The sequence below is a fragment of the Mercenaria mercenaria genome, chromosome 6 (assembly GCF_021730395.1).
Source record: "Mercenaria mercenaria strain notata chromosome 6, MADL_Memer_1, whole genome shotgun sequence".
Classification (NCBI taxonomy): Eukaryota; Metazoa; Mollusca; class Bivalvia; order Venerida; family Veneridae; genus Mercenaria; species Mercenaria mercenaria.
Window position 1 is genome coordinate 36,432,617 of NC_069366.1, and position 69,435 is coordinate 36,502,051.

At 35.2% G+C, this 69,435-nt stretch overlaps 4 protein-coding genes and 1 long non-coding RNA gene across 7 annotated transcripts; 2 read left to right on the top strand and 3 right to left on the bottom strand.

Annotated features, from left to right (window-relative positions):
- Positions 1-9,901: 9,901 nt before the first annotated feature.
- LOC128545957 (uncharacterized) lies at positions 9,902-14,502 on the top strand. 2 transcript variants are annotated; one of them, XM_053545631.1, is made up of 3 exons: positions 9,902-10,090; positions 13,208-13,317; positions 13,817-13,956. In XM_053545631.1, the coding sequence occupies exons 1-3, from the start codon at positions 10,003-10,005 to the stop codon at positions 13,895-13,897; spliced, it is 279 nt and encodes a 92-aa protein (XP_053401606.1). In that variant the 5' UTR covers positions 9,902-10,002; the 3' UTR covers positions 13,898-13,956. The 2 variants fall into 2 exon arrangements, with proteins under 2 accessions (XP_053401606.1, XP_053401605.1); XM_053545630.1 differs by having other exon boundaries at positions 9,932-10,090; positions 13,208-14,502.
- A 1,329-nt stretch (positions 14,503-15,831) lies between these two features.
- On the bottom strand, positions 15,832-22,527 carry LOC123549077 (uncharacterized). The gene is made up of 6 exons (XM_053545632.1): positions 22,386-22,527; positions 21,726-21,862; positions 20,960-21,045; positions 18,320-18,469; positions 17,497-17,670; positions 15,832-17,091 (listed from the first exon to the last, which is right to left on the bottom strand). The coding sequence occupies exons 3-6, from the start codon at positions 21,002-21,004 to the stop codon at positions 16,987-16,989; spliced, it is 474 nt and encodes a 157-aa protein (XP_053401607.1). The 5' UTR covers positions 21,005-21,045; positions 21,726-21,862; positions 22,386-22,527; the 3' UTR covers positions 15,832-16,986.
- Positions 22,528-24,690: 2,163 nt separating this feature from the next.
- Positions 24,691-27,272, bottom strand: LOC123550174 (protein mab-21-like). Its single transcript, XM_045338605.2, has 2 exons — positions 27,057-27,272; positions 24,691-26,581 (listed from the first exon to the last, which is right to left on the bottom strand). Exons 1-2 carry the CDS (start codon positions 27,082-27,084, stop codon positions 25,650-25,652), a joined length of 960 nt encoding a protein of 319 aa, XP_045194540.2. The 5' UTR covers positions 27,085-27,272; the 3' UTR covers positions 24,691-25,649.
- A 19,107-nt stretch (positions 27,273-46,379) lies between these two features.
- Positions 46,380-60,088, top strand: LOC123549080 (uncharacterized). 2 transcript variants are annotated; one of them, XM_045336878.2, is made up of 6 exons: positions 46,380-46,438; positions 51,570-51,778; positions 53,304-53,442; positions 54,504-54,628; positions 56,080-56,257; positions 59,040-60,088. In XM_045336878.2, the coding sequence occupies exons 2-6, from the start codon at positions 51,576-51,578 to the stop codon at positions 59,667-59,669; spliced, it is 1,275 nt and encodes a 424-aa protein (XP_045192813.2). In that variant the 5' UTR covers positions 46,380-46,438; positions 51,570-51,575; the 3' UTR covers positions 59,670-60,088. The 2 variants fall into 2 exon arrangements, with proteins under 2 accessions (XP_045192813.2, XP_045192814.2); XM_045336879.2 differs by lacking the exon at positions 46,380-46,438 and having other exon boundaries at positions 51,603-51,741.
- Positions 46,513-48,708, bottom strand: LOC123551302 (uncharacterized). Its single transcript, XR_006686393.2, has 3 exons — positions 48,553-48,708; positions 47,761-47,949; positions 46,513-47,497 (listed from the first exon to the last, which is right to left on the bottom strand). It is a non-coding gene; the product is annotated as an uncharacterized LOC123551302 (long non-coding RNA).
- Positions 60,089-69,435: the final 9,347 nt, after the last annotated feature.

Below are 69,435 nucleotides of genomic sequence, written 5' to 3' on the forward strand. Positions count from 1 at the left end.
GTTTGAATAAACTTCTTCCTCTACGTAAGTTTCGTACAAAAAAAATTTTTTTTCTTTTTTTGATACTAAAAAAATGATTTTTTATGGGAAAACTGAACTCTAAAGTTGAAGTCTAGAAATGTCGAAAAAGACTTTATAAGTAAATGGATTTTTTATGAACCCAGAAAAAGACATGAAATTTCTGGAAATAGGTAGCTTTAATTTTGGGGAAGGTAATGTTCTGACTGGTCTCAGTAAACAAACCCAAAAAAGGTGATTTTTTTGCAAAATGATTTTTTTTTTCTGCTTTACAGTAAATTTATATACTTTTTGACAAATTTTTCTACATTTATGTTATTGAAAAAGTTTAATCAAAGAATTTCTTCCCCCCTTCCAAAGAGTTAACATGGAGGGATCTCTTTTCCCCTGAGAATTACGTATTTATTATTTTAAATTTTATTACACCCGATTTTTATCAGCCTTTTTCTTGATAAAAACCCTTCAAAAAGGGGCTTTAAAAATAGCAAACGCATACGCACAGGGGACAAAATTCATCCTTACTAGTACAGGGAACGGGAAAACGATCTAACCGAGAGAACGAGTGAGGGAAAGCCACCCCCCCCCCCCCCCAACCCCCCCCCCCCCCCCCCGCTCTGAACAGTTAGAGAGAAAAACGATAAGGCCCGTTTGGGAATTTGGCCTAGATTTTGCGAATAGACAGTTATTCTTTAATGTGCCCGATGTAAGCATCACACACGCAAAGCGTCTTTCCTGGTAAGAACCTTTCAGGGCCCTTTTTTAGGATCAAACTAGGTATCTCAGAAAATTTACTTGAAAAAAGTGCCCGGACCGGGAATACTTTTAAAAAAAAGTATCCTATTCATCTGTTTTCTTTTGATGTTTACACTAAGATAATTCTGAAAAAAAATGTGATTAGATGTAATGTTTCGATTTATAGAAAGGCCCCCACCCATATTACTAAAAAAAAAGGGCTCGAACGATGGGGGAAACTCAATCGACGAGAACGGCTATACTGAATAAGGAAAAGTCAGTATTCCGGGGTCGAAAAATTCTTCCGAAAGAAAATCCATAATAAATAAACCTAAATTTTCCCTTTTTTCGGCAAATTCGTGTAAACAGTCTTTAATCACCCCTTTTTTATACTGAAAAAATTCTGGGATGAAATGAGAGGGTTTTTTTATGATCTACACCCACCTGGCATGTTTTGCAAACGAAACCGGGGGTAGGGGTTTATTGCGCGAACAGAGCAAAAAATGCGCCCTTTTAGGGGGCAGACCCCAAAACTGGCTTTTTATGGAAAATTATAACCCCCCTTTTTTTTTTTTTAGAAACAAAGAAGGAAATTTTTAAATTCGACCTTTTTAACCTTAAAGTGTATAAAATTTTCTGAAACCCCTCGCAAATTGTCTTAATAGTCAAAATCGGGTTTTATATGAAAAAAGGGGATTTCCATGCAAAATAATGTGAAATTTTAAAAATTTTTGAAATTTTTACCCTATTTTGAGTAGATTCCCCTTTCAGCAGCGATTTCAGGGGTTAAAAAGCCCTATTTTGTCTCCCAAAATTTAGAAAAAAGCACAAAATGCATCCTTCTGGGGTTTTTCTGACGAATGATGCAAACAAGTCAATTTTACCAAAATATACAAAAAAGGACCCTAGACCAAAATTTACCCAGTAAATGGGGAGGGGTGGCTTTAGTAAAAGTCTATATTTTTCTAAATCTCGAAATTTTTCCCAAAAAACTGGACAATTGTTTGGATTACTCTTTTTTGAAAAAGAGATGGAAATGGTGTGAAAATTTGATAAGAAACATTTTTATGGGAAAAGGTCGTAATTCGGGCGAAAAATGGGCTTCCCCCCCCCCCTGGGTGGTCGAAAAAAAGTCCATAATAAATAGATCCTAATTTTCCCTTTTTTTGCGCAAATTTTGTAGAACGGTGCTTTAATCACCATTTTTCATACTAGAATACATTCGCAGAATGAGACGGTTTTTTATATCATACACCCCACCTGGCATTTTTGCGATCGAAAACCGGGGAGGTGTTTTGCGCGGACAGGCAAATATGCGCCTTTTAGGGTAGCAACCACAATGACTGGCATTTCACTAGGAACTAATAACCCCCCATTTTTTTTTCATTTTTTCGTTGTTTTTGAAGAACTTTCATGAAAATAGGTTAGGAAAAAATGATGTTCTTAAAGATACTAAAAACGATTGAAGTTGTCGTTTTTTATATGAAACAAAAAGGATTTGAATTATTACCTTTTTCCTATAATGGGGAAATATACGGGGAAACAATTGGGTCCTCTAAACCCGAATTTTAGAAAAACAGCCTGATTTAGTGGGGTTCAACCATTAGATCTCCTCCTTTTTTTTTGACCCTTTTTGGGGGATCTTTTGTGACGGGAGGTTTCCCTTTAAAAAACGTCACTTAAAACAAAGGTTTTAAATGTTTTTAAAAAGAAACAAAAATTTTCTAGAACAAATCTGTGAATCCAGTTCTTTATTACAACCCCGTCTTTTCCCAAGTTGCTGATCTTAGAAACTTTTCTCAAATTTGGTAAACTGCGTTTCAAACTCCCGGACACAGTATGATACTTTTTGAAATAATGACATTAAGGCATCGCCCCACAGTGGCATCCATTTGCTCAAAATTTTACATGGGAAAATTTTTTTAAAAAAATAAAGATGACTAATTAAATTTAAAGTCAATAAAAAATTTTCTAATTTTGTTTTAATATCTGTGTGAACATATTTCAAGTAGAAGGATGTGCATTTTTTTTACCCGTTTTGCCTTTATTCGATATTTTTCTAGACAAAAATTTGCAAATTTTATCTGCAGTCAAATCAAAATATATTATAATTTCAAAGATAAATTTCAGCCAATTGTAAAGCAGACCGGGAAAAAAAAGTCTTCAGAAATTTTTTGAAATTTACCTGATTCTGAATTATAACAAAAACCCAACACCATCAAATTTTTTCCAATTTGTGTTTTTTTTAACATAATTTACATGTTTTTAAAAAGGTGTTTATTGGGTTTTGTATAGGTTTACCTGGCACCCGTGGTCCCGTAATGCTGACAAACAAAATTTTAAAAAAATTTACATGGTTGCTTTTTTTTGTCTAATGCAATAACCAGGAAAAATTTCGACAAAAATCCGTAGGGGTTTTTTATACATTTGTTTAAAATTAAATAAATTTTGTCTTTGTAATATTTTTCATATTGGAGTTCACGCCATAAATTTTTATATTTTGGGGTAATTTTCGGGCTAAACGAGACTCAAATATTTTCAAAACGGCATATGTACTTTTAAACTCTATGTTTTTTGTTTATGAAATTTTACCGCTGTAAGGGTTTAGTGCAATTTTCAAGAGAAAAATACCCCCCTGAAAATATGAATGATACGAATTGTGCTGTGGCTGCCTTAAGGACGTATGCTAGAAAATTTTGTTTGGTGCGAAAATTTTCCCAATAAAGAATTTTCTTCAAACTTTTGGGTATTGAGGACAATCTAAGAAACAAAAAATGCAAAAAAAATCTGGTCCCGGATCGAAAAAAAGGGTTTTTGCCCTTAAAACCATTTCCCCCCAAAATGACATTTTCACGGGGGATAACTCTTTTTTGAATTGGTGACCTATGATTTTATTCATTTTTTTGTTTCTTGATATTGTCCTTCAATATCCAAATTTAAAGAAATTTTGTTTTTGGGGAAAAAAAAATTTCGCCCATCTCATATACAGGGAATTCTAGCGTACACCTTTAATGAAGAGATTCAGTCGTTTGACCAGTGCAGCAGACCTGAGGTAGATCTAACATGAAGGGTTTTCTTAGACCAATACAGTAGTGATATAGAAATCTATAGGACTTCATATTTATGTCTGATTTTTTGTACGCCTGTGGTAACTTGTATCTCTCCTCCCTGACCCCATCTTGTGAGGGTGTCAGACGTTTCACCCCCAAGACTGTTCCTCCCAAGACTTTTCCTCCCAAGACTTTTCACCCCCAATTTGGGGGTGAAAAGTCTGGTGTATTATAGCATATGAAGACTTTTCACCCCCTATTTGTTTTTATTATTAAATATGATTATAATGTTGTTTTTTTTAGGGAGGGGGTTGTATAGTTATGAATAATTTCATATGTATTATAATTAGGTTAGGCCTCACCAAATTAAAAAGTTGTTCATCGGATTTGCCGCTCGTGTATTTTCAGAAACACAAAAAAAATATTTTTTTTTTTTGTTTTTGGCTTGCGCTCGCCCCATTGAAAAAAATCAATCCAAAATTTTTTGGTGCGCTACTTTTTACGGACGTAAAAGTGTATAAATGCTTATACTTCCAGTCCCAGATTGTTCTCAAATGGATTTTAATCAAAATAAATACATACTACGCACACATCGTCTATAATAAATCCTAATACTTATATTTAGTTGCATTTAAGTTATTTCCCCTTTATGCAGTTACGCCATTTTCTTCAAATGTTTACCAAATTACATACTACAAAAAATCGATTTATTTCATTGAAACTGGATGAAGAAAACATACTAATTTGTTTGATAACATCAATCTGCATTATTTTAGTAAGGGTAAATACTTATTGATGCATGTCACTTATCTGTTTTCTGTTTTTTTCCTGTCCAAATGATCAGCATTTGCATACGAAAGTTGGTGGGGTAAGGAATTTACATTACGAGTTGTAACAGGACAGTTTTGATTTTCAAATTTTCCAGTCATTTAGTAGACTAATGTTAATGCACGTTAATCTCCATTTCAGACTTTAATTGAAACTTTGTTTCAACAAATTTAATATGTTATGAAAGTTTGAAAAAAGAGCTGTACATAAGACATCATGCTCGACTTTTCTAAATCAGAGCTTTGCCAGTAAAAGGGGCATAATAGTCAGAAGCTATTAAAGTACAGAGCCATTGGTCATTATATAAAACTTAATTAAAAATATTCTATGTTAAAAAGGGGCGTAACTCTGTCTAGATTCAGACTTAAGAGTATTGTTTCTCCTGGTGTAGACTTTGACAGTAAATAACTGTTCTAAGTTTCAAATCAGAAGCTTTAATAAATCTAGCAACACTCACATAGATATTTGATGTATCAAAAACTTTGTAATGTCAGCTAAGAATGCTACATTTTCATAGCTCAGTAAATATTCGATTCAATATTTGATTACAGTGTACTGTATGACAATGTTATTACCTTTTTTCACGAGTTCGCGTTGTTGTGCGTCTGCGGGTTAGATTTTCTCAATCCCTGGGGACTTACTTTTTTATTTAAAAGGGCTATACATTCTATTTTAAGGTTTTTATTAGTCAGTCGAGAGCCAAATGAAGACAAATATATTTCTTCGCTCTTCGCTCGCTCCTGATTTTCTCAAAAACCAAAAAAAATATTTAAATTATTTTTTCGCTCGCCGCCTCAAATTTTTCAGAAAAAAATCCGATGAACAACTTATCAATTTGGTGTGGCCTAAGGCCTAAAAAAAAAAATTCTTTGTTTCCGGTAACATGCTTAAAAAAATTAGGGTAGGTAGGTCGGAAAATTATTTTTTTTTGGAAATTTTTTTTATTAAGGGAGACTTTTCGGAAATTATTTTTTTGTCAAGAAATTATTACAAATAAGGGGGTTATGCATTTAGAGCATCAGTAAGTTGATTTCTAACATCACTGGCCATGTTTAAAGCATAAAAAGTGCAGTTTTGCATCTTTTTGTTAAAAAGTTGAAAAAAATATTCTCCAAGGCCATAAAAACATTTAGGGTCGGGCCAAAAATTTAGGGTAGGTCGGGATACCGGAAACAAACAATTTTTTTGTTTACGCCTAAGTTATTTACAAGGTTATCTTTTAATCCATTTGTATGTTCAATGATTGAAAATGTGACTTTGATAATTAAAGGTACTTTTGATAATAGTTACAAAACTAAAAAAATATTTTAATCCCTTTGTTTGATGTTCAGTGATTGAAAAAAATAAAAGTACATTTGATAATAATAACTACAAAGTAAAATATTTTATTGATGTTAAAATTAGCCTTGTTGTTCAAGGTTTGAAAGTTTGCTATCAATTAACAGTGTTGTGACATAACAAAACAAGAGGACCATGATGGTCCTGAATCGCTCACCTCTTCCCACATGACCCAGTTTTGAGTATGACGTCGTTTTTTCTATTATTTGACATAGTGACCTAGTTTTTGAGCTCATGTGACCCAGTTTTGAATTTGACCTAGATATTATCAAGGTTAAAAATTCTGACCAATTTTCATGAAGATCCATTGAAAAATATGGTCTCTAGAGAGGTCACAAGGTTTTTCTATTATTTGACCTATTGACCTAGTTTTTGAAGGTACGTGACCCTGTTTTGAATTTTATCTAGATATCATCAAGATGAACATTCAGACCAATTTTCATGAAGATCCATTCAAGGGTATGGCCTCTAGAGAGGTCACAAGGTTTTTCTATTTCAAGACCTACTGACCTAGTTTTTGATCGCAGTTGACCCAGTTTCAAATTTGACCTATATATCATCAAGATAAACATTCAGACCAACTTTCATACAGATCCCATGAAAAATATGGCCTCTAGAGAGGTCACATCGTTTTTTCATTATTTGACCTACTGACCTACTTTTTGACGGCATGTGACCCACTTTCGAACTTGACCTAGATATCATCAAGATGAACATTCTGACCAGTTTTTATGGAGATCAATTCACAAGTATGGCCTCTAGAGAGGTCACAAGGTTTTTCTATTTTTAGACCTACTGACCTAGTTTTTAACCGCACATGACCCTGTTTCGAACTTGACCTAGATATCATAAAGATAAACATTCAGACCAACTTTCACACAGATCCTGAAAAATATGGTCTCTAGAGAGGTCACAAGGTTTTTCTATTATTTGACCTACTGACCTAGTTTTTGAAGGCACATGACCCACTTTCGAGCCTGACCTAGATATCATCAAGGTGAACATTCTGACCAATTTTCATGAAGATCTCATGAAATATATGGCCTCTAGAGAGGTCACAAGGTTTTTCTGTTTTTAGACCTACTGACCTAGTTTTTGATCGCACCTGACCTAGTTTCGAACTTGATCTAGATATCATCAAGATGAACATTCAGACCAACTTTCATACAGATCCCATGAAAAATATGGCCTTTAGAGAGGTCACAAGGTTTTTCTATTATTTGAGCTACTGACCTAGTTTTTGAAGGCACGTGACCCAGTTTCGAACTTGACCTAGATATCATCAAGGTGAATGTTCTGACCAATTTTCATGAAGATCTTATGAAATATATGGCCTCTAGAGAGGTCACAAGGTTTTTCTATTTTTAGACCTACTGACCTAGTTTTTGACGGCACTTGACCCAGTTTCGAACTTGACCTAGATATCATTAAGATAAACATTCTGACCAACTTTCATAAAGATCCCACAAAAAATGTGACCTCTAGAATGGTCACAAGCAAAAGTTTACGGACGCACGCACGCATTATATTACATAATTAAAACTTGAATTCATTTGAATAACATAGAAAAAGAATTCATCATTAAGAAGTCTCAACAAATTGACATAAATTTAAAAAGATCAATTGATTAAGTTGACTACATGTATGTTAACTACCCTAAATTCAGTGTATATTTTATAGAATTATGGTCCGTAAAGTAACAAATTATCTTCATAAATGCCCTAACAACCTATAGTTTGTAAAATTGGGGGTGAAAAGTCTTGGGAGGAAATGTCTTGGGGGTGAAATGTCTAGGGGAGGAAAAGTCTTGGGGGTGAAACGTCTGGAATTCTCCCCAGATATACAGCATTTTCTATTACATGATTTCATTGCGTTGCAGTTGGAAAAAAAAACATCATGCCATAATTAATTATAAACAGTTTACTAGTAACTAAAGAAAAGACGTAACACTTTGTCTACATCAATTATATCCACATTGACTTGCTTCGCCTGTTTGAGGCACTAACACCCGATTCTATGATTTCCGGAAAGTACTTGCTTAAGCTCTTTGGACATGGCCTTAAGGCATCAGTCATTTTCATTTTTAGAATCCATTAATGGTATTATTCATCCTTGCAGGGAACACTTGGAAAGGTGTAATTCAATTTTAACCCAAGGCAGCAATTCCAGAACTATGTTGGTATATTCAAACCACACCTTGAGCCAGATTCAGTGGCTAAATTTTGAAATCATGAATGCTAGACCCTTTCAACACAAGTTCTTAATATTTACGTCAAACATGCCAGTTGCTGAAATGTACTATCCCTTTTGCCCGTCTTATAATTTCTGCAGTTTTTGGCAATTTTATTTAAGCGTTAAAGCGGAACTGGTGAAAGTGTGTCAGAAATGGCAAATATTTCTAGAGGAACAGATGACACTTCTTTTAACCAGAACAATTGCTGTTTAACCCTTACCATGCTGGACACGACTGATTCTGCCTTTGCGACCAGTGTAGATCATGATCAGCCTGCACATCCATGCAGTCTGATCATGATCTACACTGTTCGCCATTCAGTCTGTATCGGTTTGGTGATCACCCCTTTTAACAGCTTATGGTACTGTCCAAATTGAAAGATGGACCAAGTCATTATAGAAATTCAGCAGAGTAAGGGTTAATGTTCATATATTAGGGCATTTATTTGCTGGAGAAAATTACATATCGATATTGTTTTGAAAACAACATATCCTAACTGATGTAATAGTTCATCGGAACTGGGCAATCAGCTTATAGTGAGTCTGCTTGATGATGCAGTGATTATATAAAAGGCTGGTGTTTGACAAATCTACAGTGTATTAGTACAATGCACAAGTTTGTTCTGAAGAATATTATGCTCATTCAAGTTTGTTTATAAAATTACTTTTTGCGGTGAATATAATCAGACACTTTCTATGGACCTAGGATCGTGCATTTGACCAGTTATTGACTGGTCAATGAGATTTATAGGCGGTATCTTTACAAGTCATAAAATAATCAAAACTATTGTCCAAAGTCTGTTTTGCAACTATGAATGGGCCAGGTTATACATTAAGTGGTCCAAAGGCTTAGGACAGGACTGCTAATAGTGCAAATTTGCCTTAAACCTAACATGAATTGGAAAAGGAACTAGCCCTTTCCCTAGGTCACATAATATACTCACATTTCAATTTCAATGTAAACTTTTGGATTAGTGGGCCTTGGGACTGTTGGTCAGATCTGCTCGAATGTTGTTCAAACTTCCTGATGAAGGTTATTGTATGACCGAAACCGGTAGATACATATTAAATTAGTTAAAATTGATGTGTCATTCCTCTACTCTCACTTATAAACAGACTAGAGGGCTTCAATGAAACCTGAATAATGACTGAAATCCTTTAAAATGTTGATTTTTGTATATAAAGTTCATACTAAATAAATCTGAACAGATCATGATCAATAATAAAGTAGCCATCATTCATACATCACAAGCAGCATTTATTTTTCATAATCATTGATACAGTGACCATCTCATTCATCCATCTTTATTTGTCATCATTTATTCATCATCAGTCCTTCTTCATCATATTCCGTCAGTGTTACAAGTTTTATAAAACAGACATAAAGTCAGATTATGTATCCCCTTTTGGCAAGGAAATGCCAAAATATGAAGTGTCATTTGTAATGAAATATAACAAATGAGAATTTGAATATAAAGATATTAAACAGTGTCATGTAATAAAACACTTTTGACCAACGTGAATACAAGGTCAGTTATGTCTTCCTATCTTTGACTGTCTGAACATGCATCTTGGCTCACTAGTCAGTAAATGCATGAACTCAAATTTTTAAGCAGTTTACTTACATAATTGTTAAAAATTAATTGATATATATATTTAGTTTTCAGTAATGTATTAAGACAAAATGTCATGGTTAAACTGCATACTATATAGATGTCCTTTTATACTGTGTAATAATGTGTAAATTGAATATGATTATGTGATCTTTTTTTATAGCCAGAGACGCATCAACCACCTAAAGTTGATGAACTATTCCATGTCTGTGGACGAGGAGAAGGTGGAAGCTTTGGTACATACATCTGGTCTACACTACAGTGATTTTGATTCTAAGAGTAAGTGGAGTTCATTTTTTAAAACCCTCTTGCTAGAGCAGGGTTTTGATACTCATATTTAACTGACAACTCATTAACTTGTGAATATGCTTTATTATGCCCCCCTTTGAAAAAGGAGGGGTATATTGTTTTGCAGATGTCGGTCTGTCGGTCGGTCTGTCGGTCGGAATGTAGACCTGTCCGTTTCCGGATGATAACTCAAGAACGCTTGGGCCTAGGATCATGAAAGTTGATAGGGAGGTTGGTCATCACCAGTAGATGACCCCTATTGATTTTGAGGTCTGTATGTCAAAGGTCAAGGTCACAGTGACCCTGAATAGTAAAACGGTTTCCGGATGATAACTCAAGAACGCTTGGGCCTAGGATCATGAAAGTTGATAGGGAGGTTGGTAATGACCAGCAGATGACCCCTATTGATTTTGAGGTCAGTATGTTAAAGGTCAAGGTCACAGTGACCCTGAATAGTAAAACGGTTTCCGGATGATAACTCAAGAACACTTGGGCCTAGGATCATGAAAGTTGATAGGGAGGTTGGTAATGACCAGCAGATGAACCCTATTGATTTTGAGGTCAGTATGTTAAAGGTCAAGGTCACAGTGACCCTGAACAGTAAAACAGTTTCTGGATGGTAACTCAAGAACGCTTAGGCCTAGGGTCACGAAAGTTGATAGGGAGGTTGGTCATGACCAGCAGGTGACCCCTATTGATTTTGAGGTCAGTATGTCAAAGGTCAAGGTCACAGTGACCAGGAACAGTAAAATGGTTTCCAGGCAATAACTCAAAAACGCTTGGGCCTAATATCAGGAAAATTGATAGGTTGGCCATGACCAGCAGATGACCCTTATTGATTTTGAGGTCATTAGGTCAAAGGTCAAGGTCACATTGGCCAGGAACAGTTAAATGGTTTCTGATCTTCTTGTCCAAAACCATAGGGCCTAGGGCTTTGATATTTGGTATGTAGCAAAATCTAGTGGTCCTCTACCAAGATTGTTCAGATTATTTCCCTGGGGTCAAATATGGCCCCACCCCTAGGGTCACATGGTTTATATAGACTTATATAGGAAAAAACTTTGAAAAACCTCTTGTCCAAAACCACAGGGCCTAGGGCTTTGATATTTTGTATATGACATCATCTAGTGATCCTCTACTAAGATTATTCAAATTATTCCCCTAGGGTCAGATATGGCTCCGCCCTGGGGGTCACATGGTTTATATATACTTATATAGGGAAAAACTTTGAAAATCTTCTTGTCCAAACCGCAAAGTCTATGGCTTTGGTATTTTGTAATGTAGCATCATTTAGTGGTTCTCTACCAAGTTTGTTCAAGTTATCCCTCTCGGGTCAAATATGGCCCTGCCTCAGAGGTCAAATGGTTCATATAGACTTATATAGGGAAAAACTTAGAATCTTCATGTCCATAACTTACATCATTCAAATTTGGACCACATGGACCACATGTATAGTTTTGAGTGGCAAGATGAACCTTGACATGAGTTGACCTTGATCTTGACCTAGTGACCTACTTTCACATTTTTGTACCTACAGCCTTCAAATTTGGACCCATGCATAGGTTTGTATACTGAAAAAAACTTTGACCTTGTTATTGATCTAGTGACCTACTTTCACATTTTTGAAGGTACAGGTTTCAGATTTGGACCACATGCATAGTTTTTTGTTCCAAAATAAAATTTGACCTTGATTTTGACCTAGTGACCTAGTTTCACATTTGTCAAGCTACAGCCTTCAAATTTGAACCACAAGCGTACTTTTGTGTACTGAAATGAACTTTGATCTTGAGATTGACCTAGTGACCTACTTTCACATTTCTGAAGGTACAGGTTTCAAATTTGGACCACTTGCATAGTTTTGTGTTCCGAAATAAAATTTGACCTTGATTTTGACCTAGTGACCTACTTTCACATTTCTCAAGCTACAGCCTTCAAATTTGAACCACATGCATAGTTTTGTGTACCGAAATGAACTTTGATCTTAAGATTGACCTAGTGACCTACTTTCACATTTTTGAAGGTACAGGCTTCAAATTTGGACTGCATGCATATTTTTGTGTTCTGAATTGAAATTTTACATTGATTTTTATCTATTACCTACTTTCACATTTCTCAAGCTACAGCCTCCAAATTTGAAGCATATGCATAGTTCTGTTTACCGAAATGAACTTTACCTTGAAATTGATCTAGTGAACCTGCTTTCACATTTTTCAAGCCACCGCTTTCAAATTTGGACCACATACACATTGTTTTGTACATAAATGAAATTTGACCTTGATTTTGACCTTGAGCTAGTCTTGAAATTTGGAACATTCAAAAATGGCTCAGTGGCTGGTGCCAAGATTAATCTGTAATCTCTTGTTAGGTTAATAGGTTAAAGGCAAGGTCAGATTAAACCAGAATGGTAGTACTTTTGTTTACAGTGAGCATATAATTTCTGTTCCTTGTGCAATTACTAAATGCATCAAGGGGGGCATTTCATGTTCGACGAGCTCTTGTTTAAGAAATAATTTATACCAAAAGAATGCTTTAACACTATTTATGCACGATGGGTGGTTATACGTCAGGCGTAATAATTTCACGAGGGCGCAGCCTGAGTGAAATTATTTGAACGACGTATTACCACCCAAGTGTATAAATAGTGTTAAAGCAGGTTTGTGCTATAAATTATTTCGATTCTAATATGCCATTAATCTCAAACATTAGATAGAATATAGAAGCGCTCTTTCTTGGTCGCAACAAAAACTTTGACGTCATCGCACGTAAACGTGACGTCATTCTAGCGTAAGAGTGTTTTAACAGAGGCAAGCATATTAGAAAGTGAGATCATTTAATTCTGCGGGCATGAAATTACGTGGTTTTGACAGTGATGTTTTTGTGGAATTTATATTTTGAACTTCTTAAAATGAATACTGTTTCGGGTTAAACTTTTAGATTGTCTCAACAAAGAAATCCTTGAAAATTAGTCCCCCACCCCCATCCGGCCGTGAATATTTGTGACTTTACGATATATATTGTAGGTATAGAAATTACATGTGCAGTTCAGCTGCTTTTCTCCTAAAAAGCACAATGCCAAATTTAAATCTTATGAACACACTCTCTTTTTAGATGGACAACCAAAACCCTGGCAGTTAATGAAAATGTTGGAGTCTGCTCGATTCTTCTCCCATCATTGGCCTCTGGACGACAGTGGGCGAACATTCAGAGATTATGCAGAGGTAACATCAGATCGCATGACATTTCTTATTACATCCAGGATGGATATTGAATATAACCTTTATGACCCCAGTATTCCAAAATCTCCACTTGACATTAAAGTTCAGGGTGGATATGTTGGAACATCGTCACTAAATTCCATAACAACGGTTCAGACAAAGTGTGGCCAGTCATTGTTAAGCAATGTGAACCAGGTAGTAAGTATAGACAGATCGACTCGGCGACCGAAAGTGTTACCCGATTGGTGGCGAGAGAAGTACGCTAAATCTGGAGCAAAATTCACATCTTTGAAATTCGAAAAGTATACAAAACCAGATTCAGTTGAACCGTTTAATATTCACGTTGTTCGCAGTGACCTTGACGGTAACAATCATACAAACTGGACTTGTTATGTGAGATTTGCGCTTGATGGTTTATATTATAATGCAAAACATGGAAAATTGGATAAGTTTAAAGATATAGACAGGCGTGGTCTACAAAGCATGGAACTGTTGTTTTCAGGAGAAAGTTTTGATGAAGACAAATTGGAAGTATATGTATGGCAGGAGGATGGTGATGGATACAAAGTACGTGTACATATAGAGAAAGACAAGAGTTTCATTTTTCAGGGAACTTTTAGTTTTTTTGAACAGACATTATACTGATCAAATACGATAGTCAGTTGCAGTTATCACACCAGCTACATTCCCTTGGGTGTAGAAGAACTTTTTCAAATATTCAAGGAAGCAGTATTTTTAAAATTTCTGAGATGTTTAATTAAGAAATAATATATCTCAAACAGTGATCCGTCCTTGAAAATAATCATTGGAGCCCAGATGCGAAGAAATTATACAACATAAGGCATATGTGACATAAAAATAGGCGTCTGAGTGACAAAAATCAATTTTATTCAAGAGAAATTCACAAAGATATATTATTTCTGTTCTAACACAATATCATGGATTATTATGCACATCTTTGTGACAACATCTACCAAAATTTAATATTTGCATGTTTTATGTGTTTTTTCCAGCTTGCTGCTATTTATTAAAGGACCAGTAATGTAATAACTGTAATGCACAGTCAATGATTTTGTTGCAGTATAACTTATTATTTATGCCTTCTTTGGTTATAGGAAAACAAATGGGACTGTGTTAGAATATGTTTAATTTTATCAGCTATTACTAGTAAACAGTTTTTGATTCATGTATCCAGTTTGGGTCTTTTATGGGGCCATTGTGTGAACAAGTTTATTAATATTATAGTACTGAATGTGTGCAGTAATGCTTTGCAAAAATCACACATTTATGGCATTAACTTAACTGGAAAGCCTTAGACACAAATTCAAGTTTTAGCACTGGATTTTATTTTTATCCCAAAAATTATGTTGTAGTCACTGCAAAAATATGTGAAAAAAAATCTAAATAAGTGTGCCAGAATGTCACAATATAAGCCCGTCACAGCAATTTAGCAAATAGCACCTGTATTTGCAAATGGAATTTTGTGGTTGTTTAGTAATTATTGTAGTTCTTTTGTTTTTCTAAGTCCACAAAAAAACTCCTTGCCAGGTAGAGATACCTTAAAATACGCCTAAAATTTGAAAGTAATATCTATGTTGTACCACAGAAAAGTGGTCTTGGTTTTTCCCTACGGTCAGTTATAAAAAAGCTACAATATAAGTTATTTATAGTAACAACTAACGGAAGTAATAAATCTCAAAAAAAAAAAATTGTATGTCCGCACAAATATCCTTACCAGGTAGAGATAGGTCAAAATACACCTCAAAATTGGATGTAACATGCATGTTGTACTACAGAAAAGTGGTCTGGATTTTTCCCTACAACTAGTAATGAAAAAGTTACAATATAAGCTATATATAGTAACAACAAAGGGAAGTAATTCTAAAGAAGGGACCTGCGCATGACACTGTCTCATGATGGTGTACAGTTGTGCCAAGTTACATCAAAATCCCTCCATGCATGAAGAAGAAATGCTCCAGACAAAGTCATTCTTGTATCTGGCCTTTGGCCTTTACCTAAGTACTAGGGACCTGGTTCTTGTGCATGACACACCATCTCATGTTGGTGAACATTTGTGCCAAGTTATATCAAAAATCCCTCCATGCATGAAGAAGAAATGCTCCAGACAAAGTTTTCATTCTTGTATCCTTTGACCTCTAAGTGTGACTTGACTTTATACCTGGTTCTTGCGCATGACACTCAGTATCATGATGGTGAACAATTGTGAAAAGTTACATCAAAATCCCTCCATGCATGAAGAAGATATGCTCCAGACAAAGTAATTCTTGAATTTGACCTTTGCCCTCTGTGACCTTGACCTTAGATCTAGGGACCTGGTTCTTGCGCATGACACTCCATCTCATGATGGTGAACAATTGTGCCAAGTTTCATCAAAATCCCTCCATGCATGAAGATATGCTCAGGACAAAGTCTGTGGACGCCTCCCGTCCGCCAGCGGCGTTCCCATAATACGTCCCCTTCTTCAAACGGGCGTATAAAAATGAACAAAACACAACCTCTGCTTGTATTGCACATTTTTATTTTCAATATCTGGCAAAGAAAATTGTAAAAGTTCTGTGCAAATTGGTTTGTATTCATTCAACAATTAAATTTTCAATATAATTCACTAGTATCTTTAATTATAGATAAAAACATCATTAACTTTCAACTATTTCATAAATCAACAATACTGGCTTTTGAAGTTTTTAAAGCATTTACACTTTTTAATTAAAATAACTTTCATAACAGTACTGCTCATATTATGTCTCCAGTCAGCAAGAGTCTTAAAAAACAGCACAAACAAATGCAACCCAGTTAGCAATAATTGAACAAAACAAAAAAGTAAGAAGCATTCTCAAATACTTAACAAATGCTTCCTCATTGTAGTAAAATATTTGTTTGAATACAAATATGTTCATATAAAATACAATTGTTAAAATGCCCTTAAAAAAGAAAGTCTTAAACATATGCCAACATGAAATATTCCTAACTTATACCAGTTGTATAAACAATTATGTGTATGAAATGTTTTCTTAAAGTCCCTTAAATATAAGGGGTAAAAACAATTTTCATTAAATCAGAACTTTTCAAAATTGGAAGACCAAACATATAATTTATCAGACATTAATGCTAACCACATAATTTCTAGCTATGATTACTGTAAGCCTACACAATGTCATGTACAATATAAAAACAGCCTCAGATTCTCCATATCCACAGTTACAAATATGAAATAAACTGTTTTCTAGGGAGGTTTAGCACTTCTTTTATCAAAATGAAATTCAAGGCAAATGGAGGCATATCTATTGACCATACACGATGAAATGTTTTACACCATATCTATTGACCATACAAGATGAAATGTTTTACACCATATTTATTGACCATACACGATGAAATGTTTTTACACCATATCTATTGACCATACACAATAAAATGTTTTACACCATATCTATTGACCATACATGATGAAATGTTTTACACCATATCTATTGACCATACATGATGAAATGTTTTACACCATGCATCAATTTTTGAGCCCATAACTTTTCACATACTTCAATGCTCCAGTTGTATGCATCTATAAAATGACACCATACTCGGGTTACAACCAAAACTTTCCTGACTGTTACATTAATTTATGTTTAAGCACCAACTACAATGAGGCATATGTCATTTTATATGTGATGCCTTGTATTTTATAAAACGCACAAGATTTGTACGAGCAGTTGAGATGACGGGGTAATGTTCTCCAAGTGTTTTCCTGTTCTGTTGTACCTGAAATTTATAAATGATATCTTTCAACATCATATCAAAGAAACAAGCTTCTGTTCATAAGACTAGACTTGCATTTCTATAATCAGATTTCTAGATTACGACACATTGTGATGCAATAAAACAGCTATATTTAGTGTTATCACCAACGTTGCTGTACGTCAAACTATTAAAGGATGCAATAATTTTTAAGATAAGTGGATCTAATATTACTAAAACATAAAAATTGGAGATTTTTTTATCACTAGACTAGGGAAAATTGATTTTTGGGGGAAAATTTTCTAAGGGGAATACACCTACTATCAGTGTTATTTTCTTAGTAAAAAAAAAACCCTGAGTGCCTAAAATATTTACTTGTATATTAAATGCTATCAAAGGAATAAACTCGCAAATCTAATTTCTTCTTACCTTTGATTTCAGTGCAGATGCAACAGTCTTAAGTTTTTCAACGAGTCCTATCTCTTTCAGCACCGGGTCAACATGATCCTCTCCGAACACATCAAATATAGAGTCCAGAGATTCAGCTACCACCCATAAATCAGAGTCCTTACATACAACCTCTAAGAGTAATACTCCTATATCCTGAAAAAAATATAATTACGTAGACATTTATCCTTGTGTTATTACAGCTACATATTGATTACATAAAACATTTACTTACTTCCTCTTTTAATAGCAATCAAGCTACAAAAAAAACCTGCTATCGGAGAGATTCAATCTTGAGTGACACATTTTTGTTATTTCCCTATTTTGATAGAGTTTAAGACGAAACACAACAACCATTTTTTGGGTCATATGGATTTTTCTGCTTTAGTAATGGGGAAAAGCGTCCATCCAAACATTAAGATAGATACAGGTCACTTGGGGATAGCTTCCTCAAATGAAAGAATTTTTCACCTAACACAGGGTTCAATCCCATAGCAATGACAAGCTAGTGAGTCAAAGCCCTTAGCCTTAACCACTTGAACAACACAGCTCATTGTAATGTAGTGACATACACTTAAATAGGTCTACAGACCTTGGTTAGGTTTCATGTTCCTGGTTTTCAAACACAGTCTGTACAACACAGAATACAAATGTAGCTGTTGATGTATAGTACATGAAATAGATTACAGTCTGAGTTGAGACATATTTCAGATGGAAAAGAGACATAATTTATTGATTCTAAATGCTTAAACTTCATAAATAAAATTTTTCTACAATATATTTTCCAAACAATCAAAGAACAGACCTTGAGCAATGGATGTGGGTTTGTATTCTGGGCCAATATACCCCCTATGGTTGATACAATACGTATAGCATTGACCCTGACCTCTGGCCACTGGCACTTGGTAGACATTTCATACATAAACTGCAGATCTACCGGCTGTACTGCCTGAAACTAATAACATGAAACAACAGTATAAATCATTCATATATACACTTCAAACTTTTTTTTTTTCAAACATCTGACAAATACACAACATAATCTATTAATAATAAATAGCAAAAATTTAAGAAGTATACATTGTCAATAAAACTAATACTGTGAAATCATTAATTTTCGTGAGTGACTAATTTACATGCATTTCAATGTGGATTCAGTCCATAAAATTTAATCCCAACAAAGCAATATGATTCCCATTCATTTTATATTCAATAATCAAAATCCATGAATTTATGTCCACCTGAAATAACCTTTCTGGCCAAAATGTCCACAAAATCAAATATTTTCACAAAATAACACATTACAAAATGTCAAATATTTAGTGTAAGTAAATAGCATTATAATTTAAACTACAACCAAAACTTTGGTAAAAACGTAGCTATATATTAATGCAAAAAAATAATTAACGGGGTCCGAGCTATGATAGTGTATCACTGAAAATAGGAATACTAAAATCCAGAGAAAATATAAATTTGCTACAAACTGCATTGTTTGTGTTTGATTAAAGCCTTGGAGATCATTGGTGGATTGCATTTTTCCTGATTCTAAAATTGGTCATGCAAAACTTCCTATCAAGAATAATCCCTTTTATACATTTGTAAATCAGGGAACCTTATCATGCATGCATGCATGCATGTCTTCCATCATATGATTAGAATGTAAAACAGAGACCGAGTTTCCATCTTTCTTTTGGGTTTAGCATTGTTTTTCAACAGTATTTCAGTTACGTAATGGCTGGCAGTTAACATAACCAGTGTTCCTAGATTTTGTACCAGTACTAACCTGTCCTCCACAAGTAACTGCCAACTTCTCCATATCAATCAGAGGTGGAGAATGAATGATTTAAGACACACTGTTTTAATCATAATCCGATAAAATACACCTTGCAAAGGAATTGAATTCACGACCCCACAATCCTTATATCTGAGTTTTCCTTACTGGGGTTATTAAAAGCGAATGGGCAATTAAAGTCATCATAAAAAGTAAACATAGTAAGTTGTTGACTAGTTAATCTGGTTAAGACAGCCACACAAGCAGTGCTGACAGTCTTTCTTACCCTCTGATTTTCAAACACCTCTTTGTGGGTTTAAATGACATTTCGGAAATCATTGGAGCAAAAAAAAAAAAAGAGCTGTCCATAAGACAGCATGCTCTACTTTTCTCAGTGCTTGTCTCGGAATTAGAGCTTTGCCAGAAAAACTTTATAAAACTTTAACCAAACTAGATGCCCATGGGCAACATGTCGAGCCCGCCAGCTGTCAAAAGGACTGGGAGTTGCACATGACACTCTGTCTCAATGAGGCAAACATTTATGCTATATAAAAACAAGATTGCAAAAAGTTACAATATAAGTTATTTATATTAACAACAAAGGGAAGTAAATCTTAAAAAGAATTCTAAGTCCACAAAACTGGATGTAACATGTTATACTACAAAAAAGAGGTCTTGATTTTTTCCTACGACAAGTAATAAAAAGTTACAAAATAAGCTATTCATAGTAATAACAAAGGGAAGTAATTCTAGGTTCTTTTGCATGACAACCCGTCTCATGATGGTGAACAATTATGCCAAGTTACATCAAAATCCCTCTATGCATGAAAAAGAAATGCTCCGGACAAAGTCATTGTTGTATCTGACCTTTGACCTCTAAATGTGACCTTGACGTTGGAACTAAGGACCTGTTTCTTGCGAATGACACTCCATTTCATGATGGTGAACAATTGTGCCAAGTTAATCAAAATCCCTCCAGGCATGAAGAAGAAATGCTCCAGACAGTCATTACTGAATTTGACCTTTGACCTCTTAAGTGTGACCTTGGCCTTTGAGATACGAACCTGGGGTTTGCGCGTGCACTCAGTCTCACTGAGATTAACATTCATGCCAAATATAAACAAAACTGCTCGATGCATTTCAAAGTTATGGTCCGGACAAACAAATCCTGACACACACACACACAAGGAAGGGCACACACACGCACATACACCAAACAGCCATTTGGACGACTATGTCTTCGCTTCCGCAAGTGGGCTCAACAAAATTTCTATGTTAAAAAGGGGCATAACTCTGTCAAAATTCAAACAGAGTTGTGAGATTGTTTCTCCTGGTGTAGACTTTGATAGAAAATAACTGTTTTAAGTTTCAAGTCAAACGCTTTGATAGTATCAGAGATATTCGACTTTATCAAAAACTTCAACCAAAAAAAAAATCTAAGTTAAAATAAGGCGTAACTCTGTCATAATTCAAATCAGAGTTATAAACTTATGGGGATTGAATCTCTGTAGACTTTGATAGTAAATATCTATTTTAAGTTTTTAAGTCAATAGCTTTGATAGTAACAGAGATATTTGACTTTATCAAAAACTTTAACCAACGGTAACGTCGCAGCGTGCAATAGTTCTACTTTTTCTTCGACAAGTCAAGCTTAAAAGCAGCCTGTTTACAAACCTTGGAAGGATCTGCCTCAGCTAGTTTGTGTATCACGGCCCTCATAGCTGCTGTTACTGCTTCTAATACTTCCTCTTCCTCTATACCTGCCATACATATAGCAAATCGAGCATCTGTTTCATCAATAAATCTATTTTTATTTGTTATAACTCTTGTTTTATTAACAATATTTAATAAGGTAATGGACTCATAAAAGAATATCAGTAATTTCTATGCTATAATGTATTCTTCATCCAGAACTTGGGTATTCTCCATCAGGCGGCTTGTATGAGGTTCATTAGCAGCCGGAGAAAGCCTAACAGTCACTGGCATCGGGAGATTTCGCAACCTCATACAATCTGTAGATTGTCATTATGGGTCCATTACTTTAAGATATTGTAAAGTAGGTATTTCATCTCACAAGTGCTCATGGATTCATTAACAATATCAAACTGTTCTCTTGCAGTAACTTATATCTTCCCTGCATAAATCATATGTGGTAAGACCAAGAACTGCAGACAGACATATTGTCTTCAGTCATTTATTATGGAGAACACACACTTTGTCAAAAATTTGTTTGTTTGTTTTGTTAGGTTTTAATTAGACTGACACAGTTATGGTCAAATGGCTTCTTTCCTTCAGGTGGAGGAAGACCCCAGGAATTATTTCTGGCACCATTTAGTGCTGAACAGGATTTGAAACATATCATACAATGTCATATCAACATATACCAATAAAATTTAAGTAATTTCTATTAGAATTTCTCATTGTTTATGGGAGAACTTACTTTTTTGTGATGTGGAAAGCTGAAGGAGGCCCTGCCACACAGTATATAGTTTTTGGCACCCTCCCAGGGCCTCTGTATCTAAGGAACTGACTAAATTGTTTAAACATAGCAACGCATGCGTCTGCTTACTCTGAAATCTACAAAATACATTCATTTTGTCGACCACAAATAATTGTTGACAGCAAATAACAAACATTCAAATAATTGTTGATAGTAAATCTTTGTCGAAAGCAAATAATTGTGACAGCAAATAATAATCAAATAATTATTGACAGCAAATAACAAACAATCAAATAATTGTTGACAGCAAATAACAAACAATATGAATCAATTTTGTAATTAAAACATTATTAACTACACATCCAGAAACTGTCTTGTTCTTTTTACATAATATTGCACTCCTGAAGTCTTGCAATATCTCAGTTGCATTTTGTATGCATATATCACTACACAAATCAATTAAGCTATAAATATCACACTCTTCATTCACACACACCTCTAACTGTTTTTACAAATAACCCCAGTTCATTTGTCCTAAACTCTTAAGAAAGTAATTTCCTTCAAAGATTGTTGTTATTTGATATACACAAAAAACTTTCAAAAAGTTTGAAACACAGGAATCAACTAAGTATATTTTAGGGTCATACTAAAAACTCTTACCTTTCCAGAAGACTCTTATTTTCTTGTAAAATTAGCAGTTGCTCAGCTGCCAAGGGCTGGGCTGCCTCTAACACCTGTAAAATTAAACAGATAAAAGAAAATATGGCAACAATGCAATATTGGCACCAACATTTTATTTAGACACAATCTACATTTAATTTGTTTAGCATATTTATTTAAGAAATCAAAATTTGACATGACCACTGATATTCCTACATTTCAGTATTGGGTAAAGGAAAAAATCTTACTCTTCATGCTGTCTGCTTTTAGATAAGACTAATTTATCCCTTTTTAGCTCACCTGTCACATAGTGACAAGGTGAGCTTTTGTGATCACCCTTCGTCCGTCGTCAGTCCGTGCGTCAACAATTTCTTGTCTGCACGATAGTGGTTTCATTTATGATTTTATTTTAACCAAACTTGCACACAACTTGTATCACCATAAGATCACGGTTCCTTTCTTAAACTGGCCAGATCCCATTATGGGTTCCAGAGTTATGGCCTCTGAAAGGGCCAAAATTAGCTATTTTGACCTTGTCTGCACAATAGCAGCTTTATTTATGATTTGATTTTTACCAAACTGGCACACAACTTGTATCACCACAAGACCTTGGTTACTTTCTTGAACTGGTGAGATTCAGTTATGGGTTCCAGAGTGATGGTCCCTGAAAGGGCCAGAATTAGCTATTTTGACCTTGTCTGCACAATAGCAACTTCATTTATGATTTGAATTTAATCAAACTTGCACAAAACTTGTGTCACCATAAGATCTCAGTTCCTTTCTTGAACCGGCCCAATCCCATAATGGGTTCCAGAGTTATGGCCCCTGAAAGGGCCAAAATTAGCTATTTTGACCTTGTCTGCATAATAGCAGCTTCATTTATGATTTGATTTTAACCAAACTTGCACACATCTTGTATCACCACAAGATCTTGCTTCCTTTGTTCAACTGGCCAGATTCCTTCATGGTTCCAGAGTTATGGCCCCTTAAAGGTCCAAAATTGGCTATTTTGGCTTTTGCAGCCATGTAGAGACTTCATTTATGGTTTTATTTGATACAAACTTCCAAAATATCTTCAACAACAATAAATCTTGGATTCCATGACAAATCAGATCCAACTGTAGGTTCCAGAGTTATTTTATATCTAATTTCCTCCCCTGATTGTAATCAAAATGGATTTATATCAGTAAGTACTTAAAGGACTTATTTGAAATTTCATTATTGTTATTAGTTGGACTGAGACAATCAGGGTAGATAACTCAACATACATGTATTCTCGAGCTATTATGGAAATGACCTGTAAATTTTTGCATGCAACATAATCCTAACAAGTAAATACACACGAGTGTAAACATTGTGTCTGCTGTTTTAAAAATGTAAAAATAAACAATTTACCTCGGATCCATTAAATTTAATTCTTTAAAATTATGTCTTATGTCATGTTCCGGAAGCAAATGTTTTTTAAAACATGTACATTGAAATGTAGTGTTAAATACACTGACAAAGTATGGGTTAAATTTGTTTGCAGCCTCAGTGTGATCTTTAATGTGACTACCATCATTGTCATTTATTGGTTTGGTGCTTAAGCTATAGTTTATTTGCACGGTCTTTGATATTTTTCCACAGTTTCCTGGGACTGCCTATGTTATTTGACTAGCAGGCTTTTTTTCTTTATTAATTATACTTTTATTTTGTTACGCCAGTGCACATTTCCTACATTTTGATATGTTGCTTTTACTATATCAGAGAAGTACCATTCTGTTTGGTTTGGGTATCTGATCCGAAGCGATTTACAGGTGATGCGAGTCCAATACTTAAGGTATCTGATCCACAAATAAACAAGTTCTTTATAACAGTGCTATAAAGATATATCAAATATTGATGCATGTAAAGTTCATATAATTTTGTATCATCTGAATACTAAAAAAGAAAATATAAATTACATGACAAAAACATGTTACAGATTTTTTTCTTTTAATTTATAGTCTTCAACAGAAATCCAGTTATTACAGTGTAAGATTCATCATTTCACAATCAAAAACATGACTGTAATGATTCTTGCATATTATCTATGGTCATCTTATTTACTAATTCTTGTTCACCAGACACAACTCTTTCAAATAATACAAAAACATGGGGTCACCAGGCATTGAAATGTTACCTATTTGTGGATCGTATACCTTAAAATAACAGTTTTAAAATCAATCAAGTGCTTAAATTTATTGGAGCAATCCTGAACTTTGATAACTGACCATGTTGGGTGCTTTAGTAAAGTAAATTTTTCTCATTACAGTTTTTATCTTTTTTCTTTTACTTATGTATTTCAATACTTATGTATTTCTTATTTCAATACATATGATCTATGAATTTCTCAGGGTTCCAATGCCTGCATAGTCATAAAATCAAAAAGAATGCCTTTAATGTACTTTTCGTCCAGGCTTCGAGCGCTTCTTCTGGGTTTTCGAGTAAATGCCTCAGACTGCTCTTTATAGGGACAGGACTCGTCATAATATTTACCGCCGGCATGAAGAACTCTGGCATCCTTTCCTCTTCTATCATTTTGTATAGCTGCCGGTACATTGACATAAAACGTTCCGCCAATTTGTCAGATGTCCAAAATGCGGGATCCGGATACTTCTGACATTCAAAGAGCATCACTACCTTTAAGGTAGTTCTGCACGTTTGAAAAACCGGAAGTGATGGCGTAACGTCACTTATCCGGAAAACGTAGAATAATGCCTGGATTCGGCGTACGGAAACGAAAATCAGTTTATGAATTAAGGGCAACCTGTGAATAAATGTATTAAAATGGCACTGTTACTTTCTTTCTAAAGTTAAAATATGATATTAAAACATATAACACGTTAAATAATTCAAAATAATGTCTTAAAATTAGCTTGAAATAGGCGGTTCACTTTAATCGTAGCCAAATATCTCAAAAATAAGCAAACGGACCTATACATTTTATTTCACCATATTATAGGCCATATATTTAATTATGACTGTGAGAAGTTTCATTAAAATCTACATTGTAGAAATATTTTTATTCGCGAAAATGTTTTGAAAATTGCGTTTTTCCCATAGACTCCCATTATGAAAACTTGCATGAGGTCGAAATTTTTCAAATCAGTCTAGCAAAAAATCAAGCACACGACCCTATCTTTTTCATTTGCTCAATTTTTTCAGTATATTCCGAAGTTTTGAAAAATCAGAGTTTAATCAAATTCTACATTGTAGAAAAAATTTCGATCCTAACGTGCAGAACTACCTTAAGTAATACGATTTTAATACCGGTGTAACGTTCCTCTCAAGCGGAGCCAGGAAACATAATCTGTAGAACTTCATCAGAACAAAACATATTTTAGTACAAAGTCCATATGCGTTGATGTGTTCGTCCAAATCCTGTAGGAGCATGGTCTCTGCCAAAGAAAACGAAATACGCCACAGTGTCGTTTCTTCATCTTCATTTAATGGATATGGTGCTTTTGAAACAAGCTGAAATCCAGATGCTCTTATTTTTGCGACTGTTTCGGAATTTGGCCAAGCTGATTTCCCTTCGAGCCAAGGAGCAGTGGCCAAGGGCGGTAATCCCTCACAGCCTACTGCTACAACTAGGTCGATATCGATAACTGCCGTCGTGCTGTAAGTGACGGTCAGCGTAGAGGCTATTGTTCCGATTCCTGTCAGACATACTTCTGGGGTGATATCGGTTCCTGATACTGTTAAATTATTTCGCAATTTGGATTCTAAAGCTTCCTCCACGTAATGGTAAAACAAAGTTGCAAGTTTCCTTGACATCAGATAACCGTCGCTTGTCGTGCAGTCTTTCCATTTCTCCAAGCTGCTACCTGAAAGACGGTATTTTGCATAACCTGGTAGTTCCTTGCAATCCTCCAGAGCTCCTTCAATGTCTACTACAAACAAAAGGTCTGCTTCATTGGATGAAACGGACACTCCGGCAAAGAAGCTGCCTACACCATGGACCGTGCCACTGAATCGAACATCTCTCCGCTTAACATATTCTAACACATCAGTACGAAGAAAATCCTCGACCACTGTCCTATATGAGACACGGTCCTTATTAAAGCAAATATTACCGTACTTGTCTTTTGCACCACCATTGTATCCGGTTTTCATATCATACGCTTCCAATAATAGACCGTTTATCCTTTTATATCTGGTTATTTCTGGTTGGTCTGAAATTGCCATACATTTGCAGTGAATTTTAATTCATCAAACTATGATCTCTAGCAAAAGCGGTGAAATAGTATGATAGAAAAAAATGCAAAAGACCTACCACGTAGATAAAAGAAACCATATTCCTTAAGCTTCTCAGGTAAATCTTAACCTGAGTCATTTTAAAACTAATTTTACCCGAAAATGTCATTGTTTTAAATACATTTTCAATTAAAAGTACACGTGGATGATCGATAGAAAATGTAAGTCAAATAAGCTATAAAAGTGGGTTTGAAATTAAACGAAAAAATATGGGGGGAAAATGACCATGTACTGAAGTCGGAGAGATGGATAACTGTCAAACGTGACCAACCGGATCATTAAAAGAGTAGTCACACAAAATTTGTATTTTGATAAGTTTTTATTTATTTATCTGTTGTTGTTTTTTTTTTTTTTTTTTTAATCCTACATTATCGTTTGATTTATAATGCTCACCTTTACAAGAGATCAGCTCCGTTGCCATTTTCTACTTCACGTGCTGTTGGGATTCAGTCTTTTAAACTATTGGTGACAAATAATAATTGTTAGTATATACACATGTCATGTATAATTATATATACATTTTGAAAACGCCTCATCAAAACCAAACATTTTAACTGGCTACAATGCCTTATCAAACTTTAGTTCTTTATTATAAGAATATGACAAATATTTTATCAATTTTTTAAAAATAATCACTTTTTATCACTAACTGTGAAGATATCTTTCCTAGAATATGACTGTGATGTACAATTTATATCGAAATATTACAATGGTAATGCAGATGTAGTCGTGTCCATTCAGTTTCGATCTTTATTGTCAGACAATGAGTTTTAGCCCTTATTTAATATCATATTAGAACTTTTGGTGTCCATTGTTTTTAAAGACTTTTTCGAACGACGCAATTTTATTCATGTTTTTGTGAATGGCGTCATGTCCAACTTATTGCACCAACGTTGTTTATACGGAATAAATGGGGTTTTTTTTCTTTCTATACAAAATCTAAAGTGAATGTAGATATTCGAAAACAAATTATTATAGATAACTGTTGTTGTATATTAACGTGTTATTTCGAGACATTATTTGGACAGACCTATTACGTTGCGACAATAAAAGAGGTCAACAACACGACCGAAAAACACACTCATCTATCTAAAAATAAGAGTTTCGTGTATAAGTGCTTTATATCTGGCACGCTAAAGAACATCTTGTACTATCCTCCAACTAAACATCACTATATACAGTCTTCTGGAGGAGTTGCCCATATTGATTCAATGCAAAAGTGCGATGTTAATGTTGCTTCTTCGCAAAGTGTAATCGTATTTTCATGCGATCGCATCGTATCTTCGCTTTTTGCGTCGTTTTATTGCACTATCACCCTTGCCAATCTACTTGGCGAATTAGCAAACTGTTCAATATACGATAGTCCTAACAGAACACCGTACCTTATGGTGGCTATGTAAAATATTTACTTCTAATACATCACTATAAAAGGTTACTTAATATTAGACGTTGAAGTTGCGAAAAGATCACCTTAATAACAGGTAATTCTAAGTCTATATATCTGAAAAAACACTTACCCTTGAATGATGAAAATTTATTTCTTGGTATATAATTCAATATATGAAAATCCTATATAATTATTTCTTAAGTTTGATCATGCGTAATTCTAGTTTAACCACATATTCATTGACCACACCGTATAAACGACTGTATTTCCCCTCTTCCTCTTGCGAGTGATCAAAACAATAAACTGACAGCTAAAAGTTGAAAAACAGCATTTTAAAGTGACTGATTTGCTTTAAAGGTATATATATTTACATTTTATTAGAAGCTAAACATGACTTGTTTCAGTATATAATGTGCTAGTCTGATGACAGGTAGAATTATAGCAAAAACTCGATTGATCATTGATTTTGTCCAGAAATTATACATTGTCGGCGTCAAAAGTACTTATTTTCTAGCTTGAAGAATGACCTATATGTAAATTCCACTGTTTCATGGATAAAGAAACAATACTGGTTTGGTAAAATGAAATAAAATCATTGATAAATTCTCGAATTTGTTTATAACCGTAAAGGAAAGAAGATTCAGTGTTATTTCCTGACTGTATGCATGCTTGCTTAATTTCTGAACAAGTGCTTGCGAGTTTGGTAGAAAGGCTGTATGCCTGTTTGTGAGTGACTTTTTTAAAAAAAATTGGCTTTTCCTATGCTCCTGTAGTATTTCTTCATATCTAGAACCCGCAAACAATGTTTGAAGTAGGGTGGTATAAAGCAGTCACCATGCGGTCTGTCTGTTCGATCTGTTTGTATATGTGTCCTCATATATTTGGTCGTGCAATTGCTTCAATGCGATTGCACCTACCTCTCTCAAAGTTTTCATACAAACATCGGCTATATGTAGTTAATGTCCATCTTATTACTTTCCTTTTTCTTTTTAAAGTTACACTTAAAGGTGAAACATTGTCTGTTTTTCGTGTCAGTGCCATAACTTCTTTATGCATTAAGGGATTTTGAAATACCTTGGCACAAATGTTTACCATCACGAGACCGAAATGCGACGATGTGTCGCATACATGACTATATTTTCTAGAATTTCAAACCATTTAAACTAATATATAATCGCAACTGCAATTTAATAATAAGGTGTGAAAATATGAACAGTAAATGGGGTGAAACGGAGCCAAATTGAATCCACTAATCCTTTGTGGATCGCTTTCTTCACAGCGTCGCACAGTAAACAGGTTTATTTTAGTTTTGTCTTTGTATTTGCCATAAACACATGAACTTTAACATGAACCTTGTCTTATTTTACTGAAAATACATTCTGCGAATGAAATAAGTCCCCATTTTACAAGCAGAAGTGCCATTAGAGGAAAAAAATGAGGGTTTATTGCCTCACCTGAGCAAGAAGTGCTATAGAAGAGCTTTTGTGATTACCCTGTGTCCGTCGTCCGTCGTTGTCGGGTATTTTTCCCGATATCTGGAGTAATGGTGTTATTTTACCTTTGTTCAAGAACAAGGGTAGCATTATGACCCTGACAATTACAGGGGCATAACTATATTAAGCTGTTTTGGAAAGATGTTCACATCTTTATAAAACACTAGGTTAAACACTTTTGAGGTCAATAACATATTGACGTGTGAAGAACAGGCTGGATTTAGAAAATCATATATTTTCTTTAAAATTGTTAATAGATATGTATTTTGTCAATAATAAAAAACTGTACTGTGCTTTTGTGGATTACCGAAATTCCCTCAACTCAGTCAATCTTATTGCTCTGTGGCGAAAAATTTTAAGTTACAATATTGATGGTAAATGTTTTAAAATTATTCTCAACATGTATGATAAAGCGAAGTCTTGTGTAAAATCAAACAATACTCTATCTGAATTTTTGTGATACATGAGTTAGACAAGGTGAAAATCTCTCTCCCTTCTATTTTCTTTATTCTGGAATGATTAATAGCTTTATGTCTAGTAAATTTCATGGTCTTCAGTTATTATCTGAAAATGCTGGTCATATGTTAAGTGATAACAATTGTGAAGTTTTCTTCTTCAAGTTATAATTGCTATTATATGCTGATGACACAGTCACCTTAGCAGAGACCCCTAATGGCCTCCAGTCAGCTCTTAATGCTATGTCAGAGTATTGCACCTCATAGGGGCTAAAGTTGTCATATTTTTGAAAAATAAGAGAGGTATACGTAATGTTCCAGTATTTCAATTTGAGGGTGGTAATATTTTAAAAATTGTTGACTACTTCTCATACCTAGGTATTCAATTTTCATTCAATGGCAAGTTCGGTAGAACTAAGGCTCTTAGTTGATCAAGCACGCAAAGCTATGTTTGCAGTTATTAGTAAATTCAGGAAGTTGTTTTTACCTATTTATTTGCAGTTGCACCTTTTCGATACCATGGTTACTCCTATTTTCTTGTACGGCTCAGAGGTATGGGGGAGGGGTTGAAAATTTAGATATTGTTGATAAATTTCAGTTGAAATATATAAAACTTATTTTAAATTTGAAGCAGAGTACCCCTAATAACATGTTGTATGGTGATCTTGGTATTTTACCACTTTCAAGTCGTATTAAATGTAGAGTGTTAACTTTTTGGAGTAAGTTAATAAGCTTCAAGGAAAATAAAATTTGTAATATTTTGTACAGAACTTCTCTCACTGTCTCAGAGGCAAAACAAGAAATTTATCTGGTTATGTTATTTTAAAGAAAGTTTGGATTCTCTTGGTATATCTAATTATTCGTAAGGTCAGAAGATTCGCTCTTGTAACTCCTTCAAAAATGTTGTAACACTAGAATTAAAGATCAGTTTATACAAAACTGGAACTATTCAGTTAATAACTCAAGCAAATGTTTAAATTATAGAATTTATAAACACGAATTTGTATTTGAAAAATATTCCAAGCTTTTACCTTTTGACCTTAACATTTCACTTTGTAAATTCAGATACATGTACATGAATCATACGTTGCCAATAGAAAAAAAGGTAGATTTGAAAACAATGCAGGAGAACAAAGTATTTGTCACTTGTGTAACAGTAACATATTTAGGAGATGAATTTCTTTTTATTACAAATATATATTTCAATGTTGATAGAAAAAAATGTAATATATTTTTTTCTATCAACATAATATTCATCTATATATTTAATATATAGATGAATATTATTTTAAATATCCAAATACTCTCAAATTTTCTGACCTTATGAACAATTACAATAAGAATACTTTGTTAAAACTGGCTGTTTTCTGTAAGAAAATTATGTCTGCTTTTAGATAAATAGTTAGTTCTCATCCTCCACATCATCAGTTACTTCTGCAACGATTTGTCAGGTTATACATGCCAATCTGATTTTGTGACTATGACTTGTTATTGTTACAATTGTTGTCAGAAGCCCTTATGGGCCTTGACTTGATTAATAAACTGTAAACTGTAAAAAGCAATGAAAACGACCAAATCCGCAAGGACAGATTCCTGGCGTGTGTGCGTTATCACTATCAAATGCAAACTATTTCTAACATGAGAAATAGCGGTAAATCTTGACAGTCAGTAAACATGACGGCTGTATTTGTAACGATAACATGTTTATTTTATTATTGAGAAACGGGGAATCGGGTAGTTAAACCATTAGGCCATTCAACTATTTTGTACTGCTTTTGAATCTTATTGACTGATTTACCATGATGTTAACTCTGAATTACTAATAAGGACTTAATCGACTTTTCCGATAATGTATTCGCTATCCTTTTCTATTTATACGTTCATTCGCAGGATACTTGCTGGTGAAATAGTTTTGTTTGTTTTTTTAAATCAGAGGATCATTTTCTTGCAAACGGACAGACAGACGGGGTCAACCTATAGTCTTCTCCTGTCTCATCTCATTGATATTTTGAAATCGTAAGGTAACATTTCTTCGTGTGATTTCCATAGGGAATCGACGGTTAATTTCTTGCAAGACATGGTAGGGACCTTGTGTATACATTCAGTTTCTAATTCGTATTTTATGATAGTATATGTGTGTAAAACTCTGAACACTTGCATGTAAACGATGCTGAAGCATTCAATTAAGTATTTAATTAAGTAGGATAGCGAGTCACAGACACTGGAATCCAACCACCCCCAATGGATTAGTACAAGCATCGCATGGGAATGGTGTTCGGTTCGACATTTAATGACATTATAAACATGACGACTGATCAAAAGAAACAATTTTTTGTATGCATAGTTTTTATTTCATTTACGCCTTTTAAGGACATAAATCGCCCTTTGTACTCGCAAGATGGAATACAGTATCACTCGCAAATATGAATTCAGATCAAATATCAAAATTGGCAAGTCGGCATACAGTAAATGTTTTTTCACCGGCTATAGAAAAATTAATTTCATTCAAAAACACAGCAGAAACAAAACATTTTTTTTTACATACATTTATGGAGTATGCATACTTATTACAGAAAACATCATGGATAATTGGATTACAAATCAATTTGGCGTGATATTCATCAATTTCTTGACTTGGTCGAGAGAAATTTCATGCAGTGAGTGTGATCAGTCAACATTGTTTAAACATTACCTGTCAGTTTCATCTATTATATCGTCAAATACACATATTTATGTTAGACTTATCGTGTTTAACTTAAATACACATACAGTGTAAAGCCAGATAATAAATTTAATGACGATTCTTACCTTTTCCGTGTCATTTTATTGTTTTGATCACTCGCAAGAGGAAGCGGGGGATACAGTCGTTTATAGGGTGTGATTGACGTATTAGATGAAGGTAAACTACTACTTTCCATGCATGGATAGTTTCTTTTCATGTTTTATAGATAGTTTACTCCATAGTTTAGTACATGTAAATTGTTAATATCATGTGAGTAAAACATAACTCAAACCTAAGCAATTTACTAAAGACGGGTTTCACGGTGAGGATGCGTACACCGGATATTGCCATTCTGTGATAAGATATTTTCCGAAAAAGTGATTGACTTTTGTTAACAAGGTAAATAAAAATCTTGGACCATGAGCCAGAAGGGGTTTTGCCCCCCCCCCCCCCCCCCGGCCCCTCAGGGGGAATTTTATGGACCATATTTTTTGAAACCCCAATGTGTGGCGAACATTTTGGCAAAAAGTTTGAAACTGGCGAGGGGACTTTTCTCCGTAACCATGCTTTAAAATACGTTACCCTCAAAACCTATATTTTTTTATCAATTTTTAAAGACAAATTGTACCATTATGTTAGTAAAACATTTCAAGTTTGCATATGTTATTTCATTGTGTATACTACAAGCTGCAATTTGATTAAATTCCAATGTCTAAAATGTAATGTTAAAGAAGAAAAATGTTAGAAAAAGATACGTTACCCTAAAAAACCAAATATTTTTACTGCAAATTTAGATGACCAGGTAATCAAAAAATGAAGTTACCATTAAAATGTTCAACTTTCAACAAAAAAAATGAGATAAGATTGTCAGTGTAAGTTAAGAGGAAGTTTATTTTAGCGATTCTTAAAATGTAACGTCATTCTTCCAAAATGTGCTATTTTTCAATCATACATAATTCATAAATGTTTTTCTTAATCAATTATATATTTATCAAAAAAGCCACTAACTTGTAAGATATGTTACACTGTATACTACGTTATATTTTACGTTACCAAACATACAAATTATAGTTCATGTCTTCCGTTTCTTTAAAACATACTTTATCATTTGGAAATAACAAAATTACAATTCAATTCTGTTTTTAACAGTATAGTTTTGCATTTTAAACTGTAGTTTTAACTTGACACATAATGTTATATATCAAACTAAGTTACAATTTACGTTACCGAACACTCAAACTATATTTCTTGTGAGCTGTTACTTTAAATGTACTTTATCACTTAAAAATAGCAAATTTACAAATTAAAATATTTTAACATAGCTATATATTTTAACTTTAAACACGTGTATCTAAAAAAAGTCTACGTTACAATATACGTTACCTAACATACAGACTACATTTTCATGTAATCTGTAATGTTAACACATACTTTATCTTTGTAAAATAGCAAACTTACAATTATTTTTTGTTTATTTTAAATAGTTGCCATTCCACTTAAAACACATACATTTAACAATCAAACTATGAAACTAGAACATAATTTACATGGCCCATGATTACATCTTCATTAGAATACTAAGCACACAAACTTCATTTAAACACTATATATATATATGTCAGTTATTTTAGCACATTGTAGTGACACACTTACAATATATACAGACATTTCCCAAAACAGTGCACTGTAATGATGTTAAATGTGAAACAGACATATCACTATATTTAGAAGTTCATGTTTATGCACACAGATTGTATATTTTGTTAACTGCTGTACGTTGTAACTGTGATTGTTATGAATTTGTAAAAGTAACTCTTTTGATGGCAAATATGGGACTTTAAACTTTATGGTTGATGGTCATGACTATTGTTTTCCATTAAACTCCTTTATAAGTTTATGCCACACTGAGGCCTAATTTAATATCCAGTTATTTGAACCTCAGCTGGTATCTAGGGAACCTAAGGTTGGAGACAAATTAAGAATATTGGGGAATATTGTTACTAAAAGTCAAGCCACTTGTGTGGAGGCCACTTCCTTCCAAAGGTTTGTGGACCTCATACTAGCAACCCCATTCAACATCAAGAGCTCCTTAGGGTAATGTCCTTAAATCACACAGGGGAATTGCCTTTTAATCATGTTGGGGAACCAACAGTGAATTTAACGCCATGAGGGCTCACAAGCCTGGTGGTTGCCGCCACTAGAAACTATGTCATTGTATTCGATACCACCTCCTCTTCCAGGTTCCATTTTTCCGCATTTAACCTGAATTCGTCAAGTCCTTCTCCATGGCAACAGCTATGGAACAAATATATGTTGAATGATTCTTGTCCTGCGTCGCAAACTGTAGTGTCCTTGTTTTGGGATCTGTGTCCTTCACCTCAGTTTTACTCATCCCTTCATTTAGATATTGGTAGTTTACACTACCTTTTCTGTGCACAATCCAGGGGAGAAGGGTCGGGTTATGACAACAAGCACAGTATAGACCTTGCTCCTGTCACTATAACTTTACACCATTATGGAAACATCGACTGGGAGGAGTTTTGTTAAGGGTCTTTGGGATGTGTTCAGGTCTCCTGTTTTGATGGACAGATCAGTAGGGCACTTTTTGCAAGAGCCTTACTTGTAGGTCTGGTTATGGTTTGGTGTCACTTGCTAACCGTATCTTAGTAATTGGATGTGTGGATTTGATTAAGTGGCGAGAAGATATATTTATCTCCAGTGTGAGACTGCAGTCTCTAGAATTGACGGTAGATATGGCTGTGCAGCCTTTATTTAACCACAACATTCTTTGTACTTTGGTTGAAGCACGAGACCCTTCCAGATGGGAATTGGAATTTCGGGACCTGTCGCGGGACCAGTCTGGTTAAGGCAATTCAGATCCTTGGGCAAGTGGCCTGGGGAAAGGGACTCCGGGTCACGGATCACCTACTTTGGATCCTCTTTCAGATATGGGTCAACAGAGGCAAAGCCCAGTCCGGCAATAGACGCAGAAATTGCGTCCATCTGTTTGGGGTCTCCCCAGCTTCCTGGGCATCCCAGGTTTGTCCTTGTGATAGATGCAGAAACTACGTCCACCTGTTTGGTGTCCCTCAAGCTTTCGAGAAAACCCAGGTTTCTCAGATTTGTATGTTTTGCTATGTATCCTTGCTGTGTTTTAGAAATTTAGGTCAGTATGGGTATCCCATAGTACACATTGATATGAGTATGATAGTCCCATCCCTGGGCACCCCAGCACCATAATAATTTGGTATGTTTCTCCAGGCAACCCATGACGTTATGAGCTCATGTCAGTGTGTGTATCCCCTGGTATGCATTAGTGTCAGTATTATGGTCTTTGCTCTGGGTATCCCAGGGCCTTAACAATTTGATATATTTGTCTAGGCAACGCAGAAGTTTATGAACTTAGGTCAGTGAGGGTATCCCATGACGTTAATTCTTTTTATTATGATAGATGTATGGAATAACCGCTTCTATATGGTAATTAACTTGACATGGGGGAATCTCGTCTGTTTTAAGAAGTCCTGGTTGTCTGCTTCGCATTAGATGTATAAAAGGTAAAAGTGAAGATTCTTGTTTAATGCTGGTAGTCGATGAAAGTCCCCACCTGGAATGGATGGAACAACTTATTTCCAGCCAGCCCACGGCAGGCGTCATATTTACCTCCCAAGCATCCAGTATAAGCCGATACTGCTGGAAACAATACCAACTTAAGTACATGTAAGTCACCCGGCACTGAACACTAGTCGGAATATCAGCCGCGACCGGGAATCGAACTGGCGTTGTAGTCCAACCTGCTAACCTCTGCACCATTGTATAATCGTTATTGGTGAAACCTCCATGTTAATTATTAAGCAGGGTATCCCTGTTACGCCTGATTCTGCACTTGTAACCCTGGTAACCCACTTTTAGAATGGGGGAAGGGGAGTGTAGTTGGAATGCACTTAAAGGTTACTGAGGTCACTGTCAGAGGTCACAGGAGGAACAGCCAATTAGCAAGGAGGATCAACATCACATGGCCAGGAACATGAGGAGCTTCTCTTATCGACCAGACTCCATTGAATGCAGTTGTATTTATCATCTACCGAAATCCAAGGCCACCTGCCTGTTAGCGTTACAAACCTCTTCCGCCCTTAATAGGAGTGTCGACCCTGGTATAGTGAATACCATTTTCACTTCAAGGTCAAGGTCACACATAGGGGTCAAAGGTCATACCTTTGGTCGTATATTGCTCCACATTTCGGTGCTTTTGTTGTTTATTTGTATTTATGATAATTATGATATGCAGTCATACTGGTACATGCAGAGAGCTATATATTTTGAATATATTTAAATAATATTGTCTAATAAATTATAAAATCCATATATATTTATTTAATAATGTTGTTTATGTCTATTAATGTGAATTTATAGTCCAATGTATAAAAATCCTAACCATATGTGTAATGCCAAAATTTAAGAAAAAATAAGAAAAATATCATTTTTTGGATAGGTAACGTATTATACGTGACATTTTGAATAAATAAACTCTTGGGGTAGTTTATATCTATATTCATTATTGAGCTGTGTATTGGTCATTGTCATTATTTTATAACTTTAAAAACATCATATAATTATGTTGATATACTTTTAAATGTTCTAGTAATTTCAAACAGAATAACGTAATTTGCGGATAATACGTCACATTTGTTCACCTAAAATGATATGTACAAATGATTATTTCAATTTAAATACATAAACATGTGTAAATGTCTTATCTATTAAGTGAAAGTTTGCATGGTAACGTATTCTAAATCTCCGTAACTCCGTAACTCCTTAAAGCCCCAACAGAAACTTGCAAACTTTTGTCTGTGAATGCCAACTACAATAAGGTTTAAGAAAATCATAGTGTTGAAAATTCCCCCCGAGGGGGGGGGGGGGGGGGGGGCAGGGTCAATTCTCAGCTCAAGGTCTATCTAATCTACTACTCTATTTTACTACATGTGCTATGGAAAAGGGGATTTTATTTTTAGAAACCGGCTATTGTGTATTTGCTCTCACAAGCGTAAAATGAGTAAAATGAGTAAAACTTAATGAAGAAACGCTAAAATTTGTGATAAAATGATAATTTTATTATTTGATAAATGCAGACAGGGGACATATTTCTCCCGATATCGTCACCTATTATCTTGTGATGAAAATTCTGAATGGTATGATTTATTTAGTTACATACAAAGAAAACATGTGCAAAATTTCAGTTCTGTAAATGTTCAAAAGACGGAGAAATCGGTCAAAAATGAGCGTCGATAGTGTACTGTGTATTGAAAATATATGTACTGTGTATTAACCTGTATCACAATTTACTGTACTGTATAATGTGGACATTATCACTGAGTTTTATAGGATAAATCTTACAAAATGTACATTATCATTTCCTTTCCAAACGAAACAGTAATGTTTTAGCCCTGAAGATACGTGATGTTTGTAACGTTTACACGGTTGTAATTTATGTAATATGTAATGTAATAAGTTCTAAATCGTAATGTTTACCAGTTGTAAATGTATATTCTATTCTTACGCTATGTGATGTTGAGCATTGTTTAAGTTGACATTACATGAATTATCTCAAAAAACAGTTAAAGGTATTTTCTTTTAATCTGGCATCGGTATGTCACTAAAGTCTTATTCTCAATATCTCGCAGAAAGCCCGGTCCTACTAATAAATACTATATTGTGATTTTTTTCGTTGCAGATTCAACTTGCTTGTGTGTGTTTATAGCTCGACGAAGGAGTTTAGAGCCATTGTATGGCATTTTGTTGAACAACACCCGAATGACGAAACTAATATAGTACGCTAACTACCAAAAACCGCAAAAAAGTAAATTACAAGATAACACCAGAAATATGCAGAGAGAAAAAAGCAGAAAAATACTGTTGATTCAAAAACTATTAAAATACATGATTGAAAAAGGAACCCACTTACAAAAGGGACCAATTTCCAACAGAAAACTCTTCAAAAAGTTTGTAAAGACAAATTGATTTGGGCAAACTGTGAGGAGCCTGTTCATGGACGGCAATGGAAATGCATGCTACCTACCACGCCCTCTAGCAGAACTCAACATTTGCACATGCTCTTCCAGTACCAAAATGTAATTTAGAGACACCCACAGATGGCGGTGTATATGGAACCTTCAGTGATACACAGAGGCAATTCCATGGACAGTCGAGGTTTTAGAAGAGTATACACTGTTAAACAGGCTTCGAAATGTGACAAAATAGATTCATGAATACATAGCCCTTAAACAGTTTGTTTGCCAAAGAAAGTTTCCTTTAAATGATATAGATTTCTGTAGTTCTTGACGTCGCAAGATGTTTTCCATCGACAACTTGGTTAATATGAGGTATAGTCAACTCACCCGATGATTTAACAATTATACAATTACCTACATAACAGAGACCACATTTCTGACGCTAAAATAAGAGGAAAGAGAAAAACTAGACAGACGATGTCTTATTGACATTAAAAGAAGCAGCTAGTTACTGCATAAATGTGATGAGAGTACGTTACTCTCACATAAAAGACTGGGCATTGATACTGAAATAGGTTCTGTTGTGACAAATTTATTTTACTAAACATTATTTGACAAGCAATATTTTAAAAGCCATGTTTTACTTTGATAAAGAACAGGTAGTCATGTTCATTAAAACATTTATTTAACAAACTTGACACGTAAACACAAATTCATAAAATAACAAAGATCATATACATTTTATATCAAACAGCATAAATACTCGCATACATTCAGAATGACCTTCAAGTGATATGCAAGATTTTAATATCAATACTCAGTACACGGAAATGCAGTACACAGTACAAATATTACTTTGAAAACTCAATACACAGTACACCATCGACGCTCATTTATGACCGATTTCTCCGTTATTTGAGCATTTACAGAGCTGAAATTTTGAACATGTATTCTTTGTATGTAACTAAATAAATCGTAAGATTCAGATTTTCCCAACAATGCAAATAGGCGATGGTTATTGTTGTGTATAATGTCGCACCGACACAATTATAGGTCATATGGCGACTTTCCAGCTTTAAAGGTGGAGGAAGACCCCCAGGTGCCCCTCCGTGCATTATTTCATCACGAGCGGGCACCTGGGCAAAATCACCGACCTCCCGTAAGTCAGCTGGATGGCTTCCTCACATGAACAATTCAAGGCCCCGAGGGAGGCTCGAACTCACATCGTAATACTAGTAATCACGTTTTCGGAAAATACCTTATCACTAAATGGCAATATCCGATGTACGCATCCTCACCGTGGGTTTATAAAGTAATAGTTAGCGCAATTTTTGCTTGTATTAATATATTCTGCTAGAGATAATGAAAATCATACCTAGTATTTACCTAATCGTATGGTTAAAATTTGGTTATAACTCATTTCATTTAAATGAAAATGTGCAAGGTAAATACCGTTTTTCCGTGTTTTATATATGATATCATATATATTATATAATACCAGATTTTTATAACACCATTTTCAAGATGAACAAGTCACGTTCAAAGGCGCTTGACATAGCGCAAGGGAAGCTACTCAGGGCGCAAACTTCACCCTCTACTGGTACAAACACAGAACGATCTGACAAGAGGGACAGAGTAAGACAAAGCCCCCAGAACAGAGAGAGAGAAATCCTTTTTAGATACAGGCCTGTCCGGCTAGCTTAGCCTAGCTCTTTGCGTTCTTTAACGTACCCGGTGTATAGCACCGATATATTCGTGGGAAGTACCAGTACTGGCCTCTCAGTTAGATGGGAGACCTCAAGAGCACCTCAGAAATTTGCAGTGCCTGGACCTGGATTCGAACCCCGTACCTCTGGATTGACAGTCAAGTGTGTTACCACTAGACCACCGGATCACATCTGTGATGTGTGATATGGTACACATAGCATTATATTTAAATATCAGCATAAAAAGTGGATCACACTTAAAATCTTTTTCTGATGTCATGTAATATGCATGTATATATCAGACAACTATTTCACAGCCAGGTAATTTCTTACCGCAGAAATATTATTATAACTATAGACTACTTGCACGAGGAACTACAAGAAAATAAAATAAAAAGTGTCAGAAATGTTTAATCAACATTCTTCAAAATCATCAAATCAAGATTCAAGTATTGTAGTCGGTTATAAGAACTCAGCGTTAGTTTTTTCATAATTTAAAATTTTAGGACTATCTGTAATACAGAGATGATGTTTCAACGCCAACTTTTGTCCAAGGTATGTTTTTATCAGGTGCTTGTCGGGTATAAATGCTACACTTTACAGTGCAAGGGCGATGATCGTTGAGAAAGTTGACAGACGGCATAACTTCCTTCTCAATGGTTCTTCATACAACTAGGAACGCGCCAAAGAAATGCAGAAGTCCTCATGTTTGCTTGGTTTCCATGTAATATTAACACTCTTAAGAGAGATTATCAAAAGCAGCTGTAATAAACTTAGGAAAGCAATTTTAATATAAAAAGTTTCTCATTTTTAAGCCGGTTTTAAAATTTCTTTCATGTCCTTAAATAATGTAAGTAAGAAATTCTAGCAGAAAGAATTAACATTAGAACAACATTGCATTACCCTACAAGGTAATAAAATCAAAACATTTTGACTCGTAGAAAAACTGAGTATATTATTGTATACATTTGTATTGTATTACTTTCGGCTTCGAGTGCGGGAGGTCGTGCGTTCGATCCCCAGCCGTCACGTGTCTACGGCGTGATATTCCAGTGAGGCAGCGCTATAAAGTTGGGCATTGTGCTCACTGCTACAAGTAGACACCGTCGTTTATATGACTGAAAAATTGTTGAAAAAGACGTTAAACCCGAACAAACACACACTTTCGTAAAAATACACTTATCTAACATTTTAGCATTTACTTCTTCTGGTTGTGAAGTCATTGCTCTTAGGAAATAGCTATATTTATAGTGTGCAATTTATTTAGAAAAAAATACTGGAGTATAATTGTAAGTTAACGCAGATGCTTATATAGAAAATTACTGGACTATAATTATAAGTTAACGCAGAATTTATATAGAAAATTACTGGCGTATAATTATAAGTTAACGCAGATGCTTATATAGAAAAGTACTAGAGTATAAATATAAGTTAACGCAGATGCTTATATAGAAAATTACTGGAGTATAATTATAAGTTAACGCAGATGCTTATATAGAAAATTACTGGCGTATAATTATAAATTATAAGTTAACGCAGATGCTTATACTAGTAAAGTTATATTTGCCAATGATGCTTATGTTGTTTACTTGATGTGGAAAATAAAATTCAAAAAGTTTGAGCAAATATCTTACCTCGATAAACAAAATATACTTGTTTTTTCTTTTTTTATTGTTTTTAGATTTAAAAAGACGTCACCAGTCCAATAGGCGATAGTTTAAGCCATAATTCAAGCACTTCACGTTTAAAGCACTTCAGATGTGTAAACAGCCGTTCATAAAAAGGGTAGCACTCTTTTACAGCGATGTTAATAGTCAAATTATTATTAATGTTTTTGACAGAAACTGTTCAAATTGAACGTTGGGTTTGGACAGGGTTGCGTTCTTTTGTCCTCGCTATTTATTGCTTGCATGGAGCTATAAGAAACACTTATATGGAAAGGCAACCATATTAAAACATACAATGTAGAAATAGGGATACTGAAATAAAATAGATACTTAATTCTTGCAGATGATGCAACATATACAGTTAAAATGAAGCGTTCGTGAGATTACTAGATGTTACAAGTAATTTTGATACAGTTTCTGGACTAGATCTTAATATACTGAGTAACAAAGTCAATTATACTTAGAATATAATTTGTAATTATTAAGTTATTGAACGAAGCCGGGAATCAATGATCACATGTAGGTTTGGTAGCGTCAATCAACGACATAAGATATCAACTATATATAATAAGCAAAATTCTCATTACTTTCAATTAAAATTTCGAATCCATGAATACACCATGATAGCTGTGCTGTTGAAAACTATGATATTTTATGCAAACGAAATTTAAATGGTTTCTGAGTATGTTTGCTCTACAAATAGAAGTTTTTTATTTTGGTTCATTCGTGATAATATACTGAACAAAACAGCTAACCCGCCGTCTGCCATTTTGCCAGCAATTTTAAAATGACACAACAGTCCCGACAACATGTGCATGCTCACTTCATGTTGATGACATAAACCAATTTTCATTTTAATTGAATGAAAACTGTAGGAGGTGTATAGTACAGGAGGAGTGTAGTATACAATGTTCTAATCTACTATTATTATTGCATGGTCCAAAAAGGGCGATGACTCCACACAAAAAAAAAACGGAGATGAAAGTACCGACAGTATGCATATGCCCACTCTATGTTGATGATCTATACAACACATTACAGTCAGATGGAAAAAGAACGCAATGTTCTGGTGTAATATTTTGAAGTCAAACAAAGAGTCATAACTCCAAAATAATAATTCTATATAAAAGTACCGATAAGAATCGCATGTCCTCTTCATGTAAGTGATGTCCAATGGGTTGAAAATGTAGGAGGAATTGAGTATACAAGAATATGTGACATACGAACGGACGATTAGCCGAAACACTATATGCCTTCAGGGTCTTTGTCATCGGGGCAGGGGGTGGAGGCATAAAACTTTAAATGCAAAAATATGATATCACTCAACCTAATTTTCAAAAGTTACAAAAATACACATTTCTATAAGTACAAAGTGAAAAAAATTGATTTTTCACTTGAAAATCGTTAAATATCAAATATATTAGTTTTAAATAGAATCTGATGCCGTGTTTGTTTTTGTTGTTGTTTTTGTTTTTGTTTTCATATTCTTCTCTCATAATGTTTCGCTAGTTTGTGAATTCTTGGCGTTTAATGAAGTTTGTAAATTAAAAAAATAATGAATTGAAATCGTAAAAATCCAAATCTGTTTGACAGCATACTTTGATTTTGTTTGAAATTTCACATATTATTAACAACATAGTATTCTGAGCGTACGCTAAAAGTCAAAAGAGTACTTGCAGTAATTTAAAGGATATTTGCCAATAAACAAATGGCGGGATAGCTGTTTTGTTAAAACAATATATGTCATACAAAATGATACAAAAACATAAAATTTGATTGTTAACAGAAAAGGATATGTTAAAGTATCAGGCGTGACAGTCTGATGCAAATATTTGGGGATACGTATATATTTAAGGTAGACAAAAAAAGAAAAGAAAAAAAGAAAAGAGATCTCAAACTACAAAGGCTTCTAAAAAATCCTGCACACTAGCAGTTCTTAGAGCAGTTACTTCTCATTTAATGTGGTATAGAAAACTTCCTTGATTTTTCAACCGAAACAAATACATTTGTATTAAAAATAATCTTATAAAATAGACAATAAATAACAAATAGATACAATTATATTAAGTGAACATCTTTCAACATATCAGCAAATAAAGTGAGTTCATGTTGAAATGAGGAAAAAGATTTCTTCTTCTACTCCTCCTCCAGCTCATACTCTTCAACATCAAATGCATCGTTTTCTTTATCATCGTCATGTCCAACCCTTGGAAACTCGACCACCTCACACTCTTCATCTTTTCCGAAAGCCATACCCGGTATTATTGGCAATAAGAGGAGAGAACCTTGGGTGCTTGTCCTTTTCAATCTTATTCTCCGGCACAAATCGCCCCAACCAGTCGATTATATTATTGTTGTTCATATAAGCTTGGAGGACGCTCTGGATGTAAAGAGTTAAAACCACAGAAAGATATAAATGCTCTCAACGTCTGTGCTCAGAAGTCAAACATGCTGTCGTTTTTGAGTTGATTATTTTTTCGACCTAGAAACTACTTCTCAACAATCTGTTCTACTATCATTGAATATACGTAACAACTTTTCTAAATCCACATTTTGGTTGATGCTATCTCTGTCAAATATTTGCATTTTCAAATGAAAATTGGACAAACTATTTAATGGTCAAAAGAAACAATCGTAACAACCAGAAGTAAATCCATTGGGCCGTGACGGCTACAATCATGTGATAATCCTAAATACATAAAATAAAAGTAAAAAGAAGATGGCGCAACATGGTGTTGTCCGCTACACGTAGCAGGTAATGCTCTCTGCAATTAAAGAATTTGACGACCCGGTGGACCTAACACTGTTAAAAATGAACAAGACGTGCTTATTCTGGATATGATACTAATTAAGAGGTTATCAGATTTTTAACGTGAACTATGTATTCACGGATTCTGCATGGGTGGTACTTCGCGACATTAAGGGCGCAGTTGTAACCGCAAAAAAGAACAGTAATAATCTCATACTCATTTTAACTTATTAAATGATACACACTGTGTTTGTATGACAGAGTAATTCTGTCACACTCGGACAGAGTTGAGAAGTATACGATATCAATTTCACATGCTTTAATTGCACAGCTGTCATTTTGGATTTACGTGTTACTGGACTTTTATTTCAGGATTTCTTTCTTGAAACTGATACGGCTTCGTATTTGAATCTTTTATTAAACAGCAAATTGAAATGGGTCAACATTTATCAGAAATAACAGCACAGAACTAACACAACACCAAGTGTATAGTTAAAAATGTTGTGAAGTGTTCATACCAATAAATCGAGCAATTTTGTCTTTGGGGTTGTCTGTGTTCCACCATGTTTGTCCCATGCAAACTGGACCGATAAAGTAGACAGGTATTGCCTCATAACGTCTCTGCACTGATGTGTGTTGTATCACCGCGGCGGCTGCCTGAAAGCAGTAGAAGAAACACAAATGACAACAGACATATAAACTGTAAAATATTGTCACGTGTCATTATTAGAAGTGGCGGACCTACTGTTTCTTACCCGGTTGGCAGTCAAAATTGTGTGGTTAATTTGCACGAACACAAGAAAAAAAAACTTTGATGCAAGATACAAGGTACGCCGCATTTTAATGCACGAAATTATAATACATTTTGTATATTTTTGTTATTTGTTAAAAATAATCGTTTCACCAAAACATTAATTTTGCTCGTCTACTTCAACAAAACAGTTTTACTGAAATTCAAGATTTTCGATGTTCATACCACTGCTTTAAACTGTCTATACTACCGATTAATATTACTATTATTGAATTTTGATTCGTTCAATTTACTAGTAGTTATTAATAAACAAACAAATACTTAAACATATATCCTACTAAGATGCAAATCAGCACACATACTTTCTGGCTCAGCACGTCTGGTAGTGGACGCCTGATATTGTACCAGTCGCCGTTCTACCTCCAGCTCCCTGCGACGGTCGATTATCCCGGGTTTATACAACCAGTAATAAACTTTAGATCTGTAAAATTAAGTTCATTGATATAGAATCGCGTATTTCAATATAGCGTACATTTGAATTTAGTTGAATTGTTGTGATACAAAACAGATTTATACAACATGTGATTGAGTCAGGCTTGAATAGAATATGGCCATGTTTGTATATCTCTTATATTGAATATCGATAACTGTGTTAGAAAATAAAATATGTTGCATTGGCATTGACATATTTTCTTAAAAACAATAAAAGAAATTCTTAAATTTCTGTAATCTTAAGCATGGATTAGTCAGTAATGTACCACTGTGTTACGGTATGGTACGGCTTTTACGGAATTTAAACATTTGTACAGAAGCATGCAGAGGTGTCAAAATATCACGCAGGTAACTTTAAGTTTTCGACCTCTCGGCGAGTGTCATAGATATTTATATATTTAGTTGATAACTGTACAGCGAATAACACTCATTACCGAACTTCTTTTCTTTTGCGTACTTAGATTGTATGGTCTAAACTTATCTATCATCATTTGATGGATCTATGTTGGTCAGGCGCTTATAAACTAGTAAAGAAAAAAAAAACAAGTATACGGTTCTGGATGATAGTAACTTGGCAGGGACACCAATGCTGCCTTGAACCCCTCGATGGTATGGCAGTTGGTAACCCTGGCAGGTAGGCGATTCCAGATGCTTATTGTGCGTAGAAAGTGGGATAATTTGAAAGAAACTGTTGGCGCCGCTGGTTCGCTTGTCGCTTTGTGTCAATGAATGCCCACAGGTGGCAGTAACATTCCTAATTGTAGTAAATTTAAGTGCATATGGCTCATGGACCCATACTGTATCCTATGTGCGTTACTGCCACCTGTGTGAATGCCAGGGCTGTCAGGGACTTCTGCGATGCCGTTGGCGATCTTGAAGAGCATCGACAGTCGGGCTATGTACCGTCTGCAGGCCCTTCCCCAGAAATTTTTGAAGGCACTGGGGTAAAGTTTGCGCGGAGGGATAAGGGGTGGGTGCGGGAGGTGTTTCCCCTCCCGTGTTCGATTTTTTTTAAAAAGTCGAACCCAAATGGTGCTTTTTTAAGTATACCATACGCAAAAAAAACACAACAACATGTATTTCATTACTTCTACATTTTCACATAATCATATAACCATCAATATATCATATACACTACACAGATGTCCACTTCTTTTATAAGTATTTTCGAACAACACATATGTCCTTCCACTTCTTTTGTACTAACACTAACAACAAATAGGAATTTTTTTTCATGTAAGTGTCTGTCTTTGGCACTGTGCCATTCCTTTACTGCACTTCTGAAATTAAAGTCATTCATTTTTTTGTCCCTGCATGGACACCATGAGTAAGGCATTAAGCGCTTTCATGCTCACTGGTGAATGGTGGGTGGTCTTTACACTTTCAACTGCTGAAACCTCTCACAGTCTGAAAGTACAAAAAAAAGTATTTGTTATTTTCCCAGAGCAAGGATAACCAAGGATGGATTTATATTGTAGAAGTTCCTAAGATTTGACATTTTTGTTCTTCTGCACAATGAATTGCAACAGTATTTCTGTTAAATATTTGTTGGTGTTAACAACACCATTGCAGCTTTTTTTACACACACAAGCAGGTTCTGTATTTCAAGTTTTAACTATGTATTTTACTGCAAGCAGCAAGTTTCAGAAAGAACATGATTGTATACACACCAGCTGTGGACGTTGGTAGAAGCAGTCCCACTGTAGAGACTTTGCACAGGTTTTGGTGAGACTCGGACAGATTACCAATGTATCCACTCCATTCTGCTCAAAGTGTTCATCTGTGGTAAGGGTGGCTTTCGCCTGTGCCCATTCAATAACCGCACAGTCTTGTTCAAGGGAGAAGTGTGATGAAAGAGCCTGAAATGAAACATAAGTTACAATGACATGTTTCAATGACTTGACAAAATGAATCATAACTTTTTTGTTGTTGATAAGTTTCTTGTTTGTTTTTTCTTCTAAAATTCTTTGGTTCATGATGCTGTAAATATATTCAGTAAATAGAAATTCTAAATAAATCAATGTTTATTTAGCATAGAAATATTGACTTCCTTGAAATACAGCAGAAGAGAATTCATTCATCCCTTTTACTGACTAGCCCGGTTCTTTACGTGAGAAAGTAGGCAGTTTATTTGGAACTGGTCTTTTCCAGGAACGATGGTTAGGTAACCTAAATTTTGTAATTCCACTGAAACTTGTATCATTTAGTCTTTTCATGTTTACTTTGAGAGATACAAAAGTAAAGTGAAACAAAAATATCATAGTAGATAAAGTTTAATACTTAGAAATTAATAGCACCTTAAACAATACAGGACAATACAGTAGTAATTAAACATCCTCGAAAAAGTTTGCTTCATTTCATCCGGAACAATGATTTCAAACTTCGAACAGTCAAAGAATCACTGGTCATTTTAATTCAGTTGCCTTTCTCTGCTAATTATTACACGATAACAATTAACTTACCCATGCATGCCGCCACCAACTGTTATCCCATTTCTTTGCATAGTCTAATTATAATCCTTAACTAATTATATTCCAATCACTCCTGTTCCAATTAACCGCAAACTTGTGAAAACACAGACTTTCATCAACACGTGTCGTATTTAAACCCTTATCAGCTGTTCAGTACACGGTAAACAGCTAGCTACACTGTGTATTCATAATTTACCTGAGGTATCTCGCTGGGATCGCTTACTGATTTAAGACGCTGCGCTAATAATTGAGGCACCGCGCGGATATTTAAGCGCTGCGGGAAGCTATATTTCGTGTTTTAAGCGCCGCGGTAGCGCGGTGCCTTATGCGGCTGGGGAAGGGCCTGGTCTGTGTTGTAGGGGTTCCCAACCAAGTTCTTGGAGCATTTGGGTTACACAACAGGTATATGTTCTGTGTAACAGTTAGCTTAAGATACTTCAGCACTCCCGGTTATGCTGGATTTGGACGGGAGCGCTTCTAAAGCTGCAACTATGAAAAAACAAAATATGAAAAAGCGGCATTTAGAGTTTTGGAAGCCAGGACTAATTTGACCTGAGGTTTGCTGTCGATAAGGTTGCGTCTGATGAACCCAAATGTCCTGTTACCTTTGGCAGCAGTAGCAAAATTTGATGTGGTTCCTCCAAGTGAGGTCATCGCTTACTGTAACTCTCAGATACTTGGTGCTTTCAGCCATCTCGAGAGTGTGACCATGTAGATAGTACTTGGTTTCTAAACGGTGTAGCTTGTTGTTTGTAATGCAGAGCACGGTGCACTTCTCCAGATGAAATTTCATTTGCCAGTCACTCTCCCACTTCTCAAGTGCTGTAAGGTCCTTCTGTAGGAGGTCAGCATCTTGTTGATTCTTGATGAAACGGAAGTCAGAAGAAGAGGCTGTCATCTGTGAAGAGACGAGTCTCTGAGGAGGATACATATTCCGGCAGGTCATTAATGTATACAAGAAACTGAAGAGGACCGATGATGGTGCCCTGTGGCACACCAGATATGACATCACAGGGCATTTGTTTGGCCATTTTTTGGGCCGAATATGGGCCCCATTCCCCTCATAAAATAATATGTTTTTTGCCCCGTTCTGAAAAGAAAATTCCCCTGATAATACACAACTAGATATGAACTCTCTTTCAAATTATGTTATAGTGCCTCTAAGTAAGGTTACTGCTGCAATATAGTTACATTAGTTAGAAATGATTGAAAACAGTATTAATATGTGAAAAGTAGTAACATATATATGGCTAAAAACTGCCCCTTTTTGTCTTAAAACAACGAAAAATACCCCTTCCTGAGGGTATGGGTACCTGTCCCCAAAAGTTTTCTAGTGCCCTGCATCAGCTTTTCTGGATTTCTCGCCTTTGAGTAGTACCTGTTACTTTCGATTAGATAGGAATGATGATATCCATCCCAAGGTCTTTCCACGTACTCAGTAGAATTGCAGCTTGTGAAGTACAAGCATAAAGTTCACACATATCTTCAGCATTTTTAAATGATCTCATGTGGCAAGTGACTTAACTCTAGATGTAATTTTGTTAAAATTATGCCCTTTTTTAACATAGAAATTTTGTGACAATTTTGCATGTAAGTATGTTTTGCAGGAATTGCTTTGTTAAATGTCTTTAGATTCTACACACATCTTTAGCACCATGGGTTGACTTGCACATGGCAAGTTTAATAACTCTATGGCTTACATTTTGGCCAGTTGCTTTGAAAATTTTACTTAAACATTTGTATGTAAATTAGTGTTAGGTGGAAGGGTTTCTAATAGTTGGGTATGCTGTCATTTGAGAGCTCTTGTTATCTACAGTGTGAATTTGAAAGTTGAACCGGTGAAAAAGTTATACCGGAATCTTGGTGTGGACTATTTAGCATTCTGATTATGCGATCATAATATGGCGACATCATAGAAGGGTTCAGATTTTTAGAGTTGTGATGTTTTCGATTGTTGAGATGCCTTGGCCTTTCTGTGACTCTGTTTTCATTGAATTTATTATACTTTCTTGTTAAAATCATACTTGTCCTGCATGACGAGTACAACAGTAAGTTTCGTTCACCTGGACCAGATTTTTGCGTGTATTTACAAGCAGACAAGTGGATTTGTTGAGTCGTGCAATGGCTACGGGTATTAAAACACTAGGATACTCAATATTTTCTGAGGATTTTGAGATGTAACCTCAGCTACTTTATGCCATCAGCGAAAAAGAATGATAGATTTATAACCAAATTCTGACATTGATTTTAAATTTTAACTTAAGAAATAATAAGTTCCCAAACATGGTTTATCGTAGATGTTTCGCATAAGAACAAAAAAGTCGGGTTATTCTACCATAAATCACACTTGGGAACTTATTATTTCGATTCTAACACGACATACTAGTATCAACAGCATTAGAAAAAATGGTAACTACTTTTTACGTCCGTGCTACACACCTGGATTGGATGACATCATTGCACGCGAGTGGTTTGTTGCAGAATAACCCGAGATAGATTTTTTTCTACATGTATGTAGGTTATTTGCTGGTCGTGTTAGAATAGATATAACTCAATATTTTACATAGTATTTCTTAAGGTAATGGACCCATAATGACACCCAGTCATTTCCATCCAATAACATATTCACATTAACAAATTTGGCATTCTTCGGTCTTAAATGAAGCTCAACACACACTTTGCTTTCCATAAAAACTGGAAAGTGCTGAAATACACTATGGAAAAGAGGTAGATTGTGAAAATTTGTTATGGGTCTATTACATTAAGGCAACAGTAGTTAACATGTTTGTTTTTTCAGGGACCTCTGTGGCTAGATGGTCAAGGTCCCTGACTTCATATCACTTGCCCCTCTCCATTGTGGGTTCAAGCTTGGCTGTAGGAGTTGAAATCTTCATGTGAGGAAGCCATCCAGCTGGCTTATGGAAGATCAGTGGTACTACCAAGGTGTCTGCTCATAATGACATAATTAGCAAATTTAATTGTTGTTTCTTTATATTTTTCATTAATAGTAAGCAATGATAAAGATCCGTGTGGCAGTGATTGGCGGAGGTGCTGCAGGACTGTGTGCTCTGAGACACTTGACTAGCAGGCCAGAACTGTATGAGGCCACTGGGTTTGAGCAGTTATCTGGGGAAGGTGGAACATGGCGATACACAGATACGATTGGCAAATATGACAATGGTATGCCAGTACAGTCAAGCATGTATAAAAACTTGAGGTATTTAAGCTCAAAATTTCTTTTGTTGATTTTAACTGCTGTGTTTTGTAAATAGGACTCCCATTAGCATATTTTCTTGCTAAATAGGACAAAAAGTCATTGTATGTCCATATGTTTTTAGGTGAAGGTTAGTCCAAATGTTTGCCTTTATATAGTCCAGGCCTAAGTTGCAACTGGGTTGTCTTTTATAAATCAGAAATATGGTTACTAATGATCAAATCATAGAAAAAACATTAAATATTCTTTAGAGAGCACAGTTATATCTGATCTTCATAGAAAGTACCATGTCAAATTGTTTTACTTTGTGATATCTAGGTCAAGTATGTGTTGTCTTAGGTGAAATGAAGGTCACTTGGTTTAGCCATTGAAAATCCTAGTAAACCATTTTAAGGCCATGTTTACTGCATGAAGCCTCTGACTGTCTTTGAAAGTATGTTTTAATTAAATCTAGACATAATTTGAAACTCTGTCATCTTGTCCAAAAACTAGGTCACTAGATTGAATCATAGAAAACCTGATAGAACTTTTTTCGGTGATTTTTCTTCATGAAACCTAGTTTATGATATTTAAGATCAAAACTGGGTTATCTTGGATCAAAAAATAGGTCAGTATGTCAAATAGAAGTAACTGTCCTGCTGTATCTTTTTACCTGATCTGATGTTTGTTTATGATATCTTTGTTAAGTTCAAAGCTGGATCTTCTGGTTTCTAAAACAGGTTATTAGATTAAATAATAGAGAAGCCATATTATCACGTTAATGTTTGGTGTAATCCAGATCACATCTGCTTAAAATCTTGGTCACTAGCTCAAACCCTTGGAAAACATATAATTAACACAGTAGAAATCACAATTTGTCAGGACCTTCATGAAACTTTCTTGTCTACCTAGGTTCATACTAAATACAAATTATGTTACATTTCATGTTATAATGTGTTATGACATATATTCAGGGTCAACTTGTTGAAGGTCATGTGAGCAACATGGGCTTCATACTCTTCTAGTATGATCTATGACCTCTTATTCATTATAAAGTTTATTTGAAACTTTGTATCTCAAATTCCAATGGATTGATTGTTTAATTCGGCTTAAAATGATATTTCGTGCATGTGTTTTCAAGACAGGACTTGAGAATGTCTTTGAGTTGGCCAGAATTTTGAGATAAGCAAGTTTGAGATATTGAGTTTCAACTGTATTTAAAATATGAGCCGTGCCTTGAGAAAACCAACATAGTTGGTTTGCGACCAGCATGGATCCAGACCAGCCTGCGCATCCTGCAGTCTGGTCTGGATCCATGCTGTTCGCTTTTAAAGCCTATTGGAATTAGAAAAAACTGTTAGTGAACAGTATGGATCCTGACCAGACTGCGGGGATGCGCAGGCTGGTCTGGATCCATGCTGGTCACAAACCCACTATGTTGGTTTTCCCATGGCATGGCTCAATTATTTTATCGGCATTTGTATGCAATTAATTAATCTTGTAGTTTAAAACTACTTGAATATACATTTGTTATTTACTCTATCTTCAGGACAAATCTTCCAAAAGAAGTGATGGCATTCCCAGGGTTTCCATTCCCCAGCAACTTACCCTCCTTTATCAGACATGAGGATGTCCTGCAATATTTGAAAGATTATTCCAAATATTATAACCTTCAGAAATCTATCAAGGTATAGTAATGCCATTAATAAAAAGTTCAAAATTATAACAATCTACCTTTTTAGATTTTAATCAGTTATGCTCATGACGGATATTCTTATCTGCACCTACAGCCAGTGACAGAATCATTTTCTTTCTTGCCATATTCAGGTCTATGATAGTAAAAATAAAATAGATCAAAACAAGACATTTTTATTGCACAATTTTCTTACAGTAGCTTATCAAAACAAGCAAGATACATTATGTCATTAAACAGGAAATAGGTCATAACATTTCAAAGGTGCATTAATGGTGTGAAGTTGTCATGATTTGTAGTGTAACATTGTGTATTTTTTGTAAAAAAAAATAATTTCTAAATGAAGAAATATAATTACTACAAGGAACAAAGATGACATATCAGGGTGTTTGATTTTTATCTGGGTTCACATGAAAAAAGTAAATTAACCTCATGGTGCAAGATTGAGTCTTCTAGTGCCAGTGAAAGCACTGGAAAATCCTTTCTGGTACGCAAGACAATTATTATAATTTATGTAATTTCTTCTTTGTTTTGTTGGAGTTTTTCTCTGATAGTATATTGTAGGATTTATAACTGTTTTAAATATCAGTATTTCAGATCTCATTTGTGGCATTAAGAAATCGCAAAACATGAATTATTAAAGAGTATTATTGAATCATGAATATTTGGCATTATTCAAGAATATTATAGAAAATAAGCCATGATGAATATTTCCCAATCTACTTTATGTTGAACAAAGCTATTAAAATGAGCCGTGCCATGGGAAAACCAACATAGTGGCTTTGCGACCAGCATGGATCCAGACCAGCCTGCGCATCCGCGCAGTCTGGTCAGGCTCCATGCTGTTCGCTTTTAAAGCCTATTGGAATTGGAGAAACTGTTAGCGAACAGCATGGATCCTGACCAGACTGCGCGGATGCGCAGGCTGGTCTGGATCCATGCTGGTCGCAAACCCACTATGTTGGTTTTCTCATGGCGCGGCTCAAATATTTTAAATGGGGTTTTTGTTCTGTGGAGATATTTAATATTGTTAATTGACTACCTTACATATTTTAGTTTGATACTAAAGTTGAAAGAGTCAGCCCAGTGGAGACTGGTTCAAAGTTAGAATGGAAAATAGTTTACTCATCTACAGAATCCACAGAGACAGAACTATTTGATGCTGTTTTTGTTTGCAATGGGTGAGATATTGCATGTTTCAATATGCTTGTTAGCTCACCTGAGCACGAGGTGCTCAAGGGTGAGCTATTGTGGTCAGTGATTGTCCGTCGTCCATCAACATTTTCCTTTAAACAACATCTCCTCCTAAACCACAAGGCAAATTTTGAGGAAACTTCACGGGGATGTTCCTTGGATGGTCTTCTTTAATATTTATTCAAAGAAATGAATTCCATACAGAACTGGTTGCCATGGCAACCGAAAGGAAATTTTTTAAAATCTTCTTGTCCAAAACCACAGGTTTTAGGGCTTTGATATTTGGTATGTAGCATCATCAGCTAATGGTCCTTTACCAAGTTTGTTCAAATTATCCCCCTAGGGTAAAATATGGCCCCACCCTGGGGGTCACATGTTTTATATAGACTTATATAGGGAAAATCTTCTTGTCCAAAATCACAGGGCCTAGGGCTTTGATATTTGGTATGTAGCATCATCTAGTGGTCCTCTACCAGGATTTTTAAAATTATCCCCCTGGGGTCAGATATTGCCCCGACCTGGGGGCACATGGTTTAAATAGACTTGTACAGGGAAAGACCTTTAAAAAAAAATCTTGTCTTTAACCATAAGGCCCAAAGCTTAGATATTTAGTATATGTTATGCTCTAGTGGTTCTCTACCAGAATTGTTCAAATTATGACCCTGGGTTTAGGCCAAGCCCCAGGTGGTCCCTTGTTTTACATTGACTTATCTGTTTTTGAAACAGTGGCAAAGAAATTTGGACCACAAGCATAATGTTTGATACAGATTTCAATATTCATCTTAAATTGTCTTAATCATGACCTACTGACCTACTTCTTTGTTTTTGAAGGTACAGCATAGAAATTTGGACCACATTTATTATTATTATTATTATTATTATTATACCAGATTTATCACTTTTGATACTGATTTCCATTCTCATCTTTAATATTCTTAACCCTGAACTACTGACCTACTTTCTTGTTTTTGAAGCTACAGCAAAGAAATTTTAACCACCAGTGTGGCGGGAGACATATTGATTAACCCCTGTCTGTGTGTCCGTGTGTCTGTCACAAATCTTGTCTGCGCTCTAAGTCGAACATTTCTCATCCGATCTTCACCAAACTTGAACAAAATGTATTTGCCAATAAGTCCTCTGCCAAGTTCGATAACAACCGAAATTGGCCCGGGCACTTCGGAATTATGGCCCTTGAATTACCGAAAATACTGATGCCAGCGATACAGGTCTTTGTGCATGGTTGACTCAGATACATAATGGAGAAGAAATGCCAATCTAGATGATAAGCCAGTTATGGGTGCACTTTTCTCAAAAGCAGCTCTAGTTTTTAAACAGATACCATTAGTTATCTTGATATCATTACAATGACATACTCACCTAGTGCACTGCACTTGCAGCAATAAGTAACAATATAATAAACCTCATTTATTAATTTCAGCCATTATGCTATACCACTGGTTCCCAAACTTGAAGGTGCTGAAGAATTTGGTGGAATCATTACACACAGTCATGATTACCGGGTACCAGACCCATACAAAGATAAGACAGTGGTATGTCTAGGGGCTGCAGCTTCTGGCCAGGATGTAAGCTTGGATATAGCATCCAAAGCTAAGAAGGTATAATACCTGTACTGATTTGTTTTGAGTGCTATTAAGTCATAGTGACTTTGAGATTGGTAACATTATTTCTGATAAATAAGTGTAGAAAGCTTTGGGTAATAGCTTTCAAACTTTGTAGGTTAATTGCCTTTGGGCATTAGATGGCCACTACTGCAATACCTCTATGTCTGTTGTCTGTCGTCACTACTGCTGTCAATATTTTTACTGTTCACACTCTAGGGATCACAACTTTGGCCCAGTGTTAATGAAACTTGGCCAAACCATAGAAAACACGTGGACATTCTAGAGGCAAAATTTTCTACCTGATTTATTTGAAACCTGATAATGTTTGTCTGAATAAAATCCAGGCCATGTTGTAAACTTGATTTCTGGGGTCATAAACTGGGTCAAATCATAGAAAAAGATTGTTAAACTCATTTTTGTACCCCCAGCACAACAAAGTTGTAAGGGGGGTATATGGTTTCAGGTTTTCTTTCTGTCCGTCTGTCTGCAGACACAATCTTGTCCACACCAACTCTCCTCATCCCCTTGACACAATTTAATGAAACTTCGAACAAGTGATCAGTACCAACCCTAGTTGTGCATTGGGCATCTTAGGTTCTTTCAGAAAAAAAATGTAGTGTTACAGGACCTTGTTTTTGTTACTATACTATATACATAGAGTCTGTATATGCAATCTTGTGTGCGCCTAATCTCCTGAACCAATGCACATAATTAAATGAAACTTCACACAAGTGATCAGTAGTAGCCCTAGTTCAGAGCTCCAGATAATTTTTTTGGCCTATGAGTATTAACTCGTCATAATTTCTGTGAATGAGTAAACTGGTAAAATCTGAAATTTACTAGGAGTAATTTTACTCCTGAAAATTTGTAAATGTGAAAAGAAGAAAAGGGTTTTATAACATATTTATTAATTTGGTGTAACACCCATGAACTTGTTTGCAGTTCAGTTTCAATTCAGCATTCAGGTTTTTGCTTTTTGTTCTCTCTTGGCTTACTTTGGCTTAAAACACTGCTGCTGAATCAAATAGAATACTCCATATAGCTTTAAATATGTTTCATTATTATGATCGTTCTTGTTAGTTTAAAGATATAGAGTGTTTGTTCACTTTTTACAATCTTAGAAAGAGACATTTTGTTGTTTTCTCCACACCGGAGGTTGATATTTTAAATCGACACTGCTTTAAAATACACTACCGTACCATCAATATTGTTTCCCAACTATTTGATTTACAAATGCATTTGGTATATAGTATAGTTTAACTTATAAAGTACCATTCAATGCATGTGTACGTTCTGTATGGGAGAATTAAATCTGACCGTGCTTCGTTATGTAAAGCCTTGAGTTGATTCAGATTTTGTTTATGCTAGTAAAAAGTCATTGAAGGAGTTTCTGTAATTTCTTACACATTTTTATACGCTTAAAATTGATCGCACATGGGTATATGCATTATTTCAAAGCGTAATTTACGCTAATACGCATCTTATCTGGAGCCCTGCCTAGTTGTGCATGGTGCATGTTGGGTTCTTTCAGAAAAAAATTGCGGAGTTATGAGACTTGTTACTATACTGTATACACAGAGTCTGCATATGCAATCTTGTGCACACCTAATCTCCTGAACCCTTGCACACAGTTTAATAAAACCTCACACAAGTGGTCAGTACCAACCGTTATTGTGCATGGTGCATGTTACGTTGTTTTAGATAAATGTTCTGCAGAGTTATGGGACTTTGTGTTTGTTACTATGCTATATACACAGAGTCTGCATATGCAATCTTGTGCGTGCTTGATCTCCGGAACCATTGCACACAGTTTAATGAAACTTCACACAAGCAAGTTATCAGTACCAACCTTACTTGTGCATGGTGCATGTTAGGTTCTTTCAGAAAAATATTCTGCCGAGTTATGGGTCTTTGTTTTTGTAACTATACTTTTTACGTAAAGTTTGTATATCTACATAAAATCTATATACATACAGTCCGCATAATTATGCAATCTTGTGTGCGTCTTGCAATGTACTGTGTCAGTGCATGCCGGGGGAGGTGGGTGGGGGGGGGTTGTACATTCATTAACTTCAGTGATAGCTCTAGGTTTGCCTGATGTATATGAAACCTGGTCATAAAGATTGTCTTCATGACATGATTCAGAAACTGGATTACTATGGTCAAAAAGAAGGAAACAAGATAATATCACAGAAACACTTTGTTTGCACTCTAGAGGCTGTAATGTCAACCTGATCTGTCTGAAACCTTGAAATAATGTTTGTCTTTATGAAGACTATGTTTGCCGCTTGACCTTCTGAGGTCAAACGGTGGACTTTTAACCCTCACACAACCCCACAGTAAACCTTCAGATACCCCATCATTATCTTCCCCCACCAAAAAAGAAATTGTTTTCATTTTTAGTTTCTTGTGCCTTTACAGCCCATCAGTGCCACAGCACAAAACTGTAATTGGCTGGTAGTTAGGTCCTGTAAAATTCACTTTAAACAATAATTTGATGAGTGATTATTTCCCATTATGTGTTTAACTTACTTGTCAAATAAATTCTAAGCTCACAATTTAACTTAGCTTGGATACATGTCTACATCCCTATAGCAGTGCTGTATCTCCTTTGATATAAAAATTTTGGTCCAATACTGCCCCCACTTTGCAGGGCTCTTGTGTATTTTGCATTTGGAACTCTTCAGGATTCAAACTGAAGACCTCTAGATTAAGATTGACAGGTTTGACACCTATTATACCTCTGTCTAAAAAGGAATATTTTACTGTGTTTCAGGTGATAATCAGTCACAACAAGCCCCGCCTCCAGACACCGTTACCAGGCAACATGTGTCAACAACCTGGTATTGAACGGCTCACTAGTGACAGTGTTATATTTAAAAATGGCATAGAGGAAAAGATAGACGTGATAATGTTGTGTACAGGATATCGCTACTGGTTTCCATTCCTCGACAAAGTCTGTGAAGTCCATATAGAGGACGAAAGAGTGACACCATTATACAAGCATATCATACATGCAAAATTTCCATCTTTAGCATTTATTGGGATTTGCAAAACAATATGCCCTTTTCCGCAGTTTGAAAATCAAGTTAAATTTTTTATATCCACATTAGATGGGAGTCAGAAGTTGCCAAGTGAAGATGAGATGATGTCAGATATAGAGGAAGATTTAAGGAAAAGGCTAGAGGAAGGTATGCCGGTTCGTTACGCGCACACAATGGGTCCACGCCAGTGGGCGTACAATGACAGTCTGGCTGAAATGGGGAAGTTTGAACCCATACCAAAAGCTGTGCAAATTTTATATGATGAAGTTCACAGAATGCGAATTAAAAATTTGCCAAATTACAAACAAAAACAATATAGGTTAACTGGTGACACCTCATTTGAAGAAATTGTTGAGTCTTGATTTTTACTGTTATAAGTTGTTAGTAAGCCAATTTAGTCATAAACAGATGTAAGCAGAGCTAATTTTGCATAAAACTTTAATCTATCCAAGATGATCTCGAGTAATATTTTTCCCATGCATGTTAGTGTTCAAAAAGACTTTATGAATGTTTTATTGGTATGATTTGATGTCAGTGTCCCCTGTTTTATGTTTTTCATATTTTTAGCTCGACTATTCGAAGAATAGTCTAGCTATTCTACTCACCCTGGCGTCGGCGTCGGCGTCGGCGTCGGCGTCACACCTTGGTTAAGTTTTTGCATGCAAGTACATACAGCTATCATTTAAAGGCATATAGCTTTGAAACTTATTTATTCTTTTTCTAGGTCAATTACCAACCTCACTGGGTCAAGTTCCATAACTCTAACATGTATTTTGAGCAAATTATGCCTTTTAGAATCGGAGTTTTATAGTTTTAATAGCCCCTTTTGGACTTAGAAAATTCTGGTTAAAGTTTTACATGCAAGTTACTATCTCCAAAACTAATGCAGATATTGAATTGAAACTTCACATTGTCTTTGGGGTTATAAAACTAGTTGATAGCACCAAGTCCCATAACTCTGACCTTCATTTTGGCCAAATTATGCCCCCTTTTGTACTTAGAAAATTTTGGTTAAAGTTTTGCGTGCAAGTACATACAGCTATTACTAAAAGGCATATAGATTTGAAACTTATTTTTTCTTTTCTAGATCAATTACCTACCTCACTGGGTCAAGTCCCATAACTCTGACATGTATTTTGGCCAAATTATGCCCCCTTTTGGACTTAGAAAATTCTGGTTAAAGTTTTGCGTGCAAGTACATACAGCTATTACTAAAAGGCATATTGATTTGAAACTTATTTTTTCTTTTTCTAGATCAATTACCTACCTCACTGGGCCAAGTCCCATAACTCTGACATGTATTTTGAGCAAATTATGCCCCCTTTTGGACTTAGAAAATCCTGGTTAAAGTTTTACATGCAAGTTACTATCTCCAAAACTAATGCAGATATTAAATTGAAACTTCACATGTGTCTTCGGGGTTATAAAACTAGTTGATAGAATCAAGTCCCATAACTCTGACATGTATTTTGGGCAAATTATGCCCCCTTTTGGACTTAGAAAATCCTGGTTAAAGTTTTGCGTACAAGTACATACAGCTATTACCAAAAGGCATATAGCTTTGAAACTTATTTATTCTTTTTCTAGGTCAGTTACCAACCTCACTGGGTCAAGTTCCATAACTCTTAACATGTATTTTGAGCAAATTATGCCCCCTTTTGGACTTAGAAAATTCTGGTTAAAGTTTTACATGCAAGTTACTATCTCCAAAACTAATGCAGATATGGAATTGAAACTTCACATGTTTCTTCGGGGTTATTAAACTAGTTGATAGCATCAAGTCCCATAACTGATATGCATTTTGGTCAAATTATGTCCCGTTTCGAACTTTAAACTCTTTTGATATTTAACATTTTGGGTAATAATTTCCTGCTTCTGTGACAATATTTCGAATAGTCGAGCTTGGCTGTCTTACGGACAGCTCTTGTTATTGTATGAAATAACACTTGTGAAAACTTTTATACATTTTTAAAGATTAAACAAATGTCTTTTTTTCAGCTCACCTGAACTTTGTGGAGGGTGAGCTATTAGTATAAGTGGATAGTTCTGCACCTATCATCTTGTTGCCAATGGTCCTGATTGAGTTGACATTTTACTTTGAAAATACTGATGAGAATTGCACCATACTTGATCTGTAGTTTTCTGGCAATAACTCTGTCAAGTTTATTCAGATAGTTCCACTTGATTCCTGTTTAAAACTAGAAAAACCCAAATCCTTGAAAAACTTCTTCTCATGATCTGCAGTAACTTGATATATTTTCATCAAACCTTTTCTGAAGCTCCTTTGTATGGACTTTCTCAAGTTTGTTCAAGTGATTCTGCTTAGCCCTTTTGAGGGGCTGCCACAGCTTAAAATAGAAACACCATTAAACAACTTTATGAACTGCTTCATAGATGTTTCCAAACTTGGTTTTTAGCAGCGTTGTATGGACAATCTCCCAGATTTATTCAACTGGTTCAGCTTGATACATTTTAAGGGTTCCCAGAGTTAGAAAAATTATATAATAAAGTTAATTCTAATGAAAGCTTGATATATTTTCACCAAATTTAGTTTAAAGTATCTTTGTACATATGTCGTTCACCTTGTACTTCTACAATAATGTTAAAGGCTATGAACTTCTATTACACAAGTGACATACATCTTGATGGTTTATTAGTGTATTTCCTATATCTCACATTAAACACATGTCAAAAAGTAATACTGTAGAATACCAGGGTTGCCACTTACCTTGAAAAGTCAGCTGAATTGTCGGAAATCTTGATAATGGTCATTGAAAAATGAAATTTTAGAAAAGTTAGGGAAAAGTCGAGAGAAATGAAATTCTGGGTTGATGTTTAAAATGTTCAGTGGCTATGACTGTCTTGAAGCAGAATTATGTCTCCCACCATACAGTGGTGTGGGAGACATATTGATTTACTCCTGTCTGTGTGTGTGTGTATGTGTCTGTCTGTCTGTGTGTCTGTCACAAATCTTGTCCGTGCTCCAAGTCGAACATTTCTCTTCAGATCTTCACCAAACTTGAACAAAATGTGTTTGACCATAAGTCCTCAGCCAAGCTCAATAACTAGCCAAATCGGCCTAGGCACTTTGGAATTATGGCCCTTGAATTATCGAAAATCAGCCTTTTTACTCTTGTCCGTACTCTTGAGTCGAACAGTTCTCATCCGATCTTTACCAAACTTGAACCAAATGTTTTTGACCATAACTCCTTGGCTGAGTTCATTTACTAGCCAATTCGCCCCAGGCACTTTGGAATTATGGCCCTTGAATTACCCAAAATCAGTGTTTTTACTCTTCAGAGGTATATTTATAGTGAGTAAACAGTATGTAAAGACTGACAAACTATATAGATGATTAGGCAGTTGTGGGAGACATGCGCTTTTCTCAAAAGCAGCTCTAGTTTATAAGTATTTCCAAACATATTTTGGTGTAATTGTGTATAAACATAATTTAAACTTGTTTGAATCAATTTCGTTTTTATGTTAAATTTGGATTTTTTGATCACCCTTCATCTGTTGTACGTAGTCCGTTGGCATCTGTCGTCGTCCGTCCATAATTTCTTGTGAACACGATAGAGACCATATTTTGCAATCAGTTTTAATCAAACTTGCACACAACTTGTATTGGCATAATATCTCGGTTGCTTTGGAAAACTGGCCAAATCCCATCATGGGTTTCAGAGTTATGGCCCCTTCAAGGGCCAGAATTTACTGTTTTGGCTTATGAACACGATAGAGACCACAGTTTGCAATTGATTTTAATAAGACTTGCACACAACTTGTATTGGCATAATATATCGGTTCCTTTAGAAAACTGGCCAGATCCCATCATGGGTTCCAGAGTTATGGCCCCTTCAAGGGCCAGAATTTACTATTTTGGCTTTTGCAGCCTTATACTTCATTTATGGTTTGATTTGATACAAACTTGCAAAATATCTTAAACAACAATAGATCTTGGATTCCATTATGAATCCTTCAGTTCCAATCATAAGTTCCGGAGTTAAGGGCCCAGATTGACCCCTGAAATAGACAAAATTTGTTAATTTTAACCTTGTGAACACAATAGAAGTGACATTTTGTATTCGATTTTAACCACACACACAACAATTAGATCATGGTTCCTTTCAAAAATTGGCTAGATTCCATCATGGGTTCTAGAGTTACTGTCTCTGAAAGGGGCAAATTTTCTGTTTTGGCCCTTTCAGCCATATAGAGGTTTCATTTATGCTTTGATTTGATACAAACTTGCACAGAATGTTTATCTTGATGATCTCTAGGCCAGGTTAGAAACTGGGTCATGTGGGGTCAAAAACTAGGTCACCAGGTCAAATCAAAGGAAAAGCTTGTTAATACCATTGAGTCCACAATTTTGACCGTAGCTCCATGACACTTGTTCAGAATGTTTATCTTGAGGATTCCAAGACAAAGTTCGAAACTGTGTCATGTGGGGTCAAAAACTAGGTCACATGCTCAAATCAAAGGAAAAGCTTGTTAACACTCTAGAGGCCATATTTACACTATCTTCAGGAAGCTTGGTCAGAATGTTTATCTTGATGATTCCTAGGCCGAGTTTAACAGGTGAGCGATATAGGGTCATCATGACCCTCTTGTATATTTTCTGTCTAACAAACAGTTCAGATCTTGCTCAAATGTTATAAACTATGTAACTGGAGTTCTAACATCTATGTTTTACTTGTAGAATTTTAGTGCCAAATGCTTGTAAATTTTGTGATATTGTTCTTCTATTCATTCACCTTGTACTTTTACAATAATGTTAAAGGCTATGAACTTCTGTTACACAAGTAACATAGTATATTACATCTTGATGGTTTATTAGTATATTTCCTACATGTATATCTTGCATTGAACACCTGTCAAAAAACAATATTGTAGAATACGGCATCCTATGCACATAAGAAACTCCAATATATTTATATATTTTTTGTCTTAACAAACAGTTTGAATCTTGCTCAGTTGTTATAAACTATGTAATTGGAGTTCTAAGGTCTGCTGTTTTACTTGTAGAATTTTAGTGCCAAATGCATATGAAATACAGACCATATGAATGTAACAGGCAGTAATTATAAAAATTGAAGACATTACAGTCAAAAGTTAAACCACTGGTCCGATTTGTCACAAATGTTCCTTAAGAGACCCTTTACTAAATTCTTTCAATTACACAATATGTCCCCCAGTGAACAGCCCTGGTTTTCCCTATATATCTGTATGGAAAACTTTGATAATCTTACAAACCACTGGCCTGATTTCAAAATAAATTTACACAACTATCATTATGAAACTTAAGCAATGGGACTCAGGTGAGCGATTTAGGGCCATCATGGCCCCCTTGTTTACAACCTCTGATCATGAACCATTTAATAGATATCCAGCAAACTTTGTTTAAAAATTCTTGGAGGGTCCTCTCTGTTTCGTTCAACTGCTTTACGGTTGTGTTTGGGCACTTTTCAGGGCCGCCAGAGCTATTTAATGGAAATCCCCTAAGAACTTCTCTTCATGAACACTGATGGATGTTCATTCAACTTGGTTTGAAGCATTGTGCTAAATTTTCAACTGGTTGTACTCCCAGACATTAAATATAACTGCATAGACTTGGTTAGAAAGATTCTTGTATGAACACGTCTAAAGGTAGTTCCATTAGGTCTCTGAAGGAAAATATAAAATCTGAGATGTAATTACTTAACCTGGAAGTAACCTCAGACTGACACACAACTGTCTGAAATTTTTGTGTAATAGGGGCATTGAAGCATGTACTAAAACTTGGAGTGGAGTGGAGTTAGGTTATAGATGCATATTCTAAAACCTAGAGTGAACTGGCATTGAATTTAAAAATGGCCGTTTATATTTAAAGATTTAAATGACTTATGCCGTTCTGACTTTTTAAGGATAACATGGTGTAATGGCCATATTTCATATCTTGTAACTGGATGGTAAAATTTAAATGAAATTTGGTCACTTTATAGACATTCAAAATTAAAAACTTTTCACCGAGAGATTTTTCAAATTTTATCATTTTTGGGGGAGATAATCGGTATTGAAGTTAACATTTATGCCTATGGGAAATATATAATTTCTTTGATTATGAGAATCTTAACATGAGTTTCGAGAAACTTTTGCGGTAGAAAGCTGCATTATATGATTCTGATTCAAATATAAAACAAAATCTAAAATTCCCCGTAGGGAAAAGGAGAAAATCATATTTTCTAGTTTTCTGGGGAGATAACTCATGAACTCTAAACTTATCAGGGGAGGTAATCTAAAGAAAATTTTTGAAAACTTCTGTCACTATATAACTTATCAATATGCACCTTATTTCTATCGTTTGACATTTTTAAAGCTTATATTATCAAGTTGTATGTACACTTTTGGTGAAATTGTGGCCTATTACACCATGTTATCCTTAAATAGAAATAGCTTTTTATTTTACACTGTGATTGAGGACTTTTTATACGCCTGAAGGGACGTATTATGTTATGACACTGGTGTCCGTCTGTCAGTTAGCAATTTCGTGTCTGCTCTGTAACTCTTGAACCCCTTGAAGGATTTCAAGGAAACTTGACACAAATGTTCACCACACCGAGACGACGTGCAGAGCGCATGTTTTGGATGTCTTGCTTCAAGGTCAAGGTCACATTTAGGACTCAAAGGTCATATCAGTTTGTTTCGTGTCTGCTCTGTAACGCTTGAACCCCTTGAAGGATTTCAAAGAAACTTGACACAAATGTTCACCACACTGAGACGACTTGCAGAGCGCATGTTCCAGATGACTCGCTTCAAGGTCAAGGTCGCACTTAGGGGTCAAAAGTCATATCAGTTTGTTTTGTGTCCGCTCTGTAAATATTGAACTGCTGGAAGGATTATAAAGAAACTTTGCAGAGTGCATGTTCCGGATGACTCGCTTAAAGGTCAAGGTCACACTTAAGGGTCAAAGGTCATATATGACTTTGCTTTGTGTATATTGCTCTGCATTGCAGTGCTCTTGTTTTTATTTGGCAGATCTTTTTTGTTCACTCGCAATATTTTTTTTTAATAACTTCCTTTTTATGTTACTATAAATAGCTTATTTTGAAACTTTTTTATTATTGGCCGTAGGGAAAAACCGACACCTTTTTTCTGTGGCACAACATGGATGGTACCTCCAATTTTTAGATTGTTTTTACATACCTGTACCTGATAAAGTTTTTTTTTGTGGACTTTGAATACTTTTTTTGTGGACTTGGATTTGTTTTTTTAAGTTTTCCTTTTGTTGTTCCAGTCCTTTGGGCTACAACAGTCAAGTTCTTTAAATTTTGCTCCCATCCTGTGATGTAACCCTTCAGGCGTATATTGCCCTGCTTGGCGGAGCTCTTGTTGATATAACCTTTAGCCTGTCTAAGTGTGTTTTTGTTGCCTTGTTTTCATGTTACATGTAATTGATTCTGGTGATAACACATTGCTAAGGGTCATATCTTCAAGTCCAAGGTCATAAAGCATATGAATTATATATATAGTCCTTATTTCTTGTCTTGGTCATAGCTTTGAGCATTTCAGCATTTATGTTTTTAGCTCACCTGTCACATAGTGACAAGTTGAGCTTTTGTGATCACCCTTCGTCAGTTGTCCGTCTTATGCACTTGTCCGTCAACAATTTCTTGTCTGCACGATAGTGGTTTCATTTATGATTTTATTTTAACCAAACTTGCACACAACTTGTATCACCATAAGATCTTGGTTCCTTTTTTGAACTGGCCAGATCCCATTATGGGTTCCAGAGTTATGGCCCCTTAAAGGTCCAAAATTTGCTATTTTGACTTTTGCAGCCATATAGAGACTTCATTTATGGTTTGATTTGATACAAACTTCCAAAATATTTTTAACAACAATCTTGGATTCCATGACGAATCTGTCAGATCCAATCGTAGGTTCCAGAGTTTTTTTTATATCTGATTACCTTCCCTGATCGTGATCAAAATGGATTTATATCAGTAAGTACTTGTAAGACTTATTTTAAATTTCATTATTGTCATTAGTTGGACTGAGACAATCAGGGTAGATAACTGTGGACTGATTTTATGTCAAATTACCTCCCTTTATTTATCCCCCCGCCAAAGGCGAAGGGGATATTAGAAATGCTCTCCGTCGGTGCGTGCGTGCGTCCGCAACGATCTTTGTCCGGAGCATAACTCCAAAAGTACTGGAGGGATTTACTTCAAACTTCATACACTGATAGAACACATTGGGAGGAAGTGCAGTATGCAAGAACAATAACTCTACCTTGCCTATTTTTTGAGTTATTCCCCTTTATAATATTTTCATAAAAAAATTTGTCCGGAGCATAACTCCAAAAGTACTGGAGGGATTTTCTTCAAACTTCATACACTGATAGAACACATTGGGAGGAAGTGCAGTGTGCAAGAACAATAACTCTACCTTGCCTATTTTTTGAGTTATTCCCCTTTATCATATTTTAATAAAAAATTTTGTCCAGAGCATAACTCCAAAAGTACTGGAGGGATTTTCTTCAAACTTCATACACTGATAGAACACATTGGGAGGAAGTGCAGTATGCAAGAACAATAACTCTACCTTGCCTATTTTTTGAGTAATTCCCCTTTATCATATTTTCTTAAAACATTTTGTCCGGAGCATAACCCCAAAGTATTGGAGGGATTTTCTTCAAACTTCATACACTGATAGAACACATTGGGAGGAAGAGCAGTGTGCAAGAACAATAACTCTACCTTGCCTATTTTTTGAGTTATTCCCCTTTATCATGTTTTCCTTAAAAAAATTTGTCCGGAGCATATCTTCTTTATGCATTGAGGGATTTTGATATGTCTTGGCACAAATGTTTACCACCTTGAGGCGGAGTGTGTGCGCAAGAACCAGGTCCCTAGGTCTAAGGTCAAGGTCACACTTAGAGGTCAAAGGATATAAGAATAAAAACCTTGTCCAGAGCATTTCTTCTTCATGCATAGAGGGATTTTGATATAACTTGGCACAAATGTTCACCACCATGAGACGGAGTGTCATGCGCAAGATCCAGGTCACTAGGCCTAAGGTCAAGGTCACACTTAAGAGGCCAAAGGTCAGATACAAGAATGACTTTGTCCGAAGCATTTCTTCTTCATGCATGGAGGGATTTTGATGTAACTTGGCACAATTATACACCATCATGAGACGAAGTGTCATGCACAGTTCCCTTCTTTAGAATTACTTCCCTTTGTTGTTACTTTAAATAGCTTTTATTGTAACTTTTTCATTACTAGTCGTAGGGAAAAATGGAGACCACTTTTCTGTAGTACAACAAGCATGCTAAATCCAATTTTGAGGTGTATTTTGACCAATCTCTACCTGATAAAGATTTTTGTGTGAACTTGCAATTTTTTTTTTTTTTTTTTTTTTTTTTTTTATAAAGATTAACTTCCTTTATTTGTTACTATAAATAACATTAATACTTTCAGACACTAACTTGCCAGGAACTTTATCCTTCAATTATAATATGCCCGGCAGGGGGATTAGCCATGTCTAACATGGCTCTTGTTTCAAATTAAAATGGGTATTTCTCCGTAACTAATGAAGATACTGATCTGAAATTTCATTTATTCAACAGATGGACCTTGACAATCAGTGAAGATGCATATTGACTGAATTTATGACAAATTACCTCCATTTATTTTTTATCTAAATGAATACACCCTTAGCAGCTTCTAATGAGATTAGTTGGAAACGATCATATCATTTTGAGCAATGGTACTCAGGTGAGCGATACAGGGCCACCATGGCCCCCTTGTTTTCATACTAATTTTGATTGTAACCATTCATGATAGTGTGTCATACATATATTCAAGGTGAAGCAGTCAGGTCAGCAACTTCTTTCCCTGACAAAGTGGTGCTCAGGGGTATTAATCATATTTAATGATAGCTTTAGTTGTAACATAAAAGTAAAGACATAGTTCTTTTTTTGAAATAGTACCATTATATGAAAAAATTCATTTTCATGCTCTTGCTTATTTTAAGGTTGTACTTCTATTGATATTTTCTTGGTATACTAATTTATATACTTATATGTTTAAAAAATGTTGTGATATGTTTACTGCTATTCTTGATTAAAATCCATTAACTTCTGTT

What these genes read in the sequence shown, in the direction of transcription:
- LOC123550174 (XM_045338605.2), bottom strand. Translation starts at nt 27,084, where the DNA reads ATGGCAACGGAGCTGATCTCTTGTAAAG. An exon ending in GGAGCTGATCTCTTGTAAAG is followed by an intron (nt 26,582 to 27,056) that starts GTGAGCATTATA and finishes TGGCAATTTCAG; the next exon opens with ACCAACCAGAAATAACCAGA.
- LOC123549080 (XM_045336878.2), top strand. Translation starts at nt 51,576, where the DNA reads ATGATAAAGATCCGTGTGGCAGTGATTGGCGGAGGTGCTGCAGGACTG. An exon ending in GCTGTTTTTGTTTGCAATGG is followed by an intron (nt 54,629 to 56,079) that starts GTGAGATATTGC and finishes TATTAATTTCAG; the next exon opens with CCATTATGCTATACCACTGG. An exon ending in TAGCATCCAAAGCTAAGAAG is followed by an intron (nt 56,258 to 59,039) that starts GTATAATACCTG and finishes ACTGTGTTTCAG; the next exon opens with GTGATAATCAGTCACAACAA.
- LOC128545957 (XM_053545630.1), top strand. Translation starts at nt 10,003, where the DNA reads ATGAACTATTCCATGTCTGTGGACGAGGAGAAGGTGGAAGCTTTGGTA. An exon ending in CAGTGATTTTGATTCTAAGA is followed by an intron (nt 10,091 to 13,207) that starts GTAAGTGGAGTT and finishes CTCTCTTTTTAG; the next exon opens with ATGGACAACCAAAACCCTGG.
- LOC123549077 (XM_053545632.1), bottom strand. Translation starts at nt 21,004, where the DNA reads ATGAGGGCCGTGATACACAAACTAGCTGAGGCAGATCCTTCCAAG. An exon ending in ACCCACATCCATTGCTCAAG is followed by an intron (nt 17,671 to 18,319) that starts GTCTGTTCTTTG and finishes TATTTTTTTCAG; the next exon opens with GATATAGGAGTATTACTCTT. An exon ending in CATCTGCACTGAAATCAAAG is followed by an intron (nt 17,092 to 17,496) that starts GTAAGAAGAAAT and finishes TATAAATTTCAG; the next exon opens with GTACAACAGAACAGGAAAAC.